Source organism: Triticum urartu, chromosome 2A, assembly GCF_056163025.1.
Source record: "Triticum urartu cultivar PI428250 chromosome 2A, HENAU_Tu73, whole genome shotgun sequence".
NCBI classification, from domain to species: Eukaryota; Viridiplantae; Streptophyta; class Magnoliopsida; order Poales; family Poaceae; genus Triticum; species Triticum urartu.
Genome location: NC_141874.1, coordinates 548,827,689 through 548,898,735, shown reverse-complemented (window position 1 = coordinate 548,898,735; position 71,047 = coordinate 548,827,689). Strand labels below are relative to the sequence as shown.

Genomic DNA, 71,047 nt, shown 5'->3' with positions numbered 1-71,047 from the left:
TAGCGCATGTTGGGAGGTAACCCAATTTTATTTTAGCTCCTTGCTTTTTGTTCCTGTTTAGTAATAAAAAAATTCTTCTAGCCTCTGTTTGGATGTAGTTTTATATTTTAATTAGTGTTTGTGCCAAGTAGAACCGTTGGGAAGACTTGGGGAAAGTCTTGTTGATCATGCTGTAAAAAACAGAAACTTTAGCGCTCACGAGAACTGCTGCCATTTTTATTTGGAAAGTGATATTTAGTTAATTATTTTTGCAGATGATTAATAGATAAATTCCTCACGTCCATCAATTATTTTAGAATTTTTGGGGTTCCATATCTTGCGCTAGCTACAGATTACTACAGACTGTTCTGTTTTTGACAGATTCTGTTTTTCGTGAGTCGTTTGCTTATTTTGATGAATCTATGGCTAGTAAAATAGTTTATAAACCATAGAGAAGTTGGAATACATTAGGTTTAACACCAATATAAATAAAGAATGAGTTCGTTACATTACCTTGAAGTGGTCTTTTGTTTTCTTTCGCTAACGGAGCTCGCGAGATTTTCTACTTTAAGTTTTGTGTTGTGAAGTTTTCAAGTTTTGGGTAAAGATTTGATGGATTATGGAACAAGGAGTGGCAAGAGACTAAGCTTGGGGATGCCCATGGCACCCCCAAGATAATCTAAGGACACCTAAAAGCCAAAGCTTGGGGATGCCCCGGAAGGCATCCCCTCTTTCGTCTTCGTTCATCAGTAACTTTACTTGAAGCTATATTTTTATTCGCCACATGATATGTGTTTTGCTTGGAGCATCATTTTATTTTATCTAGTTTTGATTTCTGTTTGAATAAAATACCAAGATCTGAAATTCTTTAATGTTAGAGAGTCTTCATATAGTTGCATAATTATTCGACTACTCATTGATCTTCACTTATATCTTTTGGAGTAGTTTGTCATTTGCTCTAGTGCTTCACTTATATCCTTTTAGAGCACGGTGGTGGTTTTATTTTATAAAAATAGATGAACTCTCATGCTTCACTTATATTATTTTGAGAGTCCTAAACATCATGGTAATTTGCTTTGGTTATGAATTTAGTCCTAATATGATGGACATCCAAGATGGATATAATAAAAACTATCATATAAAGTGCATTGAATACTATGAGAAGTTTGATACTTGATAATTGTTTTGAGATATGGAGATGGTGATATTAGAGTCATGCTAGTTGAGTAGTTGTGAATTTGAGAAATACTTGTGTTGAAGTTTGTGATTCCCGTAGCATGCACGTATGGTGAACCGTTATGTGACGAAGTCGGAGCATGATTTATTTATTGATTGTCTTCCTTATGAGTGGCGGTCGGGGACGAGCGATGGTATTTTCCTACCAATCTATCCCCCTAGGAGCATGTGCGTAGTACTTTGTTTCGATAACTAATAGATTTTTGCAATAAGTATGTGAGTTCTTTATGACTAATGTTGAGTCCATGGATTATACGCACTCTCACCCTTCCACCATTGCTAGCCTCTCTAGTACCGCACAACTTTCGCCGGTACCATAAACCCACCATATACCTTCCTCAAAACAGCCACCATACCTACCTATTATGGCATTTCCATAGCCATTCCGAGATATATTGCCATGCAACTTTCCACCGTTCCGCTTATTACGACACGCTCCATCATTGTCATACTGCTTTGCATGATCATGTAGTTGACATCGTATTTGTGGCAAAGCCACCATTCATAATTCTTTCATACATGTCACTCATGAGTCATTGCACATCCCGGTACACCGCCGGAGGCATTCATATAGAGTCATATCTTTTCCTAAGTATCGGGTTGTAATTCTTGAGTTGTAAGAAAATAAAAGTGTGATGATCATCATTATTAGAGCATTGTCCCAGTGAGGAAAGGATGATGGAGACTATGATTCCCCCACAAGTCGGGATGAGACTCCGAACGAAAAAAGAGAGGCCAAAGAAGCCCAAATAAAAAAAGAGGCCATAAAAAAGGCCCAAATAAAAAAATAAAAAAAATGAGAGAAAAAGAGAGAAGGGACAATGCTATTATCCTTTTACCACACTTGTGCTTCAAAGTAGCACCATAATCTTCATGATAGAGAGTCTCCTATGTTGTCACTTTCATATACTAGTGGGAATCTTTGATTATAGAACTTGGCTTGTATATTCCAATGATGGGCTTCCTCAAAATGCCCTAGGTCTTCGTGAGCAAGCAAGTTGGATGCACACCCACTTAGTTTCTTTTGTTGAGCTTTCATATACTTATAGCTCTAGTGCATCCGTTGCATGGCAATCCCTACTCACTCACATTGATATCTATTGATGGGCATCTCCATAGCCCATTGATACACCTAGTTGATGTGAGACTATCTTCTCCCTTTTTGTCTTCTCCACAACCACCATTCTATTCCACCTATAGTGCTATATCCATGGCTCACGCTCATGTATTACGTGAAGATTGAAAAAGTTTGACAACACCAAAAGTATGAAACAATTGCTTGGCTTGTCATCGGGGTTGTGCATGATTTGAATACGTTGTGTGGTGGAGATGGAGCATAGCCAGACTATATGATTTTGTAGGGATAACTTTCTTTGGCCATGTTATTTTGAAGAGACATAATTGCTTAGTTAGTATGCTTGAAGTATTATTATTTCTATGTCAATATTAAACTTTTGTCTTGAATCTTATGGATCTGAATATTCTTGCCACAATAAAGAAGAATTACTTAGAGAAATATGTTAGGTAGCATTCCACATCAAAAATTCTATTTTTATCATTTACCTACTCGAGGACGAGCAGGAATTAAGCTTGGGGATGCTTATACGTCTCCAACATATCTATAATTTTTGATTGTTCCATGCTATTATATTATCAACCCTGGATGTTTTATATGCTATTTTATATGGTTTTTGGGACTAACCTATTAACCCAGAGCCTAGTGTCAGTTTCTGTTTTTCCCTTGTTTCAGTGTTTCGCAGAAAAGGAATATCAAACGGAGTCCAAACGGAATGAAACCTTCAGAGAAGTTATTTTTGGAAAGAAAGCAATACAGGAGACTTGGAGTGCACGTCAGGGGATCAACGAGGAAGCCACGAGGCAGGGGGCGCGCCCACCCCCCTGGGCGCGCCCTCCACCCTCGTGGGCCCCTCGTGGCTCCCCTGATGTATTTCTTTCGCATATATATATATATATATATATATATATATATATATATATATCCATATACCCTAAAACTATCGGGGAGCAGAATAGATTGGGAGTTCCGCCGCGAGAAGCCTCCGTAGCCACCGAAAACCAATCTAGACCCGTTTCGGCAGCCTGCCGGAGGGGGCAATCCCTCTCCGGTGGCCATCTTCATCATCCCGGCACTCTCCATGACGAGGAGGGAGTAGTTCTCCCTCGGGGCTGAGGGTATGTACCAGTAGCTATGTGTTTGATCTCTCTCTCTCCCTCTCTCTCTCTCTCTCGTGTTCTTGAGGTGGCACGATCTTGATGTATCGCGAGCTTTGCTATTATAGTTGGATCTTATGATGTTTCTCCCCCTCTACTCTCTTGTAATGGATTGAGTTTTCCCTTTGAAGTTATATTATCGGATTGAGTCTTTAAGGATTTGAGAACACTTGATGTATGTCTTGCGTGGGATAACCGTGGTGACAATGGGTTATTCTTGATCCACTTGATGTATGTTTTGGTGATCAACTTGAGGGTTCCGCCCATGAACCTATGCATAGGGGTTGGCACACGTTTTCGTCTTGACTCTCCGGTAGAAACTTTGGGGCACTCTTTGAGGTTCTATGTGTTGGTTGAATAGATGAATCTGAGATTGTGTGATGCATATCGTATAATCATACCCACGGATACTTGAGGTGACATTGGAGTATCTAGGTGACATTAGGGTTTTGGTTGATTTGTGTCTTAAGGTGTTATTCTAGTACGAACTCTAGGGCTGTTTGTGACACTTATAGGAATAGCCCAACGGATTGATTGGAAAGAATAACTTTGAGGTGGTTTCGTACCCTACCATAATCTCTTCGTTTGTTCTCCGCTATTAGTGACTTTGGAGTGACTCTTTGTTGCATGTTGAGGGATAGTTATGTGATCCAATTATGTTATTATTGTTGAGAGAACTTGCACTAGTGAAAGTATGAACCCTAGGTCTTGTTTCAACGCATTGCAATACCGTTTTTGCTCACTTTTACCAATTGTTACCTTGCTGTTTTTATATTTTCAGATTACAAAAACCATTATCTACTATCCATATACCACTTGTATCACCATCTCTTCGCCGAACTAGTGCACCTATACAATTTACTATTGTATTGGGTGTGTTGGGGACACAATAGACTCTTTGTTATTTGGTTGCAGGGTTGCTTGAGAGAGACCATCTTCATCCTACGCCTCCTACGGATTGATAAACCTTAGGTCATCCACTTGAGGGAAATTTGCTACTGTCCTACAAACCTCTGCACTTGGAGGCCCAACAACGTCTACAAGAATAAGGTTGTGTAGTAGATATCAGCCGGCCCTCTCTCCTCTAATGCCCATGCTGGCCCATTAACTTCCCGGGGGGGTCCGGTAACCCTCCGGCACTCCGGTTTTATCCGAAACTCTCTGGCACACTTCCGGTGTCCGAACAACATGGTCCAATATATCAATCTTTATGTCTCGACCATTTAGAGACTCCTTGTCATGCCCGTTATCTCATCCGGGACTCCGAACAACCTTCGATACATCAAATCACATAAACTCATAATACTAATCGTCGTCGAACATTAAGCGTGCGGACCCTACGGGTTTGAGAACTATGTAGACATGACCGAGACACTTCTCCAGTCAATAACCAACATCGAAACCTGGATGCTCATATTGATTCCTACATATTCTACGAAGATCTTTATCGGTCAAACCGCACAACAATATACGTTGTTCCCTTTGTCATCGGTATGTAACTTGCCCAAGATTCGATCGTCGATATCATCATACCTAGTTCAATCTCGTCACTGGCAGGTCTCTTCACTCGTTCCGTAGTGCATCATCCCGCAACTAACTCATTAGTCACATTGCTTGCAAGGCTTATAGTGTTGTGCATTACCGAGAGGGCCCAGAGATACCTCTCCGATAATCGGAGTGACAAATCCTAATCTTGATCTATGCCAACTCAACAAACACCATCGGAGACACCTGTAGAGCATCTTTATAATCACCCAGTTATGTTGTGACGTTTGATAGCACACTAAGTGTTCCTTCGGTATTCGGGAGTTGCATAATCTCATAGTCATAGGAACATGTATAAGTCATGAAGAAAGCAATAGCAATAAACTAAACGATCATAGTGCTAAGCTAACGGATGGGTCTTTTCCATCACATCATTCTCTAATGATGTGATCCCATTAATGACAACACATGTCTATGGCTAGGAAACTTAACCATCTTTAATTAACGAGCTAGTCTAGTAGAGGCATACTAGGGACACTCTATTTGTCTATGTATTCACACATGTACTAAGTTTTCGGTTAATACTATTCTAGCATGAATAATAAACATTTATCATGATATAGGAAATATAAATAACAACTTTATTATTGCCTATAGGGCATATTTCCTTCAGTCTCCCACTTGCACTAGAGTCTATAATCTAGATTACACAATAATGATGCTCACACCCATGGAGTCTTGGTGCTGATCATGTTTTGCTCGTGAGAGAGAGGCTTAGTCAATGGGTCTGCAACATTCAGATCCGTATGTATCTTGCAAATCTCTATGTCTCCCTCCTTGACTTAATCGCAGATGGAATTGAAGCGTCTCTTGATGTGCTTGGTTCTCTTGTGAAATCTGGATTCCTTTGCCAAGGCAATTGCACCTGTATTGTCACAAAAGATTTTCATTGGACCCGATGCACTAGGTATTACACCTAGATCGGATATGAACTCTTTCATCCAGACTTCTTCATTTGCTGCTTCCAAAGCAGATATGTATTCCGCCTCACACGTAGATCCTGCCACGACGCTCTGCTTAGAACTACACCAACTGACAGCTCCACCATTTAATAAAAAGACGTATCCGGTTTGTGACTTAGAGTCATCTGGATCAGTGTCAAAGCTTGCATCGACGTAACCATTTACGACGAGCTCTTTGTCACCTCCATAAATGAGAAACATATCCTTAGTCCTTTTTAGGTATTTCAGGATGTTCTTGATCGTTGTCCAGTGATCCACTCCTGGATTACTTTGGTACCTCCATTCTAAACTAATAGCAAGGAATACATCAGGTCTCGTACACAGCATTGCATACATGATAGAACGTATGGCTGAAGCAAAGGGAATGACTTTCATTTTCTATCTATCTTCTGTAGTGGTCAGGCATCGAGTCTGACTCAACTTCACACCTTGTAACACAAGCAAGAACCCTTTCTTTGTTTGATCCATTTTGAACTTCTTCAAAACTTTATAAGGTATGTGCTTTGTGAAAGTCCAATTAAGCGTCTTGATCTATCTCTATAGATCTTGATGCCCAATATATAAGCAGCTTCACCAAGGTCTTTCGTTGAAAAATTCTTATTCAAGTATCCTTTTATGCTATTCAGAAATTCAGTATCATTTCTGATCAACAATATGTCATCCACATATAATATCAGAAATGCTACGGAGCTCCCACTCACTTTCTTGTAAATACAGGCTTCTCCAAGAGTCTGTATAAAACCATATGCTTTGATCACACTATCAAAGCGTATATTCCAACTCTAAGATGCTTGCACGAGTCCATAAATGGATCGCTGGAGCATGCATACTTTGTTAGGACCTTTGGGATCGACAAAACCTTCTGGTTGCATCATATACAACTCTTCTTTAAGATATCCATTAAGGAATGCAGTTTTGACATCCATTTGCCAAATTTCATAATCATAAAATGCGTCAATTGCTAACATGATTTGGACGGACTTAAGCATCGCTACGGGTGAGAAGGTCTCATCGTAGTCAACTCCTTGAACTTGTTGAAAACCTTTCGCAACAAGTCGAGCTTTGTAGACAGTAACATTACCGTCAGCGTCAGTCTTCTTCTTGAAGATCCATTTATTCTCTATGGCTTGCTGATCATCGGACAAGTCAACCAAAGTCCACACTTTGTTCTTATACATGGATCCCATCTCAGATTTCATGGCCTCAAGCCATTTTGCGGAATCTGGGCTCATCATCGCTTCCTCATAGTTTGTAGGTTCGTCATGGTCAAGTAACATGACCTCCAGAACAGAATTACCATACCACTCTGGTGCGGATCATACTCTGGTGGACCTACGAGGTTCGGTAGTAACTTGATCAGAAGTTTCATGATCATCATCATTAGCTTCCTCACGAATTGGTGTAGGAATCACTGGAACTGATTCCTGTGATGAACTACTTTCCAATAAGGGAGAAGGTATAGTTACCTCATCAAGTTTTACTTTCCTCCCACTCACTTCTTTCGAGAGAATCTCCTGATCCATTCTTAGCAACAAATATCTTGCCTTCGGATCTGTGATAGAAGGTGTACCCAACAGTCTCCTTTGGGTATCCTATGAAGACACATCTCTCTGATTTGGGTTCGAGCTTATCAGGTTGAAGCTTCTTCACATAAGCATCGCAGCCCCAAACTTTAAGAAACGACAACTTGGGTTTCTTGCCAAACCAAAGTTCATATGGTGTCATCTCAACGGATTTCGATGGTGCCCTATTTAACGTGAATGCAGTCGTCTTTAAAGCATAACCCCAAAACGATAGCGGTAAATCAGTAAGAGACATCATAGATCGCACCATATCTAATAAAGTGCAGTTACGACGTTCGGACACACCATTACGCTGTGGTGTTCGAGGTGGCGTGAGTTGCGAAACTATTCCGCATTGTTTAAAATCAAGACCAAACTCATAACTCAAATATTCACCTCCACAATGAGATCGTAGAAACTTAATTTTATTGTTACGATGATTTTCCACTTCACTCTGAAATTCTTTGAACTTTTCAAATGTTTCAGACTTATGTTTCATCAAGTAGATATACTCATATCTGCTCAAATCATCTGTGAAGGTCAGAAAATAACGATACCCGCCATGAGCATCAACACTCATCGGACCGCATACGTCAGTATGTATTATTTCCAATAAGTCGGTTGCTCGTTCCATTGTTCCAAAGAATGGAGTTTTAGTCATCTTGCCCATGAGGCATGGTTCACAAGCATCAAGTGATTCATAATCGAGTGATTCCAAAATCCCATTAGCATGGAGTTTCTTCATGCGCTTTACACCAATATGACCTAAATGGCAGTGCCACAAATAAGTTGCACTATCATTTTTAAACTTATATCTTTTGGCTTCAATACTATGAATATGTGTATCACTACTATCGAGATTCCATAAAAATAGACCACTCATCAAGGGTGCATGACCATAACAGATATTACTCATATAAATAGAACAACCATTATTCTCTGATTTAAGTGAATAACCGTCTCGCATCAAACAAGATCCAGATATAATGTTCATACTTAACGATGGCACCAAATAACAATTATTCAGGTCGAATACTAATCCCGAAGGTAGATGTAGAGGTAGCGTGCCGACCGCGATCACATCGACTTTGGAACCATTTCCCACGTGCATCGTCACCTCGTCCTTAGCCAATCTTCGCTTAATCCGTAGCCCCTGTTTCGAGTTGCAAATATGAGCAACAGAACCAGTATCAAATAGCCAGGTGCTACTGCGAGAATTAGTAAGGTACACATCAATAACATGTATATCAAATATACCTTTCACTTTTCCATCCTTCTTATCCGCGAAATACTTGGGGAAGTTCCGCTTCCAGTGACCAGTCCCTTTGCAGTAGAAGTACTCAGTTTCAGGCTTAGGTCCAGACTTGGGTTTCTTCACTTGAGCAGCAACTTGCTTGCCGTTCTTCTCGAAATTCCCCTTCTTCCCTCTGCCCTTCTTCTTAAAACTAGTGGTCTTGTTGACCATCAACACTTGATGCTCCTTCTTGATTTCTACCTCTGCAGCTTTCAGCATCGCGAAGAGCTCGGGAATAGTCTTATTCATCCCTTGCATATTATAGTTCATCATGAAGCTCTTGTAGCTTGGTGGCAGTGATTGGAGAATTCTGTCAATGACGCAATCATCTGGAAGATTAGCTCCCAGTTGAGTCAAGTGGTTGTGGTACCGAGACATTCTGAGTATATGTTCACTGACAGAACTATTCTCCTCCATCTTGAAGCTGTAGAACTTATTGGAGACTTCATATCTCTCAATCCAGGCATTTGCTTGAAATATTAACTTCAACTCCTGGAACATCTCATATGCTCCATGACATTCAAAACGTCATTGAAGTCCCGGTTCTAAGACATAAAGCATGGCACACCGAACTATCGAGTAGTCATCAGCTTTACTCTGCCAGACGCTCTTAACGTAATCAACAGCATCTGTAGCAGGCCTAGCACCTAGCGGTGCTTCCAGGACATAATTCTTCTGTGCAGCAATGAGGATAATCCTCAAGTTACGGACCCAGTCCATGTAGTTGCTACCATCATCTTTCAACTTAGCTTTCTCTAGGAACGCATTAAAATTCAAAGGAACAGTAGCACGGGCCATTTATCTACAACAACATAGACATGCAAAATACTATCAGGTACTAAGTTCATGATAAATTAAAGTTCAATTAATCATATTACTTAAGTACTCCCACTTAGATAGACATCCCTCTAATCATCTAAGTGATCATGTGATCCATATCAACTAAACCATGTCCGATCATCACGTGAGATGGAGTAGTTTTCAATGGTGAACATCACTATGTTGATCATATCTGCTATATGATTCACGCTCGACCTTTCGGTCTCCAGTGTTCCGAGGCCATATCTGCATATGCTAGGCTCGTCAAGTTTAACCCGAGTATTCTGCGTGTGCAAAACTGGCTTGCACCCGTTGTATGTGAATGTAGAGCTTATCACACCCGATCATCACATGGTGTCTTGGCACGACGAACTGTAGCAATGTATGAGAACACTTATGCCTTGAAATTTAGTGAGAGATCATCTTATAATGCTACCGCCGTACTAAGAAAAATAAGATGCATAAAGGATAAACATCACATGCAATCAAAAATAAGTGATATGATATGGCCATCATCATCTTGTACCTTTGATCTCCATCTCCAAAGCGCCGTCATGATCACCTTCGTCACCGGCTTGACACCTTGATCTCCATCATAGCATCGTTGTCATCTCACCAACTATTGCTTCTACGACTATCTCTACCGCTTAGTGATAAAGTAAAGCAATTGCATGGCGATTGCATTTCATACAATAAAGCGACACCTATATGGCTCCTGCCAGTTGCCGATAACTTTGTTACAAAACATGATCATCTCATACAACAATTTATATAATCACGTCTTGACCATATCACATCACAACATGCCCTGCAAAAACAAGTTAGACGTCCTCTACTTTGTTGTTGCAAGTTTTACGTGGCTGCTACGTGCTTAGCAAGAACCGTTCTTACCTACGCATCAAAAAACCACAACGATTTTTCGTCAAGTGTGTTGTTTTAACCTTCAACAAGGACCGGACGTAGTCACACTCGATTCAACTAAAGCTGGAGAAACAGACACCCACTAGCCACCTGTGTACGAAGCACGTCGGTAGAACCAGTCTCATGAACGCGGTCATGTAATGTCGGTTTGGGCCGCTTCATCCAACAATACCGCCGAATCAACGTATGACATGCTGGTAAGCAGTATGACTATTATCGCCCACACCTCTTTGTGTTCTACTCGTGCATATAACATCTACGCATAGACCTGGCTCTGATGCCACTATTGGGGAACGTAGTATTTCAAAAAAATTCCTACGATCACGCAAGATCTACCTAGGAGAAGCATAGCAATGAGCAGGGATTGTGTGTCTACGTACCCTCGTAGACCGAAAGCGAAAACGTTTAGTAACGCGGTTGATGTAGTCGAGCGTCTTCGCGATCCAACAGATCAAGTACCGAACGCACGACACCTCCACGATCTACACATGTTCAGCTCGGTGACGTCCCTCGAACTCTAGATCCAGCTGAGGCCTAGGAAGAGTTTCGTCAGCACGACAGCGTGGTGATGGTGATGATGAAGTTACCAACGCAGGGCTTCGCCTAAGCACTACGACAATATGACCGAGGTGGAAATTTGTGAAGGGGGGCACCGCACACGGCTAAGAAATCAACTTGTGTGTCTATGGGGTGCCCCCTCCCCCATATATAAAGGAGGGGAGGAGGGGGCTGGACGGCCTCAAGGGGCGCGCCCAAGGGGGGGGGGTCCTACTCCTACTAGGAGTAGGTTCCCCCATTTCCTAGTCCAACAAGGAGAGGAAGGAAGGAGGAAGGGGAGAGAAGGAAGGAGGGGGGAGCCGCCCCCACCCCTTGTCCAATTCGGACTGGGGGGCATGCGCCACCTCCTGGCCGGCCCTCTCTCCTCTAAGGCCCTTGGTGGCCCATTAACTTCCCAGGGGGGTCCGGTAACCCTCCGGTACTTCGGTTTTATCCGAAACTCTCCGGAACACTTCCAGTGTCCGAACAACATGGTCCAATATATCAATCTTTATGCCTCGACCATTTAGAGACTCCTCGTCATGTTCGTGATCTCATCCGGGACTCCGAACAACCTTCGGTACATCAAATCACATAAACTCATAATACCAATCATCATAGAACGTTAAGTATGCTGACCCTACGGGTTTGAGAACTATGTAGACATGACCGAGACACTTCTCCGGTCAATAACCAACAGCGGAACCTCGATGCTCATATTGGTTCCTACATATTCTACGAAGATCTTTATCGGTCAAACCGCAAACATATGTTGTTCCCTTTGTCATCGGTATGTTACTTGCCTAAGATTCGATCGTCGGTATCATCATACCTAGTTCAATCTCGTCATTGGCAAGTCTCTTTACTCGTTCCGTAGTGTATCATTCCGTAACTAACTCATTAGTCACATTGCTTGCAAGACTTATAGTGATGTGCATTACCGAGAGGGCCCAGAGATACCTCTCCAACAATAGCAGTGACAAATCCTAATCTTGATCTATGCCAACTCAACAAACACCATCGGAGACACCTGTAGAGCATCTTTATAATCACCCAGTTACGTTGTGACGTTTGATAGCATACTAAGTGTTCCTCCGGTATCCGAGAGTTGCATAATCTCATAGTCACAGGAACATGTATAAGTCATGAAGAAAGCAATATCAATAGACTAAACGATCATAGTCCTAAGCTAACGGATGGGTCTTGTCCATCATATCATTCTCTAATGATGTGATCCCGTTCATCAAATGACAACACATGTCTATGGTTAGGAAACTTAACCATCTTTGATTAACGAGCTAGTCTAGTAGAGGCATACTAGGGACACTCTGTTTGTCTATGTATTCACACATGTACTAAGTTTCCGGTTAATACAATTCTAGCATGAATAATAAACATTTATCATGATATAAGGAAATATAAATAACAACTTTATTATTGCCTCTAGGGCATATTTCCTTCACTTGCTATCACATAGTTTCTTATCTTGCTTAGCATAAGTTGTTGGTGCACATAGGTGAGCCTAGTTATTTTAGGTTTTGTGCTTGACAAATTAACCGCTAGGTTTATTCCGCATTTGTTCAAGCCTAAACCATAATTTTTTAAAGCGCCTATTCACCCCCTCTAGGCGACATCCTCGATCTTTCAGCTGCGAGTCGGGAAGGCAGAGTTGCCGGTGAAAATTGAGCCGATGGCAGGCAATGGCGCCGTTCTGCGCGTTACCTTGATAAAGGCATCGTCGTGTAACTTATGTCGGCCCACTCGTGCTGCTTCGAGGGAAACCCTAGGATCTGGTCTTCCAGATCGGACGATGGTGGTACTGCAGTGTCGTTTCTCTCTTGGGAACATCGTTTGTGGAGCAACGCTGGAAGAGAGAGGCGGGAGGTGGAGCGGCTTCGTCTTGCACGGAGCTTCGGTGGAGATGTCAAGTCATGCCTGGCCAGCAGGTGCTACACTGTGTCATGCCAGGTCAGCATGTGCTACGCTGTGTCATGCTAGGTCGGCAGGTGCTACGCATGACAGATCCTCCAGAATCTTCGTGTCTGGATGGACGAGCGTAGGGCGGTGGCGCCGTTGAGCGCTGTGGTGGCGTCAACGGATGGGCGGACTGGCAATGATGATACGGGTCTCTCTCCTGAAGATGGGTCAGCGGTTCGTGATGATGGCGGCTTCTAAAACGTGTACATGTGATGTACGCTTTAGGTTTGCTGCACCTGCTATTTGTTCCGATACGTTATGTTGATGGATCGGCGACGACACCGATTTAGATATGGGGAGTGAGAGAACTTCACATTATCAAGTTTTATATGTGTGAGTGATGATCTCAGATGGCTTGATGTATGTTCTTATTAAACCTTTGTTGAATAATAAATAAAGATAACCGTATGCGTTGATTGATGCAGAGGCCGGGGTTTTTAACCTTCTTTTCAGAAAAAAGAAACATAACAACCAAAATAAGTGTTTTTTGGGCGGCGTGGTTCTCTGGTGATGTGTGATCACGACTGGGTGTATTAGAGCCTATTCTCCATCTTCTCTTAACAAAAACGAGGCAGACAACACTGAGGCTATTGTCCCCATCCCGGTTCGAGTCCTTCTAAGCAAATATACGGGGTGGGTTCTAATTCCCCTCCCGTTCTCGTTCTTTTAAAACGAGATGCAACGTTATGTTGCTTGTTCTTGAGAAACTAATAATACGAAAAGAAACTAGCTAGACCAATTATCCACTCCAAACAAATGTTACAAATGTGTTGTCATGTGACTGGAGCCGATGTGACTCTAATGGGACCCCAACGTGCCGGAATTATCATCGGCAAGAGTGAGGTTTCATATGTTGTGATGATTCCTCTTAATGATTTTTGGGCGACCAATGAGGATTCATTGCATAGGTACGAAAAGTGTGCTTATAGTTATAGGTATGTTTGAAATGTTGTAATTTTTAAAAAATGTTTTTGACACCACAAGAAAAATGTATCGGATTTGCAAACGTATAAAAATGTTATGTGTGGGTTTTTATGTTGCAATGATTGATTTGCCCTAATTTCGCGCTTAAGTGGAATCCAACAACCGAGGGAGGTGGTTGATCTGTGGTTCCCCGACTGACTAGTATTGAGAAAACCCCATAGAGAGGGGTGGGGGAGGGTGCCGGGCATGGTTGGGAAAATCACACACAAACCTTTCATTCCATTCTTTTGTTCGGGAGAGAGATCAGAATTCGATGCTCTAGCGCCAGTTTGTTACGTCCCTCTTGTTCGATCTACTCAATTCATGGCGATACAGGGAGATTTGGTAGCTAGGGTTCTTGAGAGAGAAAGGGGATCGGAGGGGAGAGGTTACAGGAGGTGGGAGGAAAGGGGAGAGTAGGTGAGATCGATTCACTGATTACAACATCGTGCCCCAACCCCTCGGGCTCACACCTACTTATCGATCACCCACCCAGCTCCCAGGTGGCCGGGTCGAACAGCCTGTTGGGCTTCTTAGCTCTCTTGGGCCGGGCCTCCTTGTTGCCTGTCGCGGTAGTAGTAGAGGCCGTGACATCCCCCCGGTCTTCAAACACGGCTTGTCCCCAAGCCACAGCTCCAGGAAAATGGCTCCGGAGCTCGAATAAATCCTCCCAGGTCGCCAGCGCCTCCGGGTGCGAAGACCACTTGACCAGCACTTGAGGAAGTTGCGCCTATCCTCTGGTGACGACCCGGCAAGCGAGCACACGCTCAGGGAAATCCGGCGCCGCGTGAGCCAACGGTGGTTCCGGCAGGACGGTCACCATGTCGGTGCCTGGTGGCAGAGCTGCCCGCAGCAGGGAAACGTAGAACACCGGGTGAACGCGACTGCCTTCTGGAAGCTGGACGCGATACGCCACTGCTCCAATGTGCGCCGTCACCTGAAAAGGACCAAAGTACTTGAATGATAACTTGTGGTTAGCCCGAGCCGCGACTGAGACCTGCACATACGGCTGCAGCTTCACATATACCCAGTCCCCCACAGCAAAAACCCGCTCCGATCGACGCTTATCCGTCTGATCTTTCATCTGCTGCCTGGACTGTTCCAACTGCTGCTTTAATAGGGCTGAAACCACTGCCCTTTCCTCATGCTAGGTGACCAAATCCACTGGAGCTGTGGCGGACACGTCCACGATCCCGAAATGGCGAGGAGGATGCCCATATAGAACCTCAAACGGCGAAGCCAGCAACGCAGAGTGAGAGGACGTATTGTACCAGAACTCGGCGAGGTGCAGCCACTGGAATCATCTGTGCGGGCAGGAATGAACAAAACAACGAAGGTAGGTCTCCATGCACTGATTCACTCTTTTGGTGGTCCCATCAGTCTGGGGATGATATGCAGAAGACATCCGGAGCTCGGTCCCAGCTTGTTTAAACATTTCCTTCCACAACAGACTGGTGAAAACCTTATCACGGTCCGAGACCAAAGCATGAGGCAGCCCATGAAGCTTGTATACTTGAGTCATGAATGCGGTTGCGACTTGCAGGGCTGAGAAAGGATGAGCAAGCGGAATGAAGTGAGCATACCTGGTCAGCTTGTCCACCACTACCATAATGCACGAATAACCCCGGGACACTGGCAGTCCTTCCACAAAATCCAAAGTTACTGTATGCCAAGCATGGGGAGGAATGGGTAGTGGTTCAAGCAGTCCAGGAGGGCGGATCCATTCACTTTTCGCACTGCAGTCTGACACAAAGTTCTCCACGTCTTGCTTCATTCCAGCCCAGGCGAACAGACGTCGCAGTCTGTCATAGGTGGCATGAATGCCGGAGTGGCCCCCTGTGGCACTAGCATGAATGGCATGCAGAAGTTTCTGTTGCATGGCTGGGTTCGCTCCTATCCACACCCTGCCCTTGTAAAGAATCACTCCATCACGAACAGAGTAATCTGAGGCTGTGTCTCCCATCTCGTTGCAGCGAAGCAAGATCTCTTTCGCGTTCGCATCAGACCGATAGCCCTGCATTACTTCATCAAGACAAACTGGCAGGGCCACTGACATAGCCGAAACTTCTGCATCTTGTCGCGATAAGGCGTCGGCCGCCTTGTTCTCAGCACCCTTCCTGTACATCACTTTGTATTGCATCCCCATGAGTTTGGTGTAAGCACGTCTCTGCCATGGAGTCACCAACCGTTGATCGTTCAAATGGGACAGAGCACTTTTGATCCGTGCGGATGATGAACTCGCTCCCTTGCAAATAGGAACGCCAGCGATCAACAGCCATCAAGATTTCCATGTATTCTTTCTCGTAGGTGGACAAACCACGGTTCCTTGGTCCCAATGCCTTGCTGAGAAAGGCTAGCGGGTGCCCATCTTGGATTAACACAGCCCCCACGCCAAACTCGGATGCATCAGTTTCAAATTTGAATGGCCTGTCAAAACGAGGAAGAGCCAACACTGGTGCTGAGATCAATGACTGTTTGAGATGGTTGAACGCCTCGTCGACCTCGGCCGACCACACGAAAACAGAGTGTTTCTTCAGCAGATTAGTCAGCGGGCGACTGATCATCCCAAAATCGCGTACAAAACGCCTATAGTAACCTGCCAGACCAAGAAACCCCCGGACTTGCTTAACTCCAGTGGGTGTTGGCCAATCTCTGACCGCTGCGATATTCTTCTCATCGGTAGCGACACCCTTCTCACTGATGACGTGTCCCAGGTAGGTGAGTTGTTGCTGGGCAAATTTGCATTTGGACAGCTTCACCTTGAGTTGATGCTTTTCCAATAGTTCAAAAACTTGTCGAAGGAGTTTGATGTGCTCTTCCAAAGTCTCATTATGGATCAGAATATCGTCAATGAACACAAGGACTCCATGCCGCAACAAGGGTCCCAACACAAAATGCATGCCCCCTTGAAAAGTCCCCGGAGCACAACACAGTCCATATGCCATCACCTTGAACTCATAGTGCCCCAGATGAGTTTTGAATGCAGTTTTGTAGACATCCTCTGGCGCCATCCGAATCTGGTGGTACCCAGCCTTCAAGTCCAAGCAGGTGAACCATTTGGATCCTACAAGCTCATCAAGAAGCTCCTCAATAACTGGCATGGGAAATCGATCCTTGACGGTGATAGCATTGAGCTGCCGATAATCCACGCAGAATCGCCATGACAGATCTTTCTTTTGAACAAACAGAACTGGTGAAGCAAATGGACTGTATCTGGGCTGAATGATGCCTTGATCTAGCATCTCCTGTACTTGCTTCTCTATCTCGTCTTTCTGAAATGGGCTGTACCGATAGGGTTTGATGTTCACTGGTTGAGCGCCCGGTATGAGCGGTATTTTGTGATCAAAAGGCCTTGCAGGTGGTAGGCCCTTCGGAGCCTCGAACAAAGACTGGAATTCATCGATGAGTTTGGCTATTGGTGGTGGGACCTCCATCTCAGGCTGCTGCTTCTGCTTGTTATCCATCGCCTGGAGATGAACCAATTGGTGTACATCGTTACAGCTCATCATGAAGTGCAGTTGATCCATAGTCACCGGATAACACTCCTTGGTGTGTGGTTGTATGCCTCGCAACGTGACCTTCTTCCCGTGGTGCATGAAGGCCATCTTCTTGTCACCCCAGTGCACGTCCATAGGGCTGTGTTGCTCCAGCCAGTCCATTCCAATGATCATGTCATAACATCCCAAAGGCAAAACCTTGAGGTCTGAAGCAAACTTGTGCCCTTGTACTGACCAACCACATTTTGTTATGGCTTGGTCACTGAGAAGCTGTCCCCCATCCGCTATCTTCACCTTCAGAACATTTGAGATTTTATGCACTCCTTGCAATCGGCCGGCCAGATCTGAATTGACAAAACTGTGCGAACTACCTGAGTCAACAAGCATCAACACATGTTGATCCTGAATCTTCCCTTGCAACCGCAGAGTCTGTGGTGCAACTGAGCCTTGCACTGCTGCCCTAGAGATGGTGTGACATTCACTTGCAGTATCTGAATGTTCCTCGCCCATTAAGCCACTGGACAGACCCAACACATCAAACATCTCTTGCACCACATGAAGCTGCACTGTTGCTGCACACTTATGCTCTCGACTCCATTTCTCTCCACACATATAGTAGAGACCTCTGGCTCGACGGTAGGCTCGCAGCGTTGTCAGTCGATCTTCCACAGAGCTATTTCCCTTCGGGCCATCGGCAGCTGCTCCACGGCGTTCATCTGCCGGCGCACCGACCGCAGGTGGTGGCCGTCTAGGAGGTGCCGGCAACGGCATGGCCCCTTTGAGATGGGCCCGACTGCTCATGCCATTGCCTGTGATGCTCTCCGAGCGCCTGGGCTCCCGTCGCTTGGAAATCTCCAGCGCCTCTTCCTGTAAATAAGCCAACGAAACAGCAGTATCGAGGTCTTTTGGATTATGAACCAAAACAACAACGCGGATATCATCACGCAACCCATCGACAAAACGCGAAGGAAACAGAGCAGGATCCCAAGTAGTGTTGTGGGCTAACAAAGAATGCATTATTTCCGTGAACTTAGTGGTGTAATCAGTCACGGAGTCAGTTTGCCTCAGATGAAACAACTGACGCAACAGCACCGTGAACTCATTCCGCTCAAACTGCTCACAGACTGTGGTGCAAAAGTGTTCCCACTCCATGTGTCGCAGATCGAAAATCACTGTTTTCGAGCCACACCATTGCGGCCCTAGTGAAATGCATCGCAGCTGTGTCCACCCAAAGCACCGGATCTAAAGGAAGACGCGGAAGTACGACTCGCAATTTCGTTTCCAACTGCGAGGGCGTTCCCCACAGAATTGAGGGAAATCCATCTTAGGCCTCGGAATGACAGAATTGTGGTGGCAGTAAGGGCTACGAGATTGTGGAGGCAGAGGACTGCCAGATCTGGACATGCCCCTCAAAGGTGACCGCCCTGGTGCTCGTGAGCGATGATCGACCGAAAATTGCCCCACAGAGGAAAGGAAATTTGGGGACGGTGCCATACCCGTGACCGGAGGTGGGACTAGAGTGGTGACCACTCCAGAGCCGACCCCCCGGTGAGCTTGGTCGACGCGGTGGCCTTCAGGCCCTTGGAGGCTGCTGCCGGCTTGATTTTGCGGCGCGCCTCCGGGTCGATGGAAGATGGGAGGTAGATCCCCCGGTTTGAGGCCGAGCACGGGGTTCCGCGCGATGACGTCCAGCTCCTTGCGCACCCCGCACAGCTCCTGCTGCACGTCGGAGAGCGATTTCTCCAACGTAGGCTTCCAGGCGGCCAGATCGGCCACCACCGGCTGGATCTCGGCGATGATGGTGGTCGCCGCCGCCACCGCCTTTTGGATGGCTGCGTTATGCTCTTGGATGGCCTTGAGCGCCGCCGCCATCTCCTCCACTCTCTGCTCCATCTCGCCGGCTTGTCGCTGCTGGCGCGTGGTGAACGTCGATTTCTTCAAGTAATCCGGTGGCTCTGATACCATATGTTACGTCCCTCTTGTTCGATCTACTCAATTCATGGCGATACATGGAGATTCGGTAGCTAGGGTTCTTGAGAGAGAAAGGGGATCGGAGGGGAGAGGTTACAGGAGGTGGGAGGAAAGGGGAGAGTAGGTGAGATCGATTCACTGATTACAACGCCATGCCCCAACCCCTCGGGCTCACACCTACTTATCGATCACCCACCCAGCTCCCAGGTGGCCGGGTCGAACAGCCTGTTGGGCTTCTTAGCTCTCTTGGGCCGGGCCTCCTTGTTGCCTGTCGCGGTAGTAGTAGAGGCCGTGACACAGTTTTAGGCTTTTTTAAACGTGGCAGTCACACCACCCACGAGTCTCTTAGTAACAAGTTGACCCACTTAGGCCTTGTACAATGCAAGGTGCTTAGAAAAGATGCTTAGAGAAATAAATCAGACTTTTCTTAAAGCATCGGTGCTTATTTGTATAGAGTAGACGCTTAATTAGGCGCCTCTCCTATAGAAATAAACACCGGTGCTTCAGAAAAATCTGGTTTATTTTTCTAAGCACCTCCCTAAGCATCTAGCATTGTATAAGACCTTAAGAACCCAGGGCATACTAGGCTTTATTTTTTCACAAACTTCTCGAAGCTTCATATTCGTTTATCTCTTTTCCTTTTTATTTAATTTCCATGAACACTTTTTAATCCATGAACGTTTTCGAAATTCATGAACCATTTTCCGCAAAAGTCATTAACATTTTGTGAAAACTGTGGATTCATTTCAAACAAGTGAACATTTTTAAATCTGTGACCATTTTTTCAAATCCATGATTTTTTCTCAAACTCAGGAGCTTTTCTTAAAATTCATAAAATTTTCAAATTCCCTATCATGTTTTAAACTCATGAACTTTTCAAATTTGTGATCATTTTTCAAATTTGTGAACTTTTCTCAAATTTACGATCTTTTTTTAATTCACATTTTTTTAAATCTATAAAAAACCGTTAGTCATTTTTTTAAAATAAGTAGCAGTTGCTGGTTTTTTCAGAGATTCTTTTTTATGGAAAAGTTTTTTTTTTGAGACAATTTTAACGGGCAAGTGACTAGAAAACAGAAGCGAACGTGGCCTAAAACGCACAGTCTACTCTAGACTCCACCGAGCGTATAATGAGCAGCGCATTTGGGCCAGCCCATGCGAGAGGCGACTGAGCGCTGTCGCGCCAACTGGCGCATAACGCACATTCTCATAGGGCCTGGAACCCTGGATCCTAACAAGCGGTGGGCAGTAGAAAGCCCACGACCAGCAATTTCCCGGATTTTGCTAAGAGCATCTCCAACTGGCGCGCCAAACTAGCGCCGCGCCGCAAAATCTTTCTTTTAGCGCGCGCGCAATCGGAATAGTTGCTCCAGCGGGCGCGCGAAAACCGCGCGCGCGGCATACGTAGTCCAGCGCGCGGGACTCTCGCGCGCTCGCTCGCACCTCCTACCCCCCCTCCAGCCGCGTCGCCGCTGCCGACCGCGCCACCCGGCGACCGTTCCGCCGCTTCCTCGGCCTATCCCCGCCCCGCGTGCGCTTTCTCCGCCCCCCCCCTCTAGTCCCGCCGCCCCGCGCGCGTGCTAGTCCTCCGACGAACAGCGCCCGCGCGCTCGCTGCCGCTCGGCGCCCGCGAGGTGTTCGACAAAACACCTAGAAGGTATGTATTGCTCAAAAGCCATGAATTTCGTGCATGTTGATTGTAGTTTTGTATTTATAGCATAGTATTCAACATTGTAGATGAGTTCGTCGTATGATTCTTCTGAAGAAGAATTTGATATGAAAGAGGAGGAGGATCTTGCAATGATCCTAGCTATGCATATTAATAAAAAACCGAAGCACGGTGGTTCGGTTATAGGTCGTCAAAAAATTTGAAGGGATATGATCGATGCCCACAACAGATTGATCATGCATTATTTTGCGGAGAATCCCACATACCCCGAGTCGTATTTTCGTCGCCGGTTTAGGATGAGCACCGAGTTGTTCAGGCGCATTGCAGAGAAACTAGCGAGCCATGACCCTTTTTTTCAGCAAAGGAGGAATGCTGCCGGAGAGCTCGGGCATAGCACCTTTCAGAAGGTGACAGTCGCTTTGCATATGTTGGCATACGGTATACCGGCTGATCTAGATGATGATCACTTGGCTATGGGTGAGAGCCAAGCTATCATGTGTGTCAAGCGCTTCGCAGTCGGAATTGTGCTAGTGTTTGGCGAGGAGTATTTGAGATCTCCCAACGCTGAAGACGTCGCAAGGCTTTTAGCGATGAACAAAGCTCGCGATTTTCCTGGCATGCTTGGCTCAATAGATTGCATGCATTGAACTTGGAAGAATTGTCCAAAGGCATGGCATGGGCAATTCCACGGCCAAAAAAAGGTTCCACTATAATCCTTGAAGCGGTGGCCGATCAAGAGACTTGGATTTGGCATGCATTCTTTGGAATGCGTGAATCTTTGAATGACATCAATGTTGTCAACCGGTCACCACTGATGAGTAAGATTGCAAATGGGGAGTTGCCACCGGTGCAGTTTGTAGCAAATGGCTGTACATACAACTACGGCTATTATCTAGCGGATGGCATTTATCCAAAGTGGCAAACCTTTGTCAAGCCGTTGAAAAAGTCAGAAGATAAGAAAAATCTTGATTTCCACAATGCTCAGGCGGTGGCTAGAAAAAATGTGGAGAGAGTTTTTGGAATTTTGCAAACTCAATTTGCTATTGTGAGAGGACCGGCTAAATTTTGGGATCAGAAAATGCTTTGGTACATAATACACGCTTGTGTGATCATGCACAACATGATCATCGAGAATGAGCGTGGCCAAGATGTGAACTACTCTCAGTATGAGCTCTTGGAACTTCCCGTGCGAATGCGACGGAGGGCTGAAAGGGTGGCTCGTTTTGTTGCCTCCTATCATGCCATTCGACGTTCCGCAACGCATAATGATCTTCAGAAGGATCTCATTGAGAAGTGGTGGGCATGGAATTGACAACAAAGAGCATCATGATTTGTGCGTTCGTTATTGTATTGTTGAACTATTTATTGTGTTTAATTGCACTATTTGTTGTATTGAACGATAAAAACTGTTTGTTTGAGTTGTAATAAATGAAATTAAACTATTTATTTTTGTTTGTTTTGATCTTTTTGCTTCTGTTTTCGAATGCATATATTGTTTGTGCGAATCGCGCGCTGCATTTTAGCGCGGCTACTGGAGCCAGCACTGCGCGCCGCGTCAAACCAGATGATGCGCGCGCGGCATATCTGTTTTTTGCGCGCGGCGCGACCTGCGGCTGTTGGAGATGCTTAAAAAAAGAGCAATTTGCCGGATAAAAAAAAAACAATCTGTTCGGCTATGGTCCTCTCCGTCCACGAATCATCACCAGGCCAAGCCGGCAACACGGTACCTCTTCTTCTGGGAGGAATTCCCTCGAACACCCCGTGCGCGCATCCCGCGCGACCTCTGTCCGATCGAATGGCGGTAACGAACTGAGCTAGGAGGGAGTACGTGGCTCCAATGGCGTCTCTCCCCCCCTTATCCGCCGCCGCCGCCTCTCTCCTGCGGCACCACGTCTGCTTCAGGCACCCCACCCCTTCCCGGAGCTGCTTCGCTAACAGTGAGAGTTATGGATGCTGCGGCGGAGTGCCTGATGCCGGGCGTTACGCGAGGCTGCGGCTGCGGTGGAGGAGCCCGGTACGTGCCAAGGTCGGCGAGGTGGAGAAGGACAAGGGCGCCGATTTGGGGCTCCGAACGGACCAGCCCAAGAGCCTGCGGCGGCGCCTGCGGCTCAGGCCGCGGCTGCGCGTGCTGCGGTGGCGTCTCCTGCGGCTGCTGTCGCCGCGGGAGCTCGCGGGCGACGCCGCGGCGGCGCTGCGGCGGGCCATCCGTCGCGTGCCGCCTCCCGCGGTCGCGTCGGTCGTCCTGGGGGCTCTCCTGCTCGCCGCGCGGCTCACGCTGCCCAAAAACCCGGCCCAGGAGGTGGCCTACGCGGACCTCCTGGCGGGGCTGCGCGCGGGCGCCGTGACCGCCGTCGCCTTCGAGGAGGACTCGCGCCGCATCTACTTCAGCAAGGCCGAGGACGCCGGCAGCGGCGACGACGAGCGCGAGACCGGCAGGGGCGCCGCCGTGCCGAAGTGGCCGTACTACGCGAGGAGGGTGCCGCACGACGAGGGGTTCCTGCTTGGGCTGATGCGGGAGGGCGGGGTGGACTACCGGTCTGCTCCACGGCCGGCGGGGAGGCTGCTGGTGGACATGCTGACCACGCTGCTCACGCTGTGGTTCTCACTGCTGCCGATGATGTGGTTCTTACAGAGGCAGATGTCGTCTGGGGGCAGTGCGGACAAGCGCCGACGGCCCAGGAAGCAGCAGGTAGGATTTGATGATGTCCAGGGCGTGGATGAAGCCAAGGAGGAGCTTGTCGAGGTGAATATATATGACCTCTCTATTTCTTTCTCATGATGATTGTTTTCTGTGATGTCGATGATATGCAGACCAGTAGACAATAGACATAGCAAGTCTGCAAAATGTCAATCAATCAAGTTTAAGAAAGGAATTAACAAATTTTACACCCATTCTCTATAACAAGCCCTACCCACACATGGATCTTAGAGTAAGGTCTTGCTAATCTCGTCGATTCTGATTTTAAGAAATCCGGGCCGACTGGGAGTTCACAATTGCATATGTCGAATACAAAGGGTATTATTTTTGCCAACTAAACTTTTCCCGATCTGCGGCATTCTATTGAAATTGCAAATACCAAGGGTATGAGGAGGAACCTTGCAAAATAAGAAATGGCACAGTAAGATATGATCAAAGTTCTACACAGTGCACTTAAGCCTGCTTGCCTTATTAACTTGTTGCCGGACTACAATGTGGTTCCTGTATGAAATCGTATGTTTTCTCCCTTTTATTTCACAAAGCCCTGTTTCAAGAAAAACACTGCGAGCATGTCTGGATTGGAATATGAATACATATGTGGTAGGCACTTACGTCTAAGATGAATTCCAATTTTTATCTCATATTTTGATGTTTTGACACTAAGTACCCAATCCTATCCTATCCCATATATCTAAGTAGGTTATCCCATTTTTGAGCACATACATGCCCTACACATCATCAAATTTTTTTCTAGCAACAAATAATTGAAGCACAAGGTCATAAATCCCCGCAGCAATGCGTGGGATATTATCTTGTTTAACAGTTTTTTCATCTGGATTACCCCATTTAGCGAAAGGTTTGCCTATTTTTACCCCATTTGGCAAAAGTTTTGCCAATTTTACCCCATTCAAAATTTTGAGAGCGACCTGCTAGGTCGTCAGGTACACATACATGGCAAGCTATGTCGTTGTTTTCATCCTTTGCGTTTTTTCCCGTGCCTGAACCAGTTCGTATCCCTGAGCCAGACCCGTCCCGCGCACCCACCTGCAAATGTTTAACAAAACCAACTGCAAGATGTGGTGCATATGCACACCTGACGACCGAGAGAAAAAAACCATGTCCAACCATGCCATTCGACCCGTTTGTGCAAAAAAAAAAACAGGAGGAAAACCGCGACATGGCACATTACGTGTACCCGACGGCCGGGACACACCTTTTAGATCTCCCTTCAATTTTTTTAAAGGGGTAACAACCAGCAAAACTTCCGCTAAATGGGGTAACCCGGATGAGAATCCGCTAACTGGAGTAATTAGTGTAAAAAATGTCAAAATAGAGGGTAAAAGCCTGGAATTCACTCTATTAATAATTAGTACTTGTATCTATGGATTCTGTAGTATTGACTGCTTAGGCTTGTTGATGCTAGGAATTATATTTTTTTTAGCTGATGTCTTGTTTTTTGTTATTCATATGAGTTAGTTATGTACTTCTATTGACTGAATATCAACAAGACTCATAAACTGTTGTACACTATTATAATTTCTTAATGTAGATAGTGAGCTGCTTGCGTGGTTCACTGAACTACAAGAAGCTGGGAGCAAGATTACCCAGGGGTGTTCTACTTGCTGGCCCTCCTGGAACCGGGAAAACTTTGCTGGCGAAGGCAGTTGCAGGAGAGGCTGGAATTCCATTCTTCTCTGTTTCTGCTAGCGAATTTGTTGAAATGTTTGTTGGAAGAGGAGCAGCCCGCGTGAGGGAATTATTCAAGGAAGCCAAAGAAGCTGCTCCGTCAATCATTTTTATTGACGAACTTGATGCTGTTGGTGGAAGCAGAGGTAGAAGTTTTAATGATGAGAGGGACCAAACCCTAAATCAGGTGTGATTTAGCTCTCTTACTACGTTCTGTTTTCTTTGTGAAGTCATATTAAATGATGAACATATTATTACTTTGTCCAGCTGCTTACTGAAATGGATGGTTTTGACTCGGACGTGAAAGTTATTGTCATGGCTGCTACTAATAGACCTAAGGCTCTGGATTCTGCTCTTTGTCGGCCTGGTCGCTTCTCAAGAAAGGTTTTTGTTGGTGTGCCTGATTTGGAAGGCCGCAGAAAGATTTTGGCTGTTCATCTCAGGAAAGTTCCTTTAGAAGAGGAATCCGAAATAATTTGTGATCTGGTAGCTAATGTGACCCCAGGATTGGTTGGTGCAGATCTAGCAAACATTGTTAATGAGGCTGCTCTACTAGCTGCTCGAAGAGGTAAGTTAAAGTCATCTTATATCATCAGATACATAAGACTTAGAGCAAGTTGATTGGTTCCTTATGCTTGAAGTATCATATTTGTTGCAAGCAAATTTAAATATCGCTTCATTAATGAATGCTTAGAGTTCCAAAGTGTAAAACCTGCAATTTTGTGGTCCATTTTCAGTGGAACAGTGCAAGATTTGTGGTTTCTTTGTAAACTGCCAGTGCATTCTCTTATCAGTTTGACTCCACCATGTTCTAAATTATTACTGAGAAAAATTATAATCTTACCTGCATTTATGTTTTTCTATTTCCCATGTTTTGGAAAGAGAGTTGTCTTTTAAAATGGTTAAGTTGATGAAATGTATGATAATTAAGAAGTTGTATTATTGCAAGATTCTGAGGATGATTGTGTTCTGTCAAGGTGGTGATATTGTGGCTCGGGAGGATATAATGGATGCCATTGAGAGGGAAAAGTATGGAGTCAATGGTAGACAAAAGGGTCCTGATTCTGCAAGAGAAGGCCTTACCAAGTTATTTCCATGGTTACCTAAACCTGGAAATAAACCATCAAATCCAGATGATTTTCAAGGACTTATGGGTTATCATACGTTAAGCTAACTGGGGTTTTTCAAGGTATACTCGAATTTGTCCCTTTTGATGATTTTGTTCATCGACCTTTTCCTTTTAAATTCCTATAAGTAGCTTGACAAACTGATGACCTTCTAATTGAAACGTTATACATGCTAAAGGAGCCAAAATTCACAATGCCAATTCAAAGTTTTTTCATTTTGGTGTCCTGCTGCTGCTGTATGTCATGGTAAGCAAAAACATAAAATGGAATAGCAATGGATTTGGCAGCAGTACAACGTCTCGTTATCCAAAAAAAAGGGCTATGGAAGCTTTTATTTCGTTTATCTGGAGTGCTCAACTTCAGATGACCTATTTATTGATGCTTACTTGGGAAATGCAACTTTTGAATTAATCAGCAGGTTGTACATATCGACATTTTATCAACAATAAATTTATCCTTTCAATGATCCTTTCTTTATGCGGGTAAATATTACAGTGGACTAATTGAAGTATGTGTAGATTATTCATTCATTTGGTTTGTTCATGACACCTATCATGGTATTGAAATTTAGAGATTCTCAGTTTGAAATAAGGCTGGCACTTTTCCTGAGGAAATATTTTTTTTGGTGTGTTGAGGTTAGGTATTGTGTTGACATCCTGAGGTAAGGAGGTTTCCAGATCCTGTCCAATGCAAGTGCACGTTGTAGGTCTGGTTGATCCTATCACTGAGGTTGTTATGAACTATGATTCTCACCTCAACACCTAAAGCTTCTGACAGAGTTGGTGCACCTGCTTTCACATCGAAACTGAAAGCGGAGCCCGAGCCCAGATAGTCTCGATATCCTGGTCGATCATTTGTTTTGGGATTTGTGTTCCCCATCGTATTCTCAAATGTATATAGCATCTTTCCTCCTTTATCAGGTTATCATGGCCCATGCATGGAGCCCGCACAATAATTGCCATCCTGGTAACGGACTTAGCGGCCTAGACGGGAGGTGCAACGTTCTGGTGACGGGTTTCCATGGTTTGATCTCCCTTGCACAGATGTACTCACATGCTAAATTATCTCCAACAGCATTGATGAACGAGCCCACCAACTAATTTCATCATCGCGAGAGCACAACTAATTATGTACTGTCATGAGCTAGTTTTGTGTCTGGAGCTCACCTGGTGCGCCTCTGTTATGCGGCGACCACGCAGGGCCGTATCCGAGGAAACGGAGGCCCGGTGCGAAATAAGAAATTAAGGCCCTCGACATAATAAATAGCAATTAGAAAACAAGGCCTTCAACACTAAAAAAAAACAAGGCTTTGTTATATATATCATCCTTCTGCTGTGTGTTTTAGCATTCATCCTGTGAACCTCATCAGCACGAGTATCTAAATTCTTATTTTCAGAAGAAACATTCGATTCTTTTACCTAAAATTACCAGGAACGTCTTTATCTGGATGTCGAGTGAGTTTCCAATCTTTTTCCTTTTCTTATGTTTTTCATATCCCGGCTCAAATTTCCTAGTTCTAGAACTGGTGGAAATTTCAGAAAATAAAAATGAGAGGCAAATATCTTACACAGTAAATTGAACATAGGAACAAAAAGAGATGAAATAGCCTTTCGCTAATTGGGGAAGACCACGTGGCGGCACCGCGTGTGGTTTCGGTAGTGTGCTTGATCTTCTTGATGAATTGGCGACTTAGCACTCTTGCCCTCGCAGGGCCAGCAGCAAGCAACAAAGGGATTGAAAGAAGTAGTACATGAGAGATGCGAGAATCTGAGTGAAGAAGACATGAATAAATAGATGGACGATGATGGAGCACTACATATTTATTGCATCAACAGACTGTTTTGGGGAAAATGCGAATGAATTAATTCACGGGAGTATAATCGGGAGATATGATAGTATAATGGGAAGACGCTGGAAATAGTAAAGAAGAGGAGTAGCCGTGCGTGAGATAGGGTCTTGGGAGCACTTTCACAACCGTATTTCTGTCCACTATTGAGATATCGGAAGAAACTGCACCATCCTAATATTTTCTCAACCGAGACATTGCGAGTTTGCAACAAATCAAATGTTCCTGCAACTTTTATACTGATCAGGCAACTAATAATGTTTCAGTCTCTTTCCTTAAAAGAAGTCATGATATTTCATCTGATCGAATCCTATTGAAATTAGTGAATTTCACAAAACTACAGGTTTATTGTACAGACCATTTGAAAACTAGAGTACAGTCTCATAGAACTAGAGACCTGCGGACCAATTATAATTTTAGGATAATAATATCACAAAACTCGGCCGGCATGGCATAGTTAAATAATTTGCTATATCTATAGTTGTGTGATATGATTGATCACAAATTCTGTGGTCCTGTGAAAATATCTTTAGAATTGTGGTGTTTTGTGCATTCAATATCTGCTCTGTTGAAATTGCAATGTAATTATTGTTTCTTTTGTTTCTGTTTTGCAGATCCACAGAGGAGATAAGCATCAACTGACATGGTATCAAAATCGTCCATGAACTAGGGGACCTGCTGGGTACAATTGCAAGGCAGCAAAATATACAATTCAAGTCTATTTGTGAAGGAGACTGCACTCTGCACCCAGTGGGGCGGCGGACTGGTGCATTATTCGGTGAATTTTGATGCGACTCGACCAGCAGAAAACTGTTACAGATGATAATAGATTAGCATGTGAATTTGCAATACACGCTCCATGAATTTGACCAGTGACTCGGATCAATTTTACGCGCCGTAATATTGATACAGGCACTTAAACCTGGTGTTGTTCCATAGCTCACAATGTCTAATAGAATAGTCTGCATTAGTTTACAAGATAGGGTCACACCAATTCTGCTGTACATGAACTTGCCATTTGGTTCACTTTGTACCATCTAGTAGTTCCACTGCAATTGGATCCACAACAATGTGTATTAGGATCGCAAGATAGAAGTGCTCAGCAGATCAGCCAGTCTTTATGCCGTGCCGCATTTCTGGTTATGTCATTCACATCTTCCTTTTCTCTGTAAATTGACTGTTGTGGATAGATTTGTTAGCTCTCAAATATGATAATTTCCAATTTATTGTATCTCATGGGAGTCCTTCTTCAGCATTTGATTGATAACCCTGACAGTTTACCTGAGCATCAGGGTTTCCAGGAGTGAGGATTGGGCAAGAAGGGTGCTTGGCGCAGGAGCAAGTGGGTTCCCTGACAGTTGGTCGGAGAACGACCCTGTCTGCTTGATCCAGGAAAGCAGCCTGCTCTCAGGGACACATACCCATCCCGTCGCAAGCTCGCAACGCTGACATGACCTTAATAATTGGAAAGCCATGCAAGGGCTGCAGAATCAGGACATATACCCTCCGAGGCTTTGAGTACCAGAGGGGAAGCTTCTTCCGCTCTTCCCCAGCAAGAGAAAAAAAAGGCAGAGGGAGCTTTGGTATGTGGATGCAGACCTGTCAATAGACAGGAATCAAGGGCGTGGTTTGGCTTTTGGCGTGCCTTCTTCTGGGCTCCTTGTGCTGCTGTGACCATATTCTACTCTGGTTCTGCGTCGACACGCTTGTCCGTCCGCGGGATCAAAACCGCGGGCTAAAAAGGGATGAAGATGGGATTTTCCAACTGACTTGTAGCTTTCGCTGTTTTGTTCTTGGCATCTGCAGCTTTCATTGAATTTCAGCTTATCTTTCATTCAAGGTGGTTTCTTCTCGCTGCTGTTTTGCGGAACTGCTTGAGTTGTACTCCTGCTGGTCGGCACATCATCAGGAATCAATGGGTCTAGCACTTATAGAATAGAGTAATCTGGTACAACCTCTGTAACTTAATGTAACACGTTTTCGCAGTTTAAATTAAAGTGCAAAAACGTCTTACATTAAGTCACTGAGGGAGTTCTTAACAGTCTTTAACTATGTTGCTTGCAGATATGCTCCCCGCTAATATAGTCGAACATTTCCCTAGGTTGTTTCATGCTTGCGCAAGGAGCTGGGCTGGGGAGACGCTTCTACGAATCCTGTTAATAGGAGGCTCATCACTCCGAAAGCTACTAGCTACAGAAATGACTAATTGAAGAGACGCGTACAAATTGAAGGTGATGGTGCGTGCCATGTCACTTTTGCACTCCAAGTTGCAATGTGCTATGGAATTAGGACATGACATGATGTTGGCACCAGAGATAAGCACACCGCATTGTTTCTGCTAGAAGAAGGGCACACGGGTGCAGCGATTCGGTGCCCAGGCTCATCTACACCCGGTCAAAAAAAAATTCAAAAAAATACTAGAAAAATTAAAAAAATTCTAATTTTTTTCTATGGTAGAAAATTTATTGTGCGATGTTCGCTCCAAATTTTAGCTCATTTGGACATCTGAATAGCTCTCAGCAAAAAAGATAAATTGAGTCAAAACAGTATTAAAACAGTAAACTGTTTTACGGACCCTGAATTTGTCTTTTTTGCCGAGAGTTGTTCAGTTGTCCAAATGATTTGAAAATTAGGAAGGACCTCACGCATCAAATTGTCTATCATGAAAAAAAATTGGAATTTTTTTAGTATTTGTTTTGGTTTTTTTTATTTAACACGGGTGAAGATGAGCCCGGGCTCAGAAAAAGGATTTCTGGGCATACGGCCTATATTGACACGCACAATACTGAAGATCTTATGGTTCGGTATGTTCATCGTAGAATATCCATACAACACAAGCATATACCCTCCGTATCAAAATATATGTCGCTGGAGTAGCTGAACTATAGTTGCTTCAACATCTATTTCAGTACAGAGGGAGTATATAGTGATAAGAAAATAGGAAGTTTTTCGATTAAATTAATCCATGAATAAATTATGAGCATGACATTGACAGTATTGGTAACACACTGGTTATGATCTAACAGAGCATGTACTACGCATATAGTAGAAACATCTACGCACATCGCTAGAAACATGAGAGGGATAAACGATGTATACCCTCCAATCGGCCATGCGGCGGCGGTGGCGGCATCATCCTCGGCGGCCTTCTTGTCGGCCTCGGCCTTCTCAGCGGCGGCACGGTCGGCGTCGGTCGACATAGTGATGACGAAGGTGATGTGGACGTAGATGAACAGAAGCGAGCAGTCGCGTAGTCGCTACCCAAAAACCTAATCGCCCCTCTCCCGTACAGGATCCGGAGAGACGGGGTTTCGGAGGCCTGCTCTTCCGTCAACAGTGTACGCGGTGAACGGGACGGAGTTGCCGGCGGCAGCAGTAGCAGAGGAACGACACGCGCGTGGAGGCGGAGATGCGTTCTGTTTCGTGGCGGCTAGGGTTGGCAGCGCCCCACATATACATGTGCGGCTGTGCGTGGAGAGACGTGGGCTGAACCCACGTTCAAGTCGGTAGCCCACGATCCGACGTCTCAGATCGTGGCCCCACCTGTCAAAGACTCTCCATTCCTGACCGGCAAAAAGAAGCGCATAGGAGTGAGTTCGGCTCGGCTCAATCCCGCAACCCGTGTCGCGCCGGGACGTGGCGTGGCGAGCGGAGGAGGAGGAGTGCGCGAGGGCCTCATCTCTTCTCAAGCTCCAATAGCATGAGGAAAAGAATCCCTTATAAACCACTTCAACTCTCCTTCCATTTTCGGGATAGGACTAAATTTCCCACCACCTTATCATGCCACCTACATGGGCCCTTAGAAATCAAATCTGAAATTGTCATATGGGCTCTAGGCCCATCTCATATTTCAGCATATAGCTACGGTTTCGTATACTGATCGCGCATGCGCAGCGACTACGTATACTGGCCGCACATGCGCAGTGACTACGGTCTCGGTTTCGTATCGCATCGATTACACTGATAAAAAGAGGGGAGGGATGAGATCGGTGAGAATAAGGAAAAGGGGAAGACAAGTAAGATGACGAAGAATATTGTCGAGACAAGAAGAGAAAAGCGAGAGGAAAGCGTTGCACGCACTGACAAGTGACTTTCAGTTGCTAGAAACCTAGATCTCTGGGCGGGCCGATGGAATAGTTTTAGCCTTCTAGTTGAGTTGCTTTCCGGACCCAGGTAAAAAAGGGGCTCATTCTTCCCCTGTAGACGCCGTTTCAAGTGCTGTCCTCTCGTCATCAAATCCTGGATCGATCGGTAGTGCGAGTGTCAATATGCTTAATTAACGACGCAGTTACCTACCAAGTAGCTCATGTGCTGATTAAACGATTTGTTTAGCCAAACTGCTTAATTAACATCAATTACTCCCAAGTAGTTAACACCATATGGTGGCATATATGTAGTGTCTTTTAACAACTGAACTATCTGCTTGGTTAATGAAGTGCTTCTCACAAAATAGTCTTCGCCCCAAAATTCAAAAAAAAAAAAGTCTTCGCCCCCATACACCTTGTATCGTTCGGCCATGTGGATTTATTTAACCGACCAAAAGCAAACCACGTCTCCTAGATAAAATTATCGGACTTCGTCACAATGCCCCATCAAACCACCACTGCCTTTCACTCCGGAGTCCGGACTAAAGAGTGTCGACCCTGCCGGCAAGTAGCAGAATGGATCGAGATAGTTGATGACACGTCCACATGTACTCTCTCCGTTCCAAAATAGATAACTCAACTTTGTACTAACTTTAATATAAAGTTGAGTCATCTATTTTGAAATGAAGGAAGTATATAAAAGGAGGCAAACAAGACTGCTAAACATCGGAGCTAAGGACACTGGACCGATCCAAGCCCGCCCAAAGGCGATGACGCTCCCCGACTAGAAGTGTAGCATCGGGAGCAAGGACACTGGACCGAGCTGCTGGCTACCGACCAGTTCGCTGCGACCCACCGCTGAACATGGGCGCATCACTCACCACCGGACGAGCAACACCCGGAGGGCGCCTCTCCACCATTGTCGTCGTGCGACTCACGGGCTTTCCTGGCGGCGGCGAAGGCCGAGACAAAGAGGGGGAAGGTGCGGGCGAGGCTTCGAACGTTGTAAGCGGAGTGCATGCGCTTACTTGTTCGTTGAAAAATTAACTAATGTGGGGTAAATCATGAATTATGTGTACAAAAAAGTAGATGGGTATTTGTAGACATGGAACACATGCATGCTTCCAAAAAAAATTCATGTATGCGAGTGAGCTAAATTTCTCCTTTCTCCTTTTCTTTTAGAAAAAATGGAATAATTTGGGCACTAGTTTTGTTGGATGAATAGAAAGAATGACAAAAAGCATCTCATGCTCAAATTTTTGTTGCTGCAAATTTTAATGTACTTACTTAGTTTATAATGAGCTGTGCAAAAATAGGTGAAATAGGCAGATGTTGACTACACATATGGTGGAAACGTGCAAAAGATGGCTATGTAAACAATATAATCATAATCCACCCCAATACCAAACAAAATCTTAGAGAGGCAAACACCACAACGCACAAGCATAAAGGGCATCTACAAAGGCATGATAGCAGCTGGCCCTTCGTCTTACCATGTAGGATAATCACTAATGCGGGAGAAAGAAGAGGGGAAGGCCAGAGAATAGAAGTCTCTTGAACAAGAGAATCTTAAGAGTGGGTTTCACTATGTATTTGCATCATTGCATTTAACTCTAGTTTTGCTTTAGGTAGAATCATCTTAAGACACATAATTTTATTGTAAATTTTAATGTGAAATAATCGTAACATAACTGTCTCTCTAATAAGATAATCGTAATATGAAAAAAGAAAACAAAAAACATGGCACTTGCCATCCTGCTAGATCTTCTTATACATGTACATACCATTTGCTCTATTTTACATGTGAATTCACACACTGCCCTGTGTAGAAAATGTACACCACCGTTTTGAAATATGATAATCTATAGTGTACATCGATAAGGTCAAGCCGGCTTCAGTAGAGGAGCAGCGATAGTGGCATGTCAGCAGCTCGTTCTGGCGGCAGTCGTGATCGTTCGGTGGTCTCCGAGTCTCGGTGTAATTTTTATTATGTTTGAAATGCTTTGTACTTCCGGTGAACAATTATAATAAATCCGATATTTTTGCAGAAAAAAAAATCTATAGTGTACATGGATGACAATTCATCTCTCTCCGGTTGATCACAGAAATCTTGGGACAATGGCACATCTATGGTTGCAAAGAGTGCATTTGGACATTTACTACTAACTGGAAAGATGACAATTGGTGTGGTTAACATGCTTGCAGTGACAAATCTACAAATTACACACCTTAATTTGCAGACTGCAACCAACAATTGTGCCGCTCTGTTTCGTGGACGCATGCAGTTCATGTATCGAGATCAACACATACATGCAAGGGCTTGTCCAACCAAGCAACCAACTGAACCACATCTGCATTTGAAGTTGTCCATATATACATATATTTGTATACAATAGAAACATACACGAGTTCATTAAACCCCTTATCATCTCCTGCGTTGCATTATTCGACAGAACACTTTACGAACGTAGATAGTACTCACGCACACGAGCTGCACACCGAAGATACATAACATATGATCACATCAACACGCTTGATATGTCTACATAAATACTAGCTCATCGGGAAGCTAGCCAGGCACGTACGTACGCGCCAGCTCCCGGCAGATCGATCTTATTCCCTATACGTAGTAATAACCTGGACGTACGCCCTAGCTGGGCACGTACGTACATGTATAGGCGGCAGCGGCAGCTGGGCGGATGGGTTCAGGCGACGAGGCTCCTCTGGCGGAAGCCGGCGATGAAGTCGGCGGCCTTCTGGTCGACGTCGCGCTCGCCGACCCACCACCCGGAGTCCTCGTCGCTGGACCTGACCTTGCGCAGCCCCGGCGCCGGCGGCTGCTCCCAGTCGCTGTCCTCGTCGTCGACGTAGGCGTACCGCCTCGACCTCCGCGAGAAGCTGAATATGGCGCAGAAGAAGGACGACCTCCTTCCCATATACTGGCTAGCTCTCTTGTTAGTTAAGTTCTATATATGTGTGATGATCAGCTAGCTAGCTAACCAGTGGTAGTTGGAGAGTGGCTGTGTGGCTTGTGCTCAAGGAAGGTGAGAAGAGGCCGCCCTCTATTTATAGGCCGGAGAAGCCTTGCATGGCATGGCATGGTGGCTTGTGTGCGTGCTTGTGTATGTGTGTGCAGGAGAGAGCTAGCCCTAGTCTGGTGGTTAGGGTTCTTCCGGTCCTCGGCCACTAAAGGCGTCCGATCGGGGAGATTGAGGTCGGACGGCCCTGATTTCCGCGATACGATTGAGATCGAGATCGAACGGTCCGGATTGTGGGATGTGAAAAGATGCTAAAGCACGGCCGTACATGATCCATCTGTAGCGCACGATATGGTGGTTGGTGAAACACTGAGACCGTCCTTGCCAGGAAAAGTAGATTTGAGTTTGATCCCTCCGAAACAGAAAATATACGTATCGCTCGATCCATTCTACCATCCTACGTACCTTCGGAATCTCTCCCTGTAAACATTTTCTTTATAATCTGCCCATGTCTCTTCGTCAATTATCATTATCATGCACCACAAGTTAGAACTGCTCCCAGATCATATCGGCTGTAATACGAGCATCTCCGACGCCGACCCAAAACCATCCGCGTCTGTTTGGAGTCTCTCGACCGAACTGTGTGGACGCCACAAACCATCCAATGGTATACCACATTTGCTTGGGAATCAGTCCGGGTGTTCATTTTTCCGCAAACCGGAAGCAAACCAGGTGGTTTTGCGGCAGTTGGGACACCAGCCACGTTGGGCTCCCACACCCCAGCCCACCCAGAACCGAGGCGAAGACCGCACTGTTTTCGCGGCAAAACCCCATTTCTCAACCCTCTCCTCTACCATGCCACCGCTCACCACCCCAATTCCCTCCTTGTTTCGCAGCAGCCGCCGCATGGACCCGTACGAAAAGCTGCCGAAGATGGCGGCAGCGGAGGATCTAGCGAAGGCAGCCGCCCAAAAGATCAACTCGACAACACGACAAGCCCGCCGCCTCAAACAGAAGGCAAAGGAGGCGGTGCCGCTCAAAAAGAAGGACGACGGGGGCAGCGGGCGTGCTTGCCTGGGACGCGGGGTGCCACCGCCGTCGATGCAGACGTCGTCCTGGCCTTGAAGATGAAGGAGTTGGATGACAATGCAAGGATGATCGTGCAAGTTGTCCGTCTTAGGATGTTGAAGCGCTTGAAGGAGCAGCTGGAGATGATGGAGGAGGTGATTGAAAATGAAGCGGATGGTGAGGAGGAGCCGGTGGCAGAACGAGCGAGGAGACTCGGATAGCCGGTTCGGTAGGGCCAAAAATCCTTTTTCTTTTTTGCACGGACTGCCGGGTTGAGATACTTTTGTGATCAGACATGTAAAAACTGTGAATACCAGCCTCTTTTTGGTTGTGATTGGGCGCTATTCATTTGAATTTCAAATTGGCCGGACCCAGACAGATATTTATGGGATGCGGTTGGATGGACGGCTCCCGCGTCCATGTCCACAGACTGATTCGGACCAATCCGCGGAGGGGTATTGTGTCTGTTTTGGGGGTCGGCGTTGAAGATACCCTAACATCTTATATTGTGAGACGGAAGGAGTAGTTTGATCATGATAACATCCATCCCCCCATAGAAGTAGCCCCGGGGCAAGTCGATTGTATGCACAGTTTCTTGAAAGTAAGGTTCCTTTTTCTTTGAAAAGGTGGATAACCTCTGGCCTTTGCATCAACTGATGCACATAATTATATATTATTTATTACAAAACAACATCCCAACTATGAGCCAAGTTCATCATTTAAGCTTATCTTCGAGTCAAAACATGCTCAAATATCAATATGTTTACATTTTTGTGGTATTTGTTCCTTGATTGAACAGTACACATACTTTTAGTGTGTTCTATAGAGTTAGAGAACACACCTTCACTTGGATGTTGGTGTAGTTGTTCGGTTGATCTTGAATATTGTATTTGAAGCTCCATTCCACACGCTTTTTGTTGATTTTATTTTTTTTGAAAAGGGGAAAGACCCCGGCCCGTGCATCATCGTGATGCACACAGCCATCCATGCTTCTTGTTGATGAAGACTTGTTTAAGTCATCATGCTTGGAGTTGAAGCAAATAACTCTCTTATAGAAGTTATACTCGGATGCACTTTCAATGTTCACCATAAAACTCTTAAGTACAATTGCTTCTCATGAAAGATTAGTGCAAAAGCTCAAAACCTGTTTTGTAAGTTAATAACAATAGGGATTGTAAATTTTCCTTACGGCACAGGCATGACAACAAAATCTGTTTGCTCCAAGGTTATGCAAAATTATTTCTTTAGTTTAGGCTAGGGTGGTCCTGTGCCATGACCCATTTGGAACAAAAGAATCCAAGAGTGTAGAAATTGTTATGCAACGTAGCTTGAGTTTCTACAAGAACCAAAAACAGAGGAAACCTTCACAACTATTTATAGAGCTTGAAAACTACACAAGAAAAACATAGAACATCTAGACATAAAGAGATAGAAAAAGCATGAAAGATGTCACGTTTGTGGCCCACCCATTCTATAGGAATCCAGATATGCTACTCCGTTGTTACAAGTGGCGGGTGGCACCGTAGAAATTTTTCATAAAGGATTCAGTGAAAGTTTTCCTAAAGGGGGCTTTAGGCCTTTGTTTGAGGTCTACTACAAAGCTGTGGTCCTCTAATTTTGCTGTCCCCAAGCAATCATGTATGTGCAATCGTGCATGATATCCGATCGAATACTAATACTGTAGTTCTTCATCCGGAGCCAGGCATGTTTAGCTTTTGTATGCTCCTACACAATTGGCCAAACAATCCGTGGATGCTTTCCATTAGCTATTGCCTTCCATACTACCGTATGTTTCAAATCATTTTCATTTGTGGGGTACCACAGTGTGTAGATCCGTCTGTCTAATGTATGTATGCAAGCTTTCAGAAATGAAGAAAAATTTGATAAAAAAAACTGGGAAACATCTAGCCCTCATCATAATTATAAGTTAATAGATTCACAAAGTCGACAGCAAATAGCTACTAGCCTAGCAGGTAGCAGGTATATATTTATATATATAGTAATCGATATATGCTAGCTGAAGTAATAACGAAATATGAATCCATAAGTTTCATAGTAAATGTGGTACATTTTTGTTTTAGGCTTGTTTCTCTTGTCTGCCTCCAAAGAAGATGGCAAACAGACAAGCAGTGACCTGTGGGCAAGAGTTAGAAAAAGGGAAAGAAGAAGAAAAGGCAAAGTTTTTGTTTTCTCGGGCGTCACAAACGAAGCATACAAAGCTTAGCCCACAATATTAGTCTCTAACCCTCCAAGAATATATCGTATTCTTAACAGAAAAGGCCTTTTTGCAGATTACAAGAGATTGATGTGGTCAAGCCAGCTTAGTATACCGTCTACATGTGCAGTGCTCACCTTTGTTTTTGTAGCAGCAGTGGCACATCCTTAATCTCTAAGCATGATAATGCTGCCATCTCCTGTTGAAAGCGCTATTGCGTGTGCACATGATTGGTAGATGTGCTGTTGCATCATAAAAGGCAGAGGGCGTAACAACTTTGGGGTGTATTGTCTTTGTCCATCGAACATCTCCCATTCATTTCATCGGAGGCTTGTAATGCAATCTGAATCTGCATCTTGCTAGTTGATCAGTGCGAATGCTAGTTCTTTCTTGGAGGTTCCAGTCCAGGCTTGGCCCTTGGCTCTCCTGATGATCCAGTGGTGTCGTTCTGTCCGAAAGAAATTGTCAGCATGACATGATACGTGGAATATAATGATAGCAGGAGAACCATTGTGGTGTGCAGCGGTGAGGCACAAGTCGTAGGATTTGCGACACAATTGGCTCTGTTTAAAGCGTTATGGAATTTACATGGGTCACAAGAGTTATAAAAGTTACAGTGAAGAGAAAACAGATATCTTGATATTAAAACATCCCCTTTATCAGAAAAAAGAGAGAGAAAACAGATATTCAGCTTGCACCGATCTGCTGGCCAAGAAATATTCAGATATTCTATTCACTGGTAGCATTTTTAAAGAGGAGTGGACCCAGATCAAGAGGTCCTTAATATCTGGGCTAAAAAGGCGTATGATGTAAACTGGTTACATTATAAATATATACATAACTCCAAGAAAGCATCTATCAGGCACAAAGATCTAAACCACTTATATATGCTGCACTACTATGCTAGTTTTACGTAGTAAATTTGAGACAAGAAAACCAAAGCAAGGATCTTGTTCTTCTATTTTCACGTAGAAATAATGAGATTGGCGCAAAAGGACAAGAAAACAATAGGACATTCTGTTATCTTTTGGGAAAATTCTGGAATTCTCTCTTACTTGGTACAGGTATGGGTACAATATATATGTACACTAGTGGGCCTATGGGCCACACACACACACAACCCAACACTCCCCCTCAAGATGGATGATAGATATCTATCATTCCCATCTTGTTACATGCCAAATTACACTCCTTTGCTCCTAAACCCTTAGTTAGGCTATCCGCCACTTGATTCCCTGAGCTTACATGCTTTAATTCTATTATACCCTCATCGAGTTTCTCTTTAATAAAGAAGCGATCAATCTCCACATGCTTTGTTCTATCATGTTGGACTGGGTTGTTGGCTATGCTAATAGCCGATTTATTATCGCACCACACCTTCAAAGGGCCCTTTCTCAGCACTTTTAGTTCTGATAGAAGATTTCTTACCCACAACATTTCACTAAGGCCTAGTGACATGGCCCTGTACTCTGCTTCGGCTGTCGATCTAGATACAATTGATTGCTTCTTACTTCTCCATGACAGAAGGTTGCCTCCAACAAACACACAATACCCTGAAGTAGATCTTCTGTCATCAAGACAACTCGCCCAATCGGCATCACTGTAGCCATCTACATTTAAATGGCCATTCTTCTTAAACCATAACCCCTTCCCTGGACTACCTTTTAGATAGCGTAATATATGGTGTACTGCATCTAGATGTTCACTTCTAGGATCATGCATATATCTGCTTACCACACTCACCGCATAGGCAATATCAGGCCGTGTATGGCATAAGTATAGGAGTCGCCCAACAAGCCTTTGGTAGTTCTCCTTATCCACTGATTCTCCTGCCTGTGCACAAAGCTTGTGGTTTTGATCAATAGGAGTTGATGCAGCCCGACATCCAAGCATACCCGTATCACTAAGTAAGTCCAGAACATACTTTCTTTGAGAGAGAACTATGCCTTTTGGAGACCTTGCAATTTTAATCCCGAGGAAGTATCTAAGTTGGCCAAGATCTTTCACCTCAAACTCCTTGCTCAGGTTCTTCTTCAGTCGCAATATCTCCACATCATCATCTCCTGTGATTATAATATCATCCACATATACTGCAAGAATTGTAATTCTACAGTCCGAGTGTCGATAGAATAGAGTGTGATCACCATTGCATTGCTTGTACCCCATATCACATACAACATGCCTAAACCTATCAAACCACGCTCGTGGAGACCGCTTGAGCCCATACAAGGACTTCCTCAATTTGCACACCTTTCCCGCAGTTCTAGGAGTAGAGAAACCAGGTGGAATCTCCATATACACCTCTTCATGTAGGTCACCATGCAAGAAAGCATTCTTAACATCTAGTTGATACAGAGGCCACCCAAAATTAGTTGCACACGAGATTAGAATCCTCACGGTGTTCATCTTTGCCACCGGTGCGAATGTCTCGTCATAGTCAATCCCGTAAGTTTGGCTGTATCCTCTGGCAACTAGTCTTGCCTTGTACCTTTCGATCTTCCCTTCTGAATTTTGCTTCACCGTGAATATCCATTTACAACTAACAAGTTTTTTTCCTTCAGGAAGGTGTACAAGTTCCCAAGTTTTATTTTTTTTCAAGTGCATTCAACTCCTCCATCATGGCCTCATGCCATTTTGGGTCCTGCTTTGCAGTTTTCCAATCTTTTGGAATGTCCACTGATTGTAGTGATGCAACAAAAGCTCTATATGCAGGGGACAATGATTCATAAGAAACATAGTTGCTCATGTCATGCTCAAAGCCATACCTTGATGGAGGCTTTCCAGCCTTAGCCCGAGTTCCTTTCCGTAAGGCAATTGGCAATTCACGATAGCTATCTGTCCCAGATGGAGCGGGTGTGCTACACGGTATATCAGTTGTTGGCATAGAGGGATTAATAATTTCAACTATTTCAGGGTCTCCTTGTTGTACTGTTGGTTGTACCTGCTGCTCCGAAGGCTGGATCTCAACAATCTCTAAGGGTTGTTGCTGCTCTGTGAGCACCTTCCTTGTATTTCTCCTTGTATACACTTGTAGGTTTTTTTCTTCATTTTCCCTTCTCCATGTTTTCTCACATGTTGGTTCATTCATTGGGCATGGAATGGAACCAATTACTACCTTTGACCTCCTTACTTCATCGTTCTCAGTATTTGGTAAATGCTCCCCCTTTTGACCATCACCGTCAACATGAGGGGTTTCAAGATCAAACAACGAGCTGAGGTCAATCTTCTCACCATAAAATGGCTCAAATTCTCTAAATGTTACATCCATGCTCACAAATGTGCGTCGCTCACTAGGACTCCAACACTTGTAGCCTTTCTGTCCAGAAGGGTATCCAATAAAGATGCATTTCACTGCACGTGGATCTAGCTTCCCCACCGAGGGTCTATGATCCCTAACAAAACAAGTGCATCCAAAAACTTTGGGTGGGACCACAAACTTGTTCTCACCTAGCAGCATTTCACATGGAGTCTTCATCCCAACCACTTTGGATGGCATGCGGTTGATGAGATATGTAGCTGTCATTACAGCCTCACTCCACAAATTTTTTGGCACATTCATCGTACATCAATGATCGAGCCACCTCCAAGATGTGACGATTTTTCCTTTCTGCCACTCCATTCTGAGGAGGTGTATCTGGACATGAGGTTTGATGCAATATACCATGTGATGACATAAAAGAACCAAATTCCTTGTTCACATACTCTGTCCCATTATCTGTCCGAATAATCTGGATCTGTGTGTTGAATTGATTTTTCACATAAGCATAAAAATCCAGAAAACACTTGAACACCTCATCCTTGTGCCTCATAAGGTATATCCATGTCATGCGAGAGTAACGGTCAATAAATGTAACAAAGTACTTCATTCCACTAACAGAGATAACAGGACATGTCCACACATCTGAATGAATGAGTACAAAAGGAGATATACTCCTAATCCCTCTACTCACATAAGATGTCCTTGTGTGTTTGCCAAACTCACAAGCATCACACAAAAGCTTGTTCTTATCCACCCCACACATTACATCAGGAAAGACCTTAGTCATTTTATCAAAAGACATATGCCCCATTCTACAATGAAAAAGCATCACTGTAGCTTCTTTCTCTCCCATCATTACTGCCAGCACCGTACACAATGCGTTATCTGGCACCTCATGATCCATGTACCATAGCCCATTACGCCTGGTTCCAGTCCCAAGCTTCCTCCCTGTTCACCTCTCCTGAATTAGACATATTTTTCGGTCAACGGTTATCCGACAATCCAAGTCATCAATCAAAGCACTCATTGACATAAGGTTGATTGGAAAAGCAGGAACATGCAAAACTGAAGAAAGTTTAATAAGAGGTGTGCATTGCACTGTACCAACACCTTTAATGGGCCGTGAGGTGCCATCGGCTGTTTGTATAGTTTCTTTATGTGTGGGTGGATACTCAGTATATGACTCAAACATATTCAATGTACCCGTGACATGTTTAGATGCACTGGAGTCCAGAATCCAATCTGGTTGTGACACTAGCGATAATGTAGATGTATGAGCACAATTACCTTCATTAGCATTGGCAAAGTGAGCAAAATCACCAAATGTGGAGTCCCTTTGGTCTTTACCACCCATACTCTCCATCCCTTTTTTTAGTTTCCTCAACTCTTCTAACTCTTTTGCGGAGACCTGAACTTTGTCATACGATTGCTCGTCTTGGACCGCCACATTTGCTTTGTGGCCAATCATATATCCTCGACCTCTAACTCCACCTCTAAATCCTCTTGGCCGGCCTTGGTCATTTCCTCTCCCCCGCCCATGGGTTGGCTTGCGCGGGGCATCACAATCACGACTCAAGTGTCCCACCTTACCACAATTGAAACACTCTCTGGTCTCATTGCTCCTGGTTACTATGAAGGCGGGTCGAGATGGAGTTACTATATTGCTTTTCATCACCTTCAGCCTGACCTCCTCTTGTGCAATAGCAGCTATTGCTTCCTCCAAGGTAGGGAGAGTAGGCTGATGGAACATAGTAGCACGCCGACCCTCAAATTCAGAGTTGAGACCCTTAAGAAATTGTATCACACGTCTGCGCTCAATCCACTTCTTCATATTGGATATGCATTCTAAAAAAAAGGGGCAGCCCCAGTGCATGTAGCTCCCGCTTGCGCAGGGTCTGGGGAAGGGTCCGACCACTTTGGGTCTATTGTACGCAGCCTTTCCCTACATTTCTGTAAGAGGCTGTTTCCAGGACTTGAACCCGTGACCTCATGGTCACAAGGCAGCAGCTTTACCACTGCGCCAAGGCTCCCCTTCATATTGGATATGCATTCTACATGAGGTAAATCAAGGGGATCATAGTGATCTAGATCAGCCCACAAATGTTGCAACTCAGCAACATACTCCATCACACAAAGCTCCCCCTGCCTCAGATCACTCACTTTCTCCTCTGCCTCAACCATCAACATCACATTACCCTCCCCAGAGTACAATTTTGAAAGAGTTTTCCATACCTCAGTTGCACTTGATATTGTCTCAACTGTTGTAGCGATGGTTGGAGATAGGGAATTTAATATCCATGCCACAATCAGGGAATTGGTAGTACTCTAAGTCCTCCATTCTGCACATTTCTTGTCCAATGGCTAAGTGCTTCTCCATTAACAAAGCTCTCAAGTCCCTTTGTTTTCAAGATCAGCAATGCCCTCCTTGACCAGCTCAAATAATTTTTGACGCCCTCCAATTTGATTTCATTCGGCATCAATTCTATTTTCTGAATCGACTCCGGCTGAGCGACAATCGCATTGCCTGAAGGTGATGCGTCGCTCACCTTTGTCGTAATAAGTTGAGCTAGTTTCTCAAGCACTTTCTCAATTCCTTGGTTTTCCCCCATCGTTGCTCCACCTTGAACTTGCAGATGAGGAGCACTAACAGCTGATTTCACTACTGCACCTCACTCTGTTCACAGGAAGTCAACTCCTCCCTTGCCCAAATCTTCTCCTCACCAAGTGAAATGAAACTTTCAGATGCAGCACCACACGAGCTTCCAATCCCTGCACGTGTGTGTACACTGCTGCCAAATCTCACCTCTTCCTGAGCAGCACAACGTCCCCTGCCCTATACACAGCCAGATCCAATCCAAGGGGCGCCTCTCCCTCCTGGCTGCACACCACACCTGCAGCTTCTCCTTCACGAGACACACCTCACCAGCTTCTCCTCCGCAGCCGTAGCTTGCTGCACTTGCCCTTGTTGCCGACCGCTATCTCCGCACTTCCGCACACCTTGCAACAACACCTCCGCCTGGGCAGCACTCCTCCGCCTGGGCCTGGTGCCCGTCTGCCCCTGCCTGGAACTTACTCTCCGCCTGTACTCACGCCCCCAGAGGCCGGAGCTCCGCCCCACGCCGCCGATTTACTGCCGGCGACCTCCAGGACCAAGCGCCTCCCCCTGATGCTCTGACACCATGTTATCTTTTGGGAAAATTCTGGAATTCTCTCTTACTTGGTACAGGTATGGGTACAATATATATGTACACTAGTGGGCCTATGGACCACACACACACACACACAACCCAACACATTCATATACAGGGAAGACAGTTTGTTGATCTGTTTTCTACAAACTATTGAGTTATTCTTTATTGTAACTGATTGAGTTAGGTAACAAGTTGATTGTATTGATTTTTGCCTATGCCTAGCCCATGAAGTGATATTTCAGGCTTCTTAATTAATTAGAAACATTTCACAGGATCCATTTTCAAGCCAAATAGTTGTAAAGCGCAGTTTGTTTGAGCATCTAACTTCATATGCATAAAAAGAGGGTCTGCTGGGTAATTAATCTCTCATAAGATGCATTCAAAGGTACATACTGTTAAAGCAACATGCTATCAGATCTGTAAAGGTTTAGACACTGTTGAAGTTAAACTGGCATGGTATCAAATCTAAAGGGCATAAATACAGCTCAAGCAGCATGGTGCTTCACTTGGGCCTAGTTTATGCAAGTTTGATGACCTCACATGACATGTCTTATCCTTGGAAACCACAGTTAATGTAACCTGCACGTAACTTACAAAACAGTGACTTCTTTGTTTTGTGGACCTAAGCAGAATATCCATGCAAACTAAGTGCCGATTGTGCTAAGATGCGACTCTTACAGCTTGGAGCTTTTGGAGTGCTTTTTTTTACAGTAGCTTTTGGAGTGTTTCTGTATTACTACTATAATTGGCAAACTTGACTAGATAATCTTAATCTTAGCGTCTACATGCCCAACGAATTAATCAACACAAGAACAGACTGACCAGTAGTAAAAGCAAACTGATCGCAAATGACAGAAGTTACTTGGAAAGAACAGGGAGAACGTGGTAGTTTACCAAGCATTATACCCCAACGCCATATGTCTTGCTCCAGTTGTTGCTCTTTTGATGGACGCAACCTTATTGTTTTATAGTTTGGCTCATATGAAGCCGTCAAAGTAGAATATTGTTTTAGCTCATATAGTATCTAATTCCGCTTTGCATAGAGTTGACACATTTGTCTGCTTCTCAGGTTGGGACCAAGGATGGGGGCTCTGCTATGCCCGAACCACTATCGGATCTCCGCCATCGCAACGACCCATTAGCAAAGAAGCAATCCAAATATTCAAGATATATTTTCCACAGCCGAAGATACTAACTAACTTGGTATGACAGAGCAAGAAACGCCACAAGAATATGACAAAATCGATTAGATTATGTAAACCAGTGACGTAACATGAGAACTCAGTTGATGCTGTATTCTGGTACGGACCCGGCCCGATTCCTTGATCCAATATTTTTCCGTGCTTTGGCTTCTTCCGTTCTGGCCCTTGGCCGGCAACGGCTATTCATCATTGCTAATAACGACTGGTTAGCGAGTGGCCATGATATTAATTTGGTTCGGTTGGAACCTTCACAGTGAAAGAAAAGGCAACCTTGTGTTCTTCCCAGACGTTCCACAGCTAGATGCATACAGGTATGTCTACCTTACCTGCCTTTTCCCCTTCCTTTCTACCCGTGCCTTGAAATTCATTGCCTTCTGAGAGTATGCAGGATATGAAGTACTGCTTGGGTGCCTCGTCGCGGTGGTGATCATCGGGTTTGTTGTCATCTACTGCCACATCAGGAGAAGAACACGCAAGATCAAATCGTCAAAAAGGGATATTGGTAATTTCACAACTCAGTAATCGAATTGCAGATGCTGGTAGCTTTTACTTGGTACTAACGCTATGCAATTGTTCATCTTTATATTGCAGAGGTTGGTACAGCGTCTGTTGAGTATGAGGAGGTTACCTGCAAGCAGATGTCAGTCAAAGAGATATACGCTGCAACTGAAAACTTACACCTTTCAAATATCATCGGGCAGGGAATTGCAGGTACATATGACAATACTAGCCGATTCAGGACAAATTTATTTGTACATGAACCAGATAGGACCACAGGGAGCAGAACTGTGATATACATATAACATGAGAAGTAGAAGGTAATAACCACATTCAGTAGGTTGTTGTTGTTCTAAGAGTTGGATGCACCTTCCTGATGTGATTTGCAGGGAAAGTGTACAAAGGAATGCTTGCAAATGGCTGGCCTGTTGCCGTGAAGCACATAATTAAGAATGAACATGCAGAAACCTTCGTAAGGGAAGTTACAAGCCTCTCACATGTCAAGCATCCAAACCTTGTGTCATTAAGAGGTTACTGTGATGGGCAGGAAGAGTGTTTTCTTGTGTATGAGCTATGCGTCAATGGTAACCTATCAGAATGGCTATTTGGTAAGTACATATTTGAGGAGACTACAGGATGTATTATGCAATGTTCTCTATGATTAAAAGTAACAATTTGATGACAGGGAAGGATAAGAGCCTGTCATGGACTCAGAGGCTTCAGATCGCACTTGGCAGTGCTTGCGGCCTTTGGTTCCTTCACATATTCCCTGAGGGCTGCATTGTTCACCGAGACATCAAGGTTGGTTACACTATCTGAAAGATTCAAGTGCATCTGCAAATTCAAGTAATGCCAATTCATGCATGCTATTGTAGCCAACAAACATACTTCTTGGGGTTGATATGGAGCCCAAACTCGCGGACTTTGGACTGTCGAGAGTCATCGACATAGGCGTATCCCACGTGAGCTCTGAAGTTAGAGGAACTTTTGGCTACGTCGACCCAGAGTACCGCCACAACCACAGGGTGAATGCTGCAGGGGATGTATACAGCTTTGGTATGGTGCTCCTGCAGCTCCTGTCAGGAGAGCGAGCAATCAATATCATGAACACTGCCAAGCCAATGTCACTGGACAAAATGGTAAGACCGTAATTTCTGGAACGAAACAATCAATTGTGCTTAAGCTGATATACATATACATACCTTTTGCTCTCAGGCTTCTATGCTCATCAGAGAGGGAAATGTGTTGGAATTTGCCGATCCTAGGCTCAAGGGCGAATACTCGGTAGACGCATTTGATCTCTGCCTGAAGCTTGCTCTGTCATGCACCGGCCACAAGCAGCAGCGACCATCCATGGAGCAAGTTGTGTCAAGGCTAGAGAAGGCTCTAGAGATCTCCATGAGAGACGATGATAAGCGCAACAACATCAGTATGGTCGAGTCCTTTGCATAGTGTTTTAAGAGAGGGAAGAGAGTCCCCCCCTGTAGCTACTATGCAAGTCTTAATGTTCCCATGACCATGTTTAAGCACTGTGCTGTGCTGAGGTGAAAACAATCTGATGCAGTGGTGAATGATTTACACTAGAAATTAAGCTAAACTCATAAATTATTTAACGCCTATGAGTAATTAATGGAGGTAATGTCAACATGCTGGATTTGACACTTGACTTCACATTTTTCGTCCATGCAAATGTGCTTTCCTTTTTTACAACAGCAGCAACAACAACAATAATGATAGTACTACCAACATATTTAGTAACACAACAACAACATCGTGCTGAACTTTCCTGACCTCTTTATTTCCACAACCCTATAAAACCTTATTTCTATCCTAAAGGTTTACAAGGTTATACATATATGCCTGGCAATTAGCCCATTGGAAATTAAAATATTTACAACATGAAGCGGAGTAGACTGCTGCCAAAATGGTATTCTGCAGAAATGAGTAGCAAAACACACCACCATATCAGACATTATCAAACTGGCAGTCCATCCAATGCTTCATTGTAATCTTTTTGGTTCATCGACAAGACACACAAGCCATGCGGGAGAAAAAGGTAAATTGCAAGAAATATTATCACTCCAAGATCAGCCTCTTCACCTATGGCGGGTTGAGGGGGATTTCGCAGGTATATCTGGCTGGCACACCACATACAGTACAGGGTGGCTATCACCAGGATGAGAAAGAAAGATTGATTTGACTTTTCAGTCACTGACTTTCCATGGTTCACTCTGCCAAAATATAGATTTTGAACATTTAGAGAAGCACAGAAGGGATTTGTTTTCGACAAAGCACAGAATGGATTTGTTTTCGACAAAGCACAGAATGGATTCGTAACATACAGTGACATTTTGAAACTCAACTTGAGCCAACAAGTATAGACCAACAAAGTAATCAGGGTTATGCATAGTGCAACATTACTTTGTACTCCCTCCATTCACAAATATAATATGTTTTGGATATTTCAATATGGACCATACAGACTGAAATGAATGAATAAACACACTAAAATGTGTCTACATACATTTGATTCACAACAAAGTTAGAACATCTTATATTTGTGAACGGAGGGAGTAGTTCATAGAGAGATTCATGGTTTTGAAGAATCCAATGTTAGTGAGGACTTTACAATCCAAAGCATCAGGTAGAATCAATGTTTTCTGTACACTAGAAAATATTTAATAGTTATTATTATATTATATATTTTTTATACAAAATAATGAACATAATGCTGAATTATCACCTGTTAATGTACACAAATCCCCCAATGAGGCAAACGCAAAGAAGGCCAACAACAAACACTGCATCTGGATTGATAGGAGCGCGGCCTTTCCACCAACCAGTCCTCAGTATCCAAGTATACATTGTAGAATGGCCATTTTCCTGTACAAATATACTATGAGACAAATCTAATCTGAATAAGCACGCAACACTTGACACATGGTGAAAACAATCAAATTGTCACCATCCAGTTACAACATTGCTGACCTCAAACAAGTGATCCAAGAAGAAGTGGGAGAGCGAGCCGGCTGCGATTAGCAAGAAGCACTGTCTTCTGCTTAATACTACCTGCACAGACCCCGGACATTAAACAAATCAGACAAATGGCAGATGATTAGAGGCACCTGAGCTCTCACTCTAGAAACAGCACCTTTCTAATTCTATAATAGTACTGCTTATTTCTGCATGCTGCTTCCAGTTTTGCAAATGTAGGTCGAGAATTCTACGTCTACTTCTAAGCATTTGCTAGTTGGTGCTCGCATTTATGCTAAATCGGAGGAAGACAACAAATGATATATATGGAAATTGAACTGCGGTGTGGAGTACTAACGGGGAAATGGATAACAGACGCTTTGCTGAATTAAGTAATTAGATTAGATTAGAATAACAATCCCGAGGTTTGTTCTCGCCCATGACATAGATTCGCAGCATAGATTTGATTTGATTAACTAAGGAAGGAAGGTGGGTAAGGAGAAGAAGGGAAGACGGAGTGAAGAGCTCGTTCGTTGTACCGACCCCGGCAGGCGCGTCGAGGAGGCCGGCGCGGAGCATCCGGCGGGAGAGCCACGCGTAGAGGCATGCGAGCGGGAGGCCGAGGAGGAGCGGGTAGTAGAAGGGGTGGTGGATGGCGGCCATGGCGAGGTCCCCCGCGGCGGCGGCGGCGGGGGTGGAGGGGAGGAAGGACGCGAGCCACTCGGCGAAGGCGCCGAGGTCCGGGCCGAGGAAGGCGTTGAAGGCGTAGACGGCGCAGTGGTGCGGGCCGAAGCGGCGGCCACCGCCGGCGAGCCGGGAGAGCGCCGCCCCGCCGGACAGCGCGTACAGCAGGTGCGCCCCCGGCCCCGGCATCGCGGTCCGTCGAGTCAGGGCAGCCGCCGCAGTGGCCGGCGGGTTGGTTGGTTCGGGAAAACGAAGGTGGTTGCGAGGAGGAGGGGACGCGGTGGGAGTTTGGTCGGGTCGGGTGGGAGACGGCGGCTTGGACTGCGGTGCGGTTGCCGGTTTGGACTGGCAGCTCCGCAGCTCGGGGTCGTGCTGCTCGCTTCGCTCTGGCGCGCTGCTCGGCTCACTTTGTTCGCCGCGGTCACCGCCCAGGTAACGGTGAACGGTCGGGTGGTTTTGGCGTTTGAGACGAGCTTCGCTCGGCCGTTTCCATGTGACTATGTGAGCGATGGCCCCGCTCGCGGGCTCGCGGCTAAAACCGTGAACACCAGCACTGGTGAACAAACATCTGCGGAAGGGGATGCAATGGCAGGTTAGTGGCGTGAGCACGGGTCAAGTGATTGATGCCTGGACTGGACACCATGGACCGATGTGTTCCAAAGGTCCACCCATGGCGTGAGCACGGGTCCAGTGTGGGGGCTACGATGTCCCTTACGCGTAACGGCTTACCTAATCTGCACTAGCACCAACTCCCCGGCTGCTTCTAGAAAAAATAACTGTTGAAATGTCTGAAGGCCATCTTTCTACAAGTACTAGAATAGTTCAACAGTTTATATTGTCCAAACAGGTCATTAGTTCTATTTATTTTTTAAACGTGACCAAAGGTATAGGCAGCCAACAGAACAGAATTGCACACAAAGCTGAAGCTATGTTGAGATAGTGATGGAGCATAAATAGCCTCCCGCAAATCCCGAGCAAGCACGGTTCATTTCCGGTCACACACATCCAGCAAATCTCTCCGTCCATACAAGCGACGCAGGCATAGCTCTGCCGCTCTGCTCAGAATGGTCTGCACTGCAGTCATGCCCCAAAGTTTTACACTACATACATACAAAGTTACAAACACATAGCAGCCGCGCAATCATCAGACAAGCTTGCCTGTGACTACCACTTGTTACATCTTCTTGCCAACTCCCACATAATTACTTGGCCGGACGACTCAGGCCGCCGCGCCGTCCACCTGCTGCCTGCGCCGCTTACTGGACTCCTTGATCTTCAGCAGCTCGTCGCAGACGATCCACGGGAAGCTCCAGAACTGCTTCTTTCCCGGCCGGCCGTGGTCCGGGTGATAAGTCACGCGGTACCATGCCGACGCCGTCCTCGAAGCCTCCGCCTTCGGCCAGCTCCTGAACCAACCCTGCACCTCCTTGTGCAGGCCCTCCACCGAGTCGATGATGCGGTCCTTCATCTCGAAGTACCTCTTGTTGTCCTTCAGGTACAGGAGCCTGTTCCGGATGTTGCCCGTCAGGATCTCGTCCTCGTGCTCCGTGCCATAGTAGCTCATCAGGGTGCTCAGCTTCTCTGCGTACAGGTCGTAGCACTCCTCCGCGGATGCTAGGAATTCCTCGAAACCAGGGACCTCCAGGTCAGGATCGAACACGGGGCTCGGTTGAGCCGAGGACGAGGGGGCAGGAGCGCTCTGCATACGGCTCGCAGCCGCTCGGTAGAGCTTGCCGAGAGCTCCGTTGGAGATGTACGTTGGTTTGTCCCACCGTTCCATGAAGTCGGGGTACTCCTTTGGTCTCAGTGACCGGGGCATTTCAGCTGGAGCCCCTGACTTGGCAAAGTCGACCGCCATCGAATGCAAAGCAGCTAGCTGGAGGCACTCAGGGCTCCGGGCTTTCATTGGATGACGATCCGCGTGGACCAAGTGAGCAGTTGAGATTGCACCGAGCGAGTCATTTATCATGTAATCCACAAAGTACTTCTGAATTTCCTGCAGTTCATCAGATGTTGTAAGATTACAGGTATAAACATGTCAGGCAAGGAAAATACAAGTGCTTGTTGAAAAGACAACTTTGAACTGCTTATTGGAGCTAACTGGTAAATAGTTGTGAACCTATCAAGGTTAGATATATACATTGAAGAACATTTTGAAGCCAAGACCACTTTAAAACTCAATCATGCACAACTGTTTTCATTAGAGGATGGCAAAAATATCTTTCTTTCTGAAACAAGTACCCACATTTCTAAAGAACGTTATTAACTGTGCATGGCGAGCATATATTTGGTTCAAAGCATTCAAAATGTTGTGTTGGCTGTTATTCCATCCTGGCTGAGTTCGACACTCGTAGCCAGTTCTCTCTTCTGGCTGTTGTGCACTTACCATGTAGGCATGTACCCAGTTCTGACAAAGAAATGTTTTAGAAAGATGTGAGGTGCCTCAAGATAATAATAAATCTCTAAAGTTACTAAGCTCCCAGGAAATATAACGCCCTCAGCGATTTGGCTTTTTTATCATTTATGGTCCCACTGGTCAGCTGGTGTTGACACAATCTAAACCGCCTTTGACTACGTGCCCTGGATTGCTGCTTGGGGGGGGGGGGGGGGGGGGAGCACACCTCTTCATGGACACTAGCTCGGGCTCACATGGTGTGGCGAAATCGGCCTGAGGCACTTAGTACGCAGGGATAGAGAAAACAGAAAGGCTGGAAAGGAGTAGTCGGCCAGACTTAGTGTTGGAATTTTCAGGTTATGTGCCTTATTTCTCCACTCTAACTAAATTAGTAAATGAGCTGTAAACTTGATTAAACTTGACATGAGTGCAGGTGTTCCATTTTGAGTACATTCACACTGTCAGGTTCTTGATGTGTTCAGTTACGCAATTTCAAAATAGGCTAATATTATCACAAAATTTTCAGCAGTGACCACTTAGAATGCTCGTCAGGCTACAAAGAATTGGAAGATAGGATGCACTTTTCACCAAATTTGGAAAGTGTACGGCTCAGTCTGGCGTTATTGCTTATTGATAACGTCCTGGATTTGTCATGTGGTCATGGTGTGGTTTAACAAAATAACTTTTCGTCTGACCTAACAGAGTTATAGAGCAGTCAAAAACTAGACCACCGGGACAAGAAAGAGACAAACATGGAAAAAAAAAGAGAAAGTAAAAGATGCGAAGCCTTCTTATCTCTTATCAGTATGCAAATAGATGAATAATAAGGTACTTGCTTAGTATTGGAGCTATCATGCTAATTGTTTCAGGTTTGGAAAGAAAAGCACTGAGTTACGAATATAGGTTTCACATCAAAAAAATTGGCTGACATGCATTGGAACTTGCCACTGATTGGTAAATATCATCTCCTCTATTTATTGCTCTCAACGAGTGCACCCTACAAATCAAAACCTTATATACATTGTTGATGTCGTATTCATAATTCATTCCCTGTTTTTATTGTTTCACAAACATAAATGTCAACTGCTAAGAATTACTTTATCAAAATTACTGTAATATGGGTAGATGAGACATATTTCTGGTGGATACTGCATGTCAGTTCTCTTTTGTAGGTCTGAATAAATGTGGTCATATTTGTATTCTCTTCTGTTGGTTTACAGTCCTTGTGATGATTACATACTGATGTTTTCATATATTTTAGTATTTTTAACAAGGGGATGTGAGGAGCTTTATCTATATCTATACCAATATAAAAAGACCCTAAGGGGCAGATCCAATTAATCTCAGCCATCAAATAAGGTCAATCCAATGACCCAGATTGCTCCAATGGTGAGCACTCAACATGTTTAACATGCAATAAATAACATACCAAATATCACCGTCAGCACTAATCACACAAGAAAATGTTATCTTACCTATTATCTTTATGCAATTGATATACTGCCTAATATTAACGTGCATTGCACTCACATATGCATTTACTAGTGATTAGAAATAACCATAGAGACCCTTAACTAATTTGATTGAAACAAATCAACCAAGTTGTTCCTTTCATTTATTATTTTGAACAAAACAAATGCAGGCAGCTATTTTCCAAGATGTGACTATGTGAGAGATCTCCACACCTCAGTCAAAGTGCCGCACATGGTACTTATCTCTTCCAGTTAGATCTCTTTGGTTGTGTGTTTGTCTCTGACATTCCTTCCTGGAGGTTCTTTCTACTCTGATGAATCTTTGGTGGTTATAGTAGCATATATAACATACCTTTGGATGTAAAGCGCTAGAAAACTTGAAAGATGTGATATTGGTTTGGTATGATTATCTACTAATCACATAAGTACTATAGGGGTCAGCCTCTTTCCCCCCATCAGAACTCTACTTACTTCACCTGTTATGGATATTATGTTTTCTGACTAGGTGACAGACACCTTATTCCTTTTGTGTGCTTCAACAACCTATAATACAGTGCTCTCCAATTAATCAATCAAACTTCAAAGATAAGCTCCTTATCCTGCTTCTTGCTATAATTTATGCAATTATGTGTCAGTTACGCTGATAAGGGGAAACGGTCCCTGCAAGGCGGTGGCCATGGGGTGCAGGATACACTTTGCTGCTGCCATTGTGTGACTGGAAGCTGACACGCCGGTGTGAGGTCTTCTACGTCGCGGTGCTCCGCAGGGCGGCAGTTTGGTTGGGTGTTTATACTTTAAATTTGTAATGAGCACTTTCCATTACAATGGTGAGTTGCGCATACGCAAGCAGTCTACTGTGAGATGCATATTAATTTGTTTTTACAGGTTGATATGAAAAATATATCTTCATTTGTGGATGTGCCTTCTCTGACTTGGGGAAGATTTGTCTCGGAAAGTTTATATGATTGGCAATAATAAAATCTCTACTTTTTGGAACGACCCTTCTTTTATCTATATGCTTCCATAGCGTGTCTGAAAGTATGTGCACTGTGCAAGACATAGCCACTGTCCTTTTGGTTTTGGAAGAATAATATTTCATGAATTGCGTGATTATGCTTTCATGAATGCTCTTGAGGAATCAAGCTTGCTTGAAGATGTAAGTTTATTTGATGGTCTTGTGACACTTATGAATTTTTATATATAAGCTCATATACTAAAGGTAACTTTGGATAACTTCCTACTGATACTGCGAATGATGATCTGCCTTACACTAGAATTTATTGGGAGGTTGCCAATACCATTGGTTTCACTCATCTCACTGAAGCTCAAGTGGTTCAGGTCGCAAACTTGTTTGCATCTTTTGGTTTCTTTACTGGCTATCTTATTCAAGATCATCTTTATTCTAATCGATGCTTCCAGGAGGTCAGCTTTGTTGTTCAGTCTACTGGAGTAGATCCTACACTGCAGTTTTTCCTTCCCATTTTGTCAACTTCAAAACCTAGCTAATATATCTTGTCAGGTTCTCTGGGAGCCCATGAACAAATAGGCAAGCAATAAAAAGTTGTTCAAAATGAATGATGTTAGCCTGTGATTTGTTTGCATCAGAAGTTTTGTTTAAAGAATTCCTTCTTTGATGATTTATAACAGGAAACATGGCATAAAAATGGAAAACGGTGCGGCGAAGCGAACATTTTCTTCTAGTATTATTGAAATGCTACAGATCGTAAAAAAACTGATATTTTGATTATATTTACAATTGCAAGTATAAAAATTGATATTAGTCAAATAAAACAATCTTCGGTAAAAATTAGCAGCAACAACCTAGTAAGAGAAATTAAAATAAAGAAACAGTGAGAATATACCTCAAGTGTAACAACATGATCCATTATGCGTGGCCTTGCTGCAGTGTAGTCCATAGGTGAATCAACCTTCTCTGGAATCAGTTTCTCATCCCAAGTGATAAAATAGAGGTCACCGTCCAAATCACCCCCGGAGCATTCATTTGGATGAGGCCTGATTAACATCAAAGATTAAAGTCTATATGAACGAGGCCTATTAAACATCAAAGATTAATTGAAAGAGAAAGCAAGCATTGGCAACATCCATCAATAGGTAGAGATGTAAGTACGTAACATGAGGGGATATCAATCTAACATGGAAACGAACACGCTGACAAACACTTCAATAGAGATTTGAGCTCCTCTGAAGGCATTGCCAGAGCAATATAAACTCTAGATGATCGTCTTTCAGTTTCAGTATAACATACGACATTACCTTTCTCCTCTTTGGGGGAAGACAACACAATCAACCAGGTTCTTAGCGTACAAACCATGGTCATAGACAGCTTCAAGTACTCTGATGTCACCAGGATGGAGACAAGGATTTTTTGATACTGCAACTTTTCCAACAACAACTGCCGTTTTCTCTTTTCCATTATCTTCAGAAAAATATGGCTGACAATTATCCTTCTGCTCTTTGCTGTTCTTTGTAATTCTGATGTACACTTGACCATATTCTAATTCACCTGTTTCATCCAAACAACCAATAAGAACACGGCCTTTTGGAACATGAATCTTACATCTAGTTCTTATGTCAGTCAGCCTATTATCCTGATGGGCCTTAAGAATCATCAACAGGTAAGGCTCTAAACTTGGTTCATAGCCTTGCAGTAAAAATTTCGATGCTGTCTTTGTTTCTGCACTACCAATTTTCCCCAGAACAGAGAGAGCAGCTTCTCTGTTGGTCAGCATTTCATCTAATTCACGCATATCATTCTGTTGCATCGACTCAAATATCTCATCTCTTATCCCCAAAGTTGAAAGGAGAGAGATAACTTCACGATTCATATAGCATGGTTGGGATTTGCTGGTACTTGTAATGTTAAACATTCTGCTCTTTGATTCGAATTTCTTCATACTAGGTCGCAGAGAAAGATTACGAAAGGAATCAGGGTCCACAGCAACAACTCCTTTGTAGCCACCATACCTTATTTGAAAAGCTGAAGGAGGGTTGGTATAGTCTAATCCAATTCGGCAAGCCATTTCTTTAGCAAGTCTCTCAGAGATCTTCCCGATACCATCAGAAAATATATATTTACTGCCATCAGTTATGACTTCGATATCTGGAATCTCTTCTACGTCCCGTGGTAGGATTTCAAGTGTTTGTCTGGAGGAGCTGAACAGTTGGCCCATTCTAGCCGCACACTTAGATACTGAACGAATATCTTCAAAGTTGCCCATCCACCTGCTTATATCCTCGGCCTTCAGGGAATCATTAGAAGCAAACATCCAAACAGAACTTCCACGAAGTTGACTTGCTGAGAAGGCCAGGAATTCATACTTCTTTGGACCAATGGAAAATCCTTCTTTCAAGATGGATAAAATACGATGATATAGGCCAGTTTTCAAGGGTTGAGAAAAGAACCCTCGTCCAGTTCTAGCTGAGATAGCATCTGGAAAAAGCTTACTCCAGTCTTCGTCTACAAAAGTAACTCTAGCAAAGTCAGAAGCATACTGTTTGTGATGCTTAACCACATAATTTGAAACCTCTTCCTCAGGTCCCAAGCAGTATATTTTGGATGGAGTGATGTGAATTCTGTAACACATCATTAACTTTCCTTCACCTTCAGTCTTACTGGAAAGCAAACCATCATGGCTCCTCTTCCTGCTATGAGCCTCCTGCTGGATGAATTGCAAAGGTTCATAGCATGTAAAGTCTAACTTGTTCATTTTCTCAAAAATCCTCCTTGAAATATGAACTGGTATTTCTTCAAGAGCTTTAAACAGATCGGCATTAACATCCTTGGAAACTATCTTCCCCATGTGAACAAGAGAATTGAGACGAAAAAGAACTTCATATGACACTGAACAACCACTTGGGCAGTCAACAAGGGGAACGACTTTGGACGACGGGCCAAAAAATTCCATTGAAGAAATGACCAATTCCCCTAATTCTCCTGACAAAGGCAAGCTGTTGAGAATAAATGACACCGGTGCACCTTCATCAAGTACGAGGGCAAGAGTTGAACACTTCCCAAAAGAGTGGTTGGGTGTAAAATCTAGTGCTCTGACCCAGGTAAATTTTGCATCCTCCTTGCATGCATGAAAGCGGTCATCTGAGAACCTTGAATAAACTGCAGGCCCAGAAATTGTTGTGCATATCCTTGGTGCATACATGAGCTGAAACAAATATTAAATTAACATTAGTCAAGATAATATATATTTTACCAACTTCAGAATTATAGAAAGAATTAAAAGAGTGTTGCGCCTCACCAACTTATAGTCTAAGAAGTATGACAATCAGTAAATTTAGAAAAGTAACGGTGATGTGTATTCATCAGATAAGCTTCATATTCATTTCACTCCAATTAGTAACCACCAACTGAGATATTTATAGGAGTGGAAATAAAAGTAGCACCACTATCCATCTTACTTTATGGCTCTAACGCATAATTGCAAACCAGACCACTGTGATGGTTCACTCTAGTTTACTGACTCAAGAACCTGCCAATTTTTCAGCTCGCGCAAGTATTGAGGGAGGAAGTACATCTAGAGCTTCCTTCTTCAAATTTCTACCTTGCCCTATAACCGCGACGTCTGGCTAATATATAAGGTACAAAGGAAAAACAGAAGTATCACAGCAACATGGTGACCAACTCGACTGGTTCTTCACGTCTAACAATTGGACTTCAGTATATCCTAATACCAAGGTTATTGCCATGGCCAAACCAATCTCCGACCACACACCTTGTTTGGTCAGTATAGAATCATCGATCCCCGCGAGCAAAATTTTCAGGTTAGAATCTTACTGGGTGCAGCACAGAGGCTTCTTTGATGTGGTGAATACTTGGTCCAAACCAAGTTATTCGCATAATAGTGCAGCCAGGATTTGCCAGAAAATGAGAAGACTAAGGTATGCCCTTAAGAAGTGGAGTAAAGGCCTCTCACGTCTCAAAGTGCTGATCCAAAACACTGAATGGGCCGTTAACAAGCTGGATGGAATTGAAAACCTGAGAACACTCACAACCCCAGAATCGAACTTCAGGCGAATTCTAAAACCTCACCTACTGCAGCCTCTGAACTTTCAGAACCAACACTGGAGAAAAAGATGCACTGTCAGGGTTATTTGTTTTGGAGAGGAAAATACGAAAAATTTCCACCAGATGGCCACGGAGCGATACCGAAATAACTCCATCGCCATGCTGAAATTACCCGATGGCACTGAAGTTGAGAACCACGCAGGCAACTAAGGGATACTGCTCAATGCGTTTAAACAAAGATTGGGGGAATCTTCGCCTCCAAATCAGAAATTCGACCTAGACTCTATCATTACCAAGATTGATGGACTGGAAGAACTTTATGTCCCATTCACTGAGGCGGAAATTGATGAGGTGGTTCGAACCATGCCGGCCAACAGAGCTCCAGGGCCGGATGGGTTTAGTGGTCAATTTACCAAATCATGCTAGTATATAATCAAAACATGACTTTTATCAGCTTTGTCATGATTTCCACGCAGGAGAACTCAATCTTGAAATCATAAACAACGGGTTCATCATTCTCATTCCAAAGATCCACTCGCCCAAGACAGCAAATGATTTTCGACCCATCACACTGCTAAACTGTTGTCTGAAGCTAATAACCAAACTGCTTGCTGGTCGGTTACAGAAATGGATTCTAAAATCATTCACAGGAACCAATACGGATTTTTGAAAGGGAGAACGATACAGGACAGTTTGGCATGGGCGTTTGAGTATATATACCAATGTCAAGCCTCTGGATCTCGGGCGTTTATTCTGAAACTGGACTTTTCCAAGGCCTTCGACACTATAGAACACCCGGCTATGATTGAGGTCATGAGACACATGGGCTTTGACGAGAAATGGTCAACCTAAGCGCACAAAGTGCAGAAGCGGTCTTCTTTCTGCCTCTGTCTCAACAGGCGACACAAGAAGCGTAGGATTTGCAGCTGGCGGCCGCTGAGTGTCGGATAGACTTAGAGCAGAGAGATGTTTGGACATACACATGGGGGCCCAAATATTCATCGTCCAGATATTACAAGTTCTGCTTTGAAAATGTCAAGGCTGATCAGGCTTTTGGGTGGATTTGGAAGTCGAGGTGTACAATGAAGCTAAGGGTTTTTGCGTGACTCCTCTTGTCCGACAGATTAAAACACCAAGAACATAGACACTATGTAGTGCGCTCAACGACAGACAGGACGGACTACTGTGTGCTCTGCCAAACCCAACAAGAAGAAACTCTGGAACATTTGTTCTATACCTACAGTTTCTCCTACACGTGCTGGACTTCAGTTGGGTTGACCTGGGCAACAGAAGGAGATGGGTTTGACTGGATGGCAGCGGCTAAACAAACTTGGACCAAACCCATGTTCATGGAAGTGTTCACCACAGCAGCATGGTCGATCTGGAAGGAGAGGAATAGCCTGATCTTCAGAGGAGTGACGCCTTCCCACAGGTCCTGGTTGTCAAGATTCAGAGAAGATTTCTTGTTGTTGTAACACAGGACAAAATCTGAGCTGCTAGGGTTCATTACTGAATTTGCCAGAGAGATTGCCTAGGGCTAGCCAAACTACTTTAATCCCCTGTAATCACTTATCCCTCTGAACGCTAGTACCCTGTGATTGGGGCAAAAGCCTGACCACACCCTTTACACTATGTAAATACTTTTTTGATTAACACTCCTACAGTCTTCAACGTTCAAAAAATAAACACCGTGAGCAGCTCACCTGAAGCAAGATGGCGTCGGCCCCATGGAAGTTGCACTGGTAGCAGTTCCTGATGTCCTCGAAGAAGACCTCCAGCTTGTACCTCTGGGAATCGTGATTCAGGTACAGGTCTATCCGCCGCTTCGCCGGGATGACCTCCACGCGGACGCTGTCCCAAGAGTCAGCCGCCTGGAATTCGCGCTCGGCGACGCGGTTGCCGACAAGGAGGCGGGCGTCGGCCACGCGGAGAGAAAGGTCGGGCGCGCGGGGGAGCAGATCCGCGGGGGCAGGGGAGACGGAGAGGAGGGAGCCGAGGAAGCGCGGTAGGCGACCGGAGGAGGCGAGTTCGGCGGCGAGGGTTGCGGTGGCGGTGGAGTCGAACTGAACGCTCCCATCGCCTCGACTTAACCAGCCGCGTCGGGCGGCGGCGATCTCGCAGGCGTAGGCTTCGCCGGCACCGGCGACAGTGGAATCGAAGAATGCTAGGAGCTCCTTAGCGACGGCGGAGGGCGGGATATTGGAGACCCGCACCGTCGCCGTGGAGACGGGCGCCGACACCGCCGTCGCCATCGAAATTTCGGCGCGCGGGGGCGGGGCGGGGGAAGAAGGGTTTGCGGTTCCGGCGGGGTTACCGAGGGCTTTTGAGTTTTTGGTTGTACTCCGGGCAGGTTTATGTGTGTGAGTACTTCAGACTTAATCCTCCTTCGACCCCTTTTCAGTCTTCGTTGCACGATTCTGAACTGTAAATTTTGCAAACAGTAGAAAGTATGCTGACAATTAAAATGAGAAAACATTTGCCTGAAAGACACGTGGGTGGCGCGAAGAGAAGTGAAGTCACCGCGCGCATGGGGAGGGGGGTGTGGTTGGGAGGGGGGTCCGGGATGTGCAAGGAAATGAGGGAGGCATGTTTGACAATGAGGGTTGCATCGGTAGTGGAATTGAATTGAATATTCCCGTTGCATCGGCTTAGCCACCCGCTTTGGTTTGTAGGTGTATCTTTTTTTGCGAAAAGACACTCAAATCTATTAACCACGAACCAGCAGTACAAAACACCCCTGAAAAGAAAGAAATTGCAACCATGTTCTTGGGATCTCACACTTCTCCAACCTCCAGGATGGGCCGATGGCGCGCCACCGCAGCCGCTCTGGCAGCCCCGCTGCCAGATTGCGGCGAACCTTAAAGATCACGCGGAAGGGAAGTCATTGCTGCCAAACATCTCAAAGACGAAGTCACGGTCGTCGGATCCGAAGCCAAAGAACTGAGAGCCCAAACGGCCAGAGGTGCTACTGCCGCCGCCGCTTTGGTTTGTAGGTGTATCCGCTTAGCCACCGCTTTGGTTTGTAGGTGTACACGACCACAGTGAATCAGAAAACTTGAGAAGCTCATCACCACCGAGGGCAGGATATTGGAGTCTCATTATCATCGTTGGAAAAAGGCGGCAGAGGGCGCTATGGGTTTGATACTCCATCAAGGTTAAAGGTGAGTAGGAGTTTAGTCATATCCATATGGTTTTGTAGTTGTTAAAAAAAGTCCATGAGTAGAGTTTAAAAAAATCAAAACGGCAAGCTCCGTCTAGGTTTACATGGGGTACTCCTAAAGTATGTTTGCCTTTCTACAGTTTTCCATGATTTTAACAATTATTATAACTAACCTGAAATGATACAAAGGAGCATATGACATAGAAAACAGAACACCTTTTGTCGTAAAATGATTGCCCCCTTGAAGCATGATTGGGAAAGTAAAATGGCTCATACACTTCATAGTCAATCGTCACACACAATCGATTACCAAAGAGAGTTTTCACAATGTTACTTCAAATGGTCAATATGATATACAATGAGCAAGATGAGGGTATTTTACAGAAAGAGAATTATCTCACAAAGCAAGACAATGATTAGATACTTGAATGTTTATAACTTAGAGGAGTGAAATATGTTGGCAAACAAATTACTGTATGATTATCTTTTTTGTATGAGGATGATCTTGCGGTTTTGTGTGAACTTTCAGAGTTTTCAAACATTAAATAAATGGATTGCTTTGATAAGAAAAATGAATGGACAGGACTGACATTACTGCTAACTAAACCTATACATAATTCTACCTACTATATGTGCTCCTACTTCGCCATCATGAATCCAAATCAATAGCAGCTAGTTGCCAGCCCGCCACTATAAATTTCCACTGCGAGATGCTCTCCTCTCCTCTCCAGCCGATGTTTGCCTCATCTAGACCTAGCACAGAGGCGCCATGTTGTGCACACCCATAAAAACAAACAAGTATATTCCCTTTTGGATGGCTTTTCTCACGTCTCTTTCCTCCCCTTCGCCTCATGCCGACCATCACCACTGACCTCCACTTCCCTCCACTCCTCTCGTGGCACTTGTATCTCATCTCTGACTAAAAGTGCAACTAATCCCCGAGTGGTTTTGGTAATTCATAACAACATATAGCTCATTGAACTAATATACATTCAAGATAAAACTTTCAGGATGTTCAATGATTGGCATGGCATGGACTAGAGATGTGGACCCCTCAAAATGATAAGGACAAAGATTGGCAAAAGCTCAAGACTCTTCATTTCTATTTTACTGATCCAATATCACATTGAGTCCATAGGAAAGCCAATACTATTAAAAGGGGATGAGGTGTTTGTAAGTGCATCTAGTGCCACCCCTAGTTGGTTTTGGAGTATTGACGACAAACCTAGTTGAGGGACTAATGTGTATGTGAGAATTGCAGGATAACACAGGTAGAAGTCCCTCATTGATTCGGTTTTCCTACCAGAAATGACCCCTAAAAATGTATGAAGACATTGAAGTCAAAGGTGGTAAGTGAAGACATTCACCTTGAAGACTATGACAAGAGAAGACATCGCATGAAGACTATGGAGCGCGAAGACTTAGATCTTTCGTAGTTCTTTTTCTTCTTTGTTAAGTCATAGGAACCACCGTACTGTTAAGTGGGGTCCAAGAAAACCAGTCAGAATGACTGAAGTGATGCTTAACCAAAATCCTATGTCTTCGAGTGAAGACTATGAGAGCGAATGTTGTTCAGAGTTGGACAAGTCAGCTTTGCTTGTAGCCCAAGTAAAGTTGTCGTGTGTGTTTGAAATCTGACCGTTGGAACACGTGTCAGTTCCTTAGTGACCCAGGGTCATTTCGGACAAATCAGATCGAGTTGCCTAGTGGCTATAAATAGCCCACCCCCTACAACCATAAAGGGTTGGCTACTCAGAGTTAAAGTACGGTTGTTGTCGTTTGAGAGCAACCCACCTCGAAGCCTTTAAGAGAGAATTCCTTACGAGGATAAAGTCCTAACCACCTAGAGCCAAAGAGTGTTAGGCATCACTTAAGTCGTCCTGTCTGTGTGATCTGAAGACTTATTACACTTGAGGACTGTGAATCCTCCAGCCGGTTAGGCGTCGCGTTCTGAGCATCCAGGAGTCATTGTGGATCGCCGGTGAACGAAGTCTGTGAAGGTTTGGGAGTCTACCTTGAAGACTTACCAGAGTGATTCTGCGAGGTCTGCGTGACCTTAGCTCAAGGGGAATACGGTGAGGACTAAGGGTTCTGAGCTGCGTGTTCAGGACTGGGTGTCCAGGACTGTGTGTCCTCAGGTTTAAATACCTAGCCGCCCTAACCAGACGTACAGTTGTCACAGCAACTGGAACTGGTCCAACAAATCATTGTCTTCAACGAGTCACTGGTTTCATCCTTCCCTTCCCTTTACTTACTGTTGGTCCTTGTGAAGTCATTGTATGATTGCATTATCTTTTGTCTTCACTGAGTGACTGCTTGATCTGATTGGCTTCACATTATCTTCCTACCTGATCCTTACTGCCTAGCTGCTATTAGTCATTGTGCTTTCACTTCTTTGGTTACTTGACTAAGGTTGCCTAGTGTAGTCTACCTTCCGCTGCGTGGTAATAGGTTTACTCCTATTGTTTGTCTTCGAAACTTCCAGGTTTTGAAGACTTTCTTAAAAATCGCCTATTCACCCCCCTCTAGTCGATCACTAGCACTTTCAATTGGTATCAGAGCAAGGTACTCCCTTGTTCTGTGTGATTCGGTTTAACCACCTGGAGTTTTAGCTATGTCGACTGCAGGGATAATTAAAGTCTCTGTTGCGTGCCTCGTCTTTGATGGAACTGAATATCCCTACTGGAAGAATAAGATGCGCATGCATCTTGAAGCCATTGATGTCGACCTATGGTATGTCGTCAAGAATGGCGTTCCCAAGGCTGGAGAAGGTGTCACTGCTGCTGATGTCAAGAAGTTCGTTCAACTGGACTCTACTGCCAAGAATATCATCTGTGGTCATCTGACCAAAGGACAGTATGGCCGAGTGAGTGCGTTGGAGACTTCCAAGCTAGTCTGGGACTGGCTCTCCAAGGTCAACGAAGGCGTCTCCACCCAGAGAGATCAGAGAATCAGTGTCCTTCACAACCTCTTCAACTGCTTCAAGAGAAATGACAATGAGAATGTCCAGCTCACGTTTGATCGACTCACTGACATCACAAATGAGCTTCAAGCCCTCGGCGCCACTGAGATCACCAAGCATGAAGTCGTCAAGACACTCCTGAGATCACTTGACAGTTCGTTTGACACCCTAGCCCTGATGATTCAAGAACGCCCTGATTTCAAGACACTCGATCCGTCTGACATACTTGAGAGGCTCAACACACACGAGTTTCAGCTTTCTGAGAAAAGAGACATCTACGGTCCCAGCTATGGGTGAACTCGTGCCTTGAAGGCAAAAGCTGTCTCCTCATCCGAAGAAGAATCTGACAGCAGTTCTGATGATCCTGAATACATTGGAAAGGAGCTTGCTATGCTTGTGAAGAAGTTCCAAAAATTCACCAAGAAGAAAGGGTTCACAAAGTCTTCATGATCAAGCTCAAGGAATGATGAAGCTTCTGCTCATGACTACAAGAAGAGAACATGTCACAAGTGCAAGAAACCTGGCCACTACATCTCTGAGTGTCCACAGTGGGACAATGAGAACAACAACAACAAGAAGAGCAAGGAGTATGACTCTGACGACAAGAAGAAGAATAAATACTCAAAGTCTTCTTCCAAGTCTTCCTCAAAGTCTTCATCACACAAGAAGAGCTCATCTGGCAAGGCTCGTGCGTTCAAGGTTGTCAGAATCGCGATTTTGAATCGGATCAGAGCTCGGGTGGTAGGATCGCAAATCGTAGGATCTTCACTATCAGGATCGTAGAAACGTAGATTCTATGAACTAAAGTCGTAGAATCAGAGGGGTTAGTTTGGATCGTAAAGTCGTAGAATCGTATAACAGAATCGCGATTCTCACAACCCTGCATGCGTTTGTTGGCAAGGAAATGGATTCTGAGGAGGAGTCTGCTTCTGAGGAGGCGGAGGTGGAGTCTGAGGAGGAGTCCGATTCTGGCGTTGCGAGTCTGGCTACATCATACGTTGCCAAGTCCATCTTCAACACTGAAGACAATGACTTCATCACCGACACCGATGCAAATGATAAGGACTACTCCGCTCCTTCCTATTGCTTCATGGCACGCGGTGCCAAGGTAAACACACGCACTACTCACTATCAAACATCTAGTGACGATGAATCTGATTGTGATTCCAAACCTAGCTACAAAACACTCGCTAAAATTGCAACTGAACAGCAGAAAGCAATGGAGCACATTCAAAAACTGTTAGACAAAAGCGATGATCTGTTAGATGCTGAAATGACTCGATCTCAGTCCTTAATTTAAGACATACAAAATCTTCACGTTAAGTATGAGGAACTTGAAAGTCGTCATGAAACGCTCTCAACAACTCATGAAAGGCTTTCCTATTATTATCTTCAAAGGAAGCAAGATCTTGAGAAATTGAGAGTGGCTCATGAAGATCTTCAAAAGGAAAATGAGTCACTTCGCGCCAAGCAGATCAGTTCAGCTCAGGAAGGATTTGAACCACCATGTCTTAAATGCATTGAGCGTGATAACGCTACTTCTGTTGCTGAATGTTCTACTGCTGCTACTGTTGCAATATCTTCACCTGTTGATGTGGTAACTAACCCCTCTGCTGAGGATACCACTGCTATTGCTGATGAGAATGCTAGGTTGAAGACACTGCTTGAAACAGGGATGTACAAAAGTCTCAAAGGGCATCAGACACTATGTGATGTCCTCAAAAGGCAGATCCTGAACCGAAACCCTAGGAAAGAGGGTGTTGGGTTCGAAAGGAAGATGAATGCCGATGGCTCTTACTAGAAACCTGAGCAGTACCCCAAAACCACATGGGTTGCTGCAAAGGAACCTTCAGCAAATCCATCCACCCTATCTGGCTTCACTTGTGCTAATCCCATTGTTATTGATGAATCCTTTGATGCAAACTACAAACTGTTTAAGAATCAGAATGGTGAAGTGTTTGCCAGGTATATTGGTACTAACTGCAGGAATGGACCACCTATGAAGAAGATCTGGGTGCCGAAAAGGTGTTTGGAGAATCTTACTGTGAATGTCATCATGACACCACAGGTGAAGAAGACAAACCCCAGACCACAGGCTTCATACGGTCCAAAGGCTTCATACAGACAGAGGACTCACCGGAGTTGCACTAACGCAAATGTTTTGCAGGGAAGCCATACTCAGGCCTATGAATATGAGCGCGGTTCATCAAACCGCCATGTTCAAAAGACCAAGAACTATCCTGCTCATTCATATGAGTACTATTGTCCACCCGCTAGACTTTTTGCTAGGGCTCCAAAGCCAAAGTTCTCAGATGCTGCACTTAGACTCATTGCTTCAAAGCCACCCTTGAAGATGTGGGTGTCTAAGAAAGCTTAACTCTCTTTTGCAGGGAAAGGTCTCCAGCAGAAAACCAAAATCGTCTGACGCTATTGCTGGGGACCTTAAACATCTTGTAGGGCGCAAGATTAAATGCCCAAATGGTCTTATTATGTACTTTGTTCCTGAATCGCTTGCTACTCGCCCTATCAATGCAAATCTCGATCTAAGCTTTCATAATCCACTGGTTCATCAAATGTTTTTGCTTCACAATTCTCTTCGTGAAGCCTATCCCCCTAACTGCACTGTAGGGTACGACACCAGCGGCTTCAGAATGGAATATTGATAGTGGGTGTACCAATCACATGACTGGCAAGCGAAGCCTTCTTATGTACTCAACCTTACGTCCATCCGACAAAAGTCACATCACATTTGTGGACACTGGTAAAAGTAAGGTATTGGGTCTAGGTAGAGTTGCAATCTCAAAGGATCAACACATGTATAAAGTCATGCTTGTTGAATCCCTTGGTTTCAACTTAATGTCTGTCTCAATGCTTTGCGATTTAAACATGATTGTGATGTTTGGAAAATATCGCTGCCTTGTTCTAATGGAATCTGACAAGTCTCTAGTGTTTGAAGGGTATCAGAAAGATGATTTGTACGTGGTAGATTTCTCAGCAGGACCACAGCTAGCCGTATGTCTTCTAGCAAAAGCCTCAGAATGCTGGCTCTGGCATCGGAGGCTAGGGCATGCTGGCATGAGGAACCTGCACACCCTTGCAAATAAGAAGCATGTCATAGGCATCGAGGGCGTCAAGTTCAAGAAAGATCACCTATGCGGTGCCTGTGAAGCAGGAAAGATGACGAGGGCCAAGCATCCCTCGAAGACAATCATGACAACGACTCGACCCTTCGAACTGCTCCACATGGATCTTTTCGGTCCTACTCATTACTCAACTCTTACTACTACTGCTTGTCTCTATGGCTTTGTCATTGTTGATGATTATTCTAGATATACTTGGGTGCATATAATCCTCTACAAGACTGAAGTGCAGGATGTCTTCAGACGCTTCGCCAATCGAGCAATGAACAACTATGGTGCCAAGATAAAACACATCAGAAGTGACAATGGCACTGAATTCAAGAACACTGGCCTGGATACATATCTTGATACTTTGGGCATCACACATGAATTCTTAGCTCCATACACGCCACAGCAGAATGGCGTCGTCGAACGCAAGAACATAACACTTATTGAGATGGCCCGAACGATGCTTGATGAATACAAGACTCCAAGAAAATTCTGGCCTGAAGCCATTGATACTGCATGCCATACAATCAACCGTGTTTATCTTCACAAGCTTCTGAACAAGACATCCTATGAGCTCCTTACTGGCAAGAAGCCAAATGTTAGTTACTTCAGAGTATTTGGCGCCAAGTGCTGGATCAAGGATCCACATCATACTTCAAAATTTGCACCAAAAGCACATGAGGGTTTTATGCTTGGATATGGAAAGGATTCGCACTCCTACAGAGTCTTCAATCTCTTTCATTACAAAGTGGTTGAAACAGTGGATGTGCGGTTCGATGAAACTAACGGCTCACAAAGAGAGCACCTGCCAAATGTGCTAGATGAAGTTCCATCCAGTGAATCAATCAAACTCATGGGAACTGGAGAAATCATACCTTCTGAAGCTCAACCTAAAGAGGAACTTATCATCTCCGCACCTGATCAACCTGAAGACAATGCTCAGCCTGAAGACAATCCCTCTAACAATGACAATGATCAGCAAGAGCAAAATCTTCGTCCTGTACATCCTCGTGTTGCAAATGAAGTGCAGATTGAGAGAATAATCGATAGCATCAATGCACCAGGTCCACTCACTCGTTCAAGGGCAACACAGCTAGCAAATTTCTGTGGGCACTTCGCATTCGTCTCAATAACAAAACCCAAGAAAGTAGAAGAAGCCTTCATGGAACCTGAATGGATTCGAGCTATGCAAGAAGAGCTTCAATAGTTTGAGCTGAATAATGTATGGGAACTGGTTAAGCGTCCTGATCCTCGGAAGCACAATATAATAGGCACCAAATGGATATATCGCAACAAGCAAGATGAGCATGGTCAAGTTGTCAGAAACAAAGCTCGTCTCGTTGCTCAAGGATACACTCAAGTTGAAGGGATTGACTTCGATGAAACATTTGCTCCCGTGGCTCGACTTGAAGCCATACGCATACTGCTGGCCTATGCAAATCATCATAACATACTTCTATATCAAATGGATGTGAAGAGCGCTTTTCTCAATGGCAAGATTGAAGAAGAAGTGTATGTTGCACAACCGCCTGGCTTTGAAGATTCAAAACATCCTGACATGGTATACAAGCTCAACAAGGCACTGTATGGCCTCAAACAAGCTCCTCGGGCTTGGTATGACACACTCAAAGACTTCCTGAAGAGCAAAGGCTTCAAATCTGGTTCCCTCGACCCCACTCTCTTCATGAAGACATATGATGGTGAACTGTTTGTGTGCCAAATATATGTGGATGACATTATCTTCGGCTGCACCAATCAGAAATACAGTGAAGAGTTTGGGTATATGATGCAAGAGCAATATCAGATGTCCATGATGGGTGAGCTGAAGTTCTTCCTTGGTCTTCAAATACGTCAGCAACGCAATGGCATCTTTATATCTCAAGAGAAGTATCTCAAAGATTGCCTGAAGAAGTTTGGTATGCAAGACTGCAAAGGCTTCACGACGCCAATGCCAGCCAAACATCATCTGGGTCCCGACGACAATGGTAAAGAGTTTGATCAAAAGGTATACCGCTCCATGATTGGTTCTTTACTTTATCTATGTGCATCTAGGCCAGATATTATGCTTAGTGTTTGCATGTGTGCTCGATTCCAAGCAGCACCAAAGGAATCACATCACCTAGCTGTGAAGCGAATTCTTCGATATTTGGCTTACACCCCAACTCTAGGATTATGGTATCCAAAGGGCTCAGAGTTTGATCTGGTTGGATTCTCGGAT

At 44.6% G+C, this 71,047-nt stretch overlaps 5 protein-coding genes across 5 annotated transcripts; 2 read left to right on the top strand and 3 right to left on the bottom strand.

Moving 5' to 3' along the window:
- Nucleotides 1–22,838: 22,838 nt before the first annotated feature.
- LOC125538640 (cell division protein ftsH) lies at nt 22,839–29,755 on the top strand. Its single transcript, XM_048701900.2, has 5 exons — nt 22,839–23,907; nt 25,412–25,735; nt 25,816–26,116; nt 26,526–26,737; nt 29,136–29,755. Exons 1-4 carry the CDS (start codon nt 23,002–23,004, stop codon nt 26,720–26,722), a joined length of 1,728 nt encoding a protein of 575 aa, XP_048557857.1. The 5' UTR covers nt 22,839–23,001; the 3' UTR covers nt 26,723–26,737; nt 29,136–29,755.
- A 5,266-nt stretch (nt 29,756–35,021) lies between these two features.
- On the bottom strand, nt 35,022–35,654 carry LOC125541806 (uncharacterized). The gene has a single exon (XM_048705118.1). The coding sequence runs from the start codon at nt 35,540–35,542 to the stop codon at nt 35,312–35,314; it is 231 nt and encodes a 76-aa protein (XP_048561075.1). The 5' UTR covers nt 35,543–35,654; the 3' UTR covers nt 35,022–35,311.
- Nucleotides 35,655–46,820: 11,166 nt separating this feature from the next.
- On the top strand, nt 46,821–48,588 carry LOC147985840 (putative receptor-like protein kinase At5g18500). Its single transcript, XM_087541760.1, has 7 exons — nt 46,821–46,830; nt 46,908–47,021; nt 47,111–47,230; nt 47,407–47,625; nt 47,703–47,818; nt 47,893–48,156; nt 48,233–48,588. The coding sequence occupies exons 1-7, from the start codon at nt 46,821–46,823 to the stop codon at nt 48,467–48,469; spliced, it is 1,080 nt and encodes a 359-aa protein (XP_087397886.1). The 3' UTR covers nt 48,470–48,588.
- Nucleotides 48,589–48,664: 76 nt separating this feature from the next.
- LOC125538642 (uncharacterized) lies at nt 48,665–51,261 on the bottom strand. Its single transcript, XM_048701908.2, has 4 exons — nt 50,534–51,261; nt 50,006–50,086; nt 49,761–49,900; nt 48,665–49,248 (listed from the first exon to the last, which is right to left on the bottom strand). Exons 1-4 carry the CDS (start codon nt 50,861–50,863, stop codon nt 48,993–48,995), a joined length of 807 nt encoding a protein of 268 aa, XP_048557865.2. The 5' UTR covers nt 50,864–51,261; the 3' UTR covers nt 48,665–48,992.
- Nucleotides 51,262–51,601: 340 nt separating this feature from the next.
- LOC125538641 (putative RNA-dependent RNA polymerase 2) lies at nt 51,602–61,938 on the bottom strand. Its single transcript, XM_048701901.2, has 4 exons — nt 61,283–61,938; nt 56,816–58,719; nt 56,404–56,554; nt 51,602–52,670 (listed from the first exon to the last, which is right to left on the bottom strand). The coding sequence occupies exons 1-4, from the start codon at nt 61,829–61,831 to the stop codon at nt 51,894–51,896; spliced, it is 3,381 nt and encodes a 1,126-aa protein (XP_048557858.1). The 5' UTR covers nt 61,832–61,938; the 3' UTR covers nt 51,602–51,893.
- Between the last annotated feature and the right edge of the window lie 9,109 nt (nt 61,939–71,047).

What these genes read in the sequence shown, in the direction of transcription:
- LOC125538640 (XM_048701900.2), top strand. Translation starts at nt 23,002, where the DNA reads ATGGCGTCTCTCCCCCCCTTATCCGCCGCCGCCGCCTCTCTCCTGCGG. An exon ending in GGGACCAAACCCTAAATCAG is followed by an intron (nt 25,736 to 25,815) that starts GTGTGATTTAGC and finishes TACTTTGTCCAG; the next exon opens with CTGCTTACTGAAATGGATGG. An exon ending in TCTACTAGCTGCTCGAAGAG is followed by an intron (nt 26,117 to 26,525) that starts GTAAGTTAAAGT and finishes TGTTCTGTCAAG; the next exon opens with GTGGTGATATTGTGGCTCGG.
- LOC125541806 (XM_048705118.1), bottom strand. Translation starts at nt 35,542, where the DNA reads ATGGGAAGGAGGTCGTCCTTCTTCTGCGCCATATTCAGCTTCTCGCGG.
- LOC147985840 (XM_087541760.1), top strand. An exon ending in CCTATCAGAATGGCTATTTG is followed by an intron (nt 47,626 to 47,702) that starts GTAAGTACATAT and finishes ATTTGATGACAG; the next exon opens with GGAAGGATAAGAGCCTGTCA. An exon ending in CAATGTCACTGGACAAAATG is followed by an intron (nt 48,157 to 48,232) that starts GTAAGACCGTAA and finishes TTTTGCTCTCAG; the next exon opens with GCTTCTATGCTCATCAGAGA.
- LOC125538642 (XM_048701908.2), bottom strand. Translation starts at nt 50,863, where the DNA reads ATGCCGGGGCCGGGGGCGCACCTGCTGTACGCGCTGTCCGGCGGGGCG. An exon ending in TCTTGGATCACTTGTTTGAG is followed by an intron (nt 49,901 to 50,005) that starts GTCAGCAATGTT and finishes ATATTTGTACAG; the next exon opens with GAAAATGGCCATTCTACAAT. An exon ending in GGATTTGTGTACATTAACAG is followed by an intron (nt 49,249 to 49,760) that starts GTGATAATTCAG and finishes ATATTTTGGCAG; the next exon opens with AGTGAACCATGGAAAGTCAG.
- LOC125538641 (XM_048701901.2), bottom strand. Translation starts at nt 61,831, where the DNA reads ATGGCGACGGCGGTGTCGGCGCCCGTCTCCACGGCGACGGTGCGGGTC. An exon ending in CCGACGCCATCTTGCTTCAG is followed by an intron (nt 58,720 to 61,282) that starts GTGAGCTGCTCA and finishes TATTTGTTTCAG; the next exon opens with CTCATGTATGCACCAAGGAT. An exon ending in TTCCCCCAAAGAGGAGAAAG is followed by an intron (nt 56,555 to 56,815) that starts GTAATGTCGTAT and finishes GATGTTAATCAG; the next exon opens with GCCTCATCCAAATGAATGCT.